Here is a 72,089-nt window from a genome sequence, read left to right as displayed (position 1 = left end):
GTACATTTTAAAATAACTAAAAGAGTATAATTGGACTTTTTGTAACACAAAGGATAAATGATTGAGGAGCTTGATACCCCATCCTCCATGATGTGATTATTACACATTACATCCCTGTATCAAAATATATCATGTCCTTCATAAATACATGAATCTACTATGCAGCCACAAAAAATAAAAATTAAAATTAAACTATATTTTTAAAAATGTTAATGTCTTAATACAATATTCATTGCAATATTCTTTAATATCAATTTTAGTTTTTTAAAGAGTTGCAGTAGTTCGTGGCGCTTTGCAATTTATTAAATTAAATATGTTGTCCTTAACACATTATGCCTTACAATAAACTTTTGGTATATAAATTTCATCTTAAATATGACTTTCTTATATTTGATAGATAACAATTATAAATGACTGTTAAATTAGGATTTGAATGATAGATAAGCTAAATAGAGTATGTACAGTAAAATTTTTTAGTCCGCTTGAGTCATTCTAATATTCTACTGTGAAGAATTTGGCAATAATTGCCTGGAGATACTGCAATTTCTTTTGTATCAATGATATAGTTTTCATAGTCACCAGAATTTGTTTTTTTCCAAATAATTTTTAGTCCCTCTGATTTGGCAAGAATATTATGTACATTGAATTTAATTCTGAATCATTTTGCTTATAATATTATTTTTCTTTAAACATTATGCCCAATTAGTATATAAAGTTTGTCAATTTAAAAGTAAATATTATCAAGAGGATATCTTTCATTTCATTATTAGTATTTATAACATTATTAATGTCATCTATAATTTCTAGAAAATCCCTGAATTTTTTTCAGCTGAATTTTTCAAGTTATTAGAAAATTTTGGAAACAAAAATACTGTAAATTTAAAAATGAACACATATGTCTACTATCTTAATTTGGTTATTGGTAGCATTGTGCTCTGTTTAGTCTTTATCTATTCATCTGGATATATTTTCTTTTTGCTAAAAATTTTGAAAATAAGTTTTAGATCTTGTGACACTTTACCCCTAAGCATTTCAGCATTTATATAGTAAAAATAAGAGCAGTATATTCCATAACATTTATTTGTCACATGTAGTAACCCTATTTTTCTAAAGTCATCTCATGCATTGCCCATATTCAAATCTCCACAATTGTTCCCAACCTTTTATGGTTTCATTATTTGGAAGCAGAATCTAAACAAAATTTACATATTAAATTAGATCATCATGTGCTTTTAGAACCTCCAGATATCCATATATTTTATAATGCTATATACATTTTTTATTACTATGGTATAGGTAAGAGAATAGACAAATAGGCCAATAGACCAAAAATAGAAAGTTTAAAAAATGCCTACAAATATTTTATTTATGACCTAAGTAAAACAGTGTAAAATAATGTATTTTTTTAATAAGTCATTCTGGGTCAATTGGAGAGTTATAGGCAAAAATAAATCTTGACCTGTAGCTCACACCATATACACCAATTCAAGATGGATTGTAGATATAAATAGAATGGTGAAAGGTAAACCTTCTGAAATAAAACAAAAAATTCTTTCAGTGTTATACTATCTAAGGTTTTATAGCACAACCCCTAAAACAATAATATTACCATAAATGAAAAATTGATAACATCTACTGCATTAAAATTAAGGACTTTATTTATCAAAAGACACCAAGAAGAGATGGTAAAGTAAGCCATAAAATGACAGTAAATATTTGCAATGCATATATATATGTATGTATGTATGTAGTGGTTTCTGTAGTGTGCTAGCCACCAGTATTCACTTCACTGGTTACTGGAAGTAATAGTTGAGACTAGCTTAGGTTCTTCTATAACAGAAATTGTTCTCAGCTAGATAGCCATCTTGTTTCAGGTCCAGCCTCTCCCATGAATACCATGCATCTAATGACTTGGTACAGTGGCATAAAGTCTTGAATCTCATGTCCAAATTTGGCAATATTCTGTAGACCCATTCAAGCTCCAGAGAGCCTGAGAAATTAGTTGAGGCCTTTGCTGTGACTTTATTATAACACACCCTCTGCCTTTTCTCAGTCTTGCTTCCTTTATTCCTCCAAGGGTTGTAGTCCTGAGATCACTCCACCATAAACTTCCTGCCAGCATATTTTTACCCCAGAGTCTGGTTTATAAGAAATCAGACCTATGACAATCACAAGGAACTCACACAATTTGTAAAGACTTTCAAGTCGATCACACACACAGACACACACACACACACACACACAAAGACACACCACACTCAGGTAGAAAAATGGGCAATAGACTTGTAAAGGCACTTCAAAAAGAGAAATCCAAATGGCTAAAGAAAATGCCCAGGCTTTTTTATCATCAGAAACATGTAAATTAAACCACAATAAGATATCTCTACAAACATACCAACATGGCTATATGAAAAAGGTAGGCAATAGAATGTTGGAGAGTATGTGGAACAAGTAAACCTCTCATACATTGCTGGAGAGAGGGCACAGTGTTGCAACTATTGTAGAAAACTGTTTGGTAGCATCTACTAAAGCTATAACCTAGCAATTCTTTTTTCAAATAAACTCAAGAGAACTACATGCACTGAAAGGAATGTTCAATGAAATCTCGCCCAACCTTATATACAATAGCAATCTCAGTAATACATATCAAGAGAAGAATGGATAAATAATAGAGTTATTTTCATGTAGTGGATTATTATACAGCAAAAAGAAATAACATGCAATAATATAAATGAATTCAGACACAAAATTATAAATTATGTGCATTTCTAATTATATAAAGATTAAAAACAAGCTGAATTAGTCTACAGTATTAGAAGCCAATAGGCAAAATTTTTTCTGTTGGATATGCTTCCACCAACCACATATCCTAAGAGGATAAACAGCAACCTTACGGCCAAAGGAGGTAGAATTAATATGGAAGGGAGGGCAAAGCACAAAACAGCATGGCCAGCATAAAGAAAGAGCAAACTCATTAGGAAAAGAATGGTAAAATCATGCTGCTCTGCCATGAGGTCACCATCCCAATTAGGGCAACTGACACACCATTCAGAAATGTAATGGGGTTTCCAGGTAAAGAGAGAGCCTATGAAGGGCTAAATAACTCTTCTCTGAAGCCTTGCTGGGAAGCTATACCTGTGTACAAGGAAGATCTGACAAGACCCAGCAGAAAGTAAAAGCCAAAAAGGATTGAAATACAAGCTAAATGCTGAGTTCAAACCACTCAAAAATGGAACAGAAGGTTGAATTCTTTTGGGCTTAAGGAGTTTAAACACAACCTACAGCCAAATGATTGGCTTGACCCTGTGATTTGCAGACACAGGAGCAACTTCTGAGAAGCCAAGCAAACAGTAAAACTAAGCATTTAAGAAATTCAGCCACATTTTCTTAATCCAGTCTATCATTGTTGGACATTTGGGTTGGTTCCAAGTCTTTGCTGTTGTGAATAGTGCTACAATAAACACACATGTGCATGTGTCTTTATAGCAGCATGTTTTATAATCCTTTGGGTATATACCCAGTAATGGGATGGCTGGGTCAAATGGTATTTCTAGTTCTAGATCCCTGAGGAATCGCCACACTGACTTCCACAATGGTTGAACTAGTTTACAGTCCCACCAACAGTGTAAAAGTGTTCCTATTTCTCCACATCCTCTCCAGCACCTGTTGTTTCCTGACTTTTTAATGATCGCCATTCTAACTAGTGTGAGATGGTATCTCATTGAATTGAACAATGAAAACACATGGACACAAGAAGGGGAACATCACACACTGGGGCCTGCTGTCGGGTGGGGGGGAGGGGGGAGGGATAGCATTAGGAGATATACCTAATGTTAAATGAAGAGTTAATGGGTGCAGCACACCAACATGGCACATGTATACATATGTAACAAACCTGCACATTGTGCACATGTACCCTAAAACTTAAAGTATAATAAAAAAAGAAAAAGAAATTAAGCATAGACATCAACAGCAATACAGTAGGGAGGAGACAGATTGCAAAAAGTTCAGGAAATGTGCTAAAGGAGACTCAGGAACAAAAAAAAAATACAATATTGTTCCAATGAATTATTAAAAATGTGTAGTTTTTAACCAAATTAAATGGCTTACAGAGAAAAAAAGTGATACCTATAATCAAAAAGTCTCAATAGAGAAATTTAAAAAACCTCCTTCCATAGCACTGAGAACAAGCTGAATTATCTCAGTATTATGCTTACTTTAAGCCCATCAGGAAACTGGGTTGCAAAGTAACCTAATAAACTAAAATCCAGTAGGTAATATCTGCACAGCTGTGGTGAACACACAGTTGCTTTCTTCTTTGGCCGAGGAGGGAAAGAAGTAGAGAACCACCATAGATACAGAAAATATGACAAGAGGCGAGGTTCCAGTGAATTTGGAAATATTTAATATTAGCTCCCTTGATAGTTTAAAATCTCTGGGATCCCAAATAAAAGGAGAATTTGCATTCACTTTCCAACTCTTTTTCATGTCTTTACTGAAGCTCAAAAATTGCAGGAGGGGGAAGAGAACTGAGATGTCCTCTGTGGTCAGGGGTAGCAGGCATTATATAGTCTGAAGGTGGAATAAGAAAAACAAGTGAATTTTTACAGATTTGGGGTATGGAAGGACAATTGAAAGAAAGCTCCTCTGTGATACAGGCAAGCAGCATCTTCTGTGTCATTAGAGGGCAGAGCAAGAACACTGAAGTACTCCACACTCTATGTCTTACAATAAATATAAGGCATCGGCCATCTACAATGAGAATAGTCTACCAGTTTTTTATGTTTAGGTGAAGCTGTTTGACCCAAGACCCTCATGAGCCAGAAATGTTCCACCAAGGTATTTCACTTGCCTCTTCCCAATTTCCCCTATCTTTAACTTAATAACCCAATGCATGTTATGTCAATAGCAGCCCTCATGGCATGTTGTGATCAATTTAAAAAAAGAAGGTTTCTTTTTCACAGCACCTGCAAGAACAGTTAGGGTTCAAATCCAACCAATTTATTTTCAACTTGTATGAAATGTAATCCCTTCCTACTTAATATATAAATATTTTTACTTATGTAATCCTGCCTTTTCCCTGATTATCTTGTCACCATCAACCTCTGGCAGGTGAAGCCCCTTCTCCTCTGGTAGTCCCTGTTGGTATGAATACTAATGAATTTTTATTTTTTACAATTGGAGTCTCTTGTGTCATTAACTGCAGCTATCTGGTAAATTTCCAGATTCTCAATGGTGGGGGCATTGGGATGTTACTTTAGGGTGGATCAGAACATCATCTACCACTGGAGAAGGGGAAGGGAAACTGGAAGTGACACTTTTCAGGTGCAGGTAGCTGTGGGCATGTTAAAGTATGAAGCTAGGGCGGAGGACCTGAGACAAACCTTTCAGCTTCAGAGCTCAAACCTTGATAAAACGAAGATTGTATTTCTCCCCGCAAAATAAAATTTGGATTGTGTGTAAACTGAATGAAACTAAAGGAACAACAAAACCAATACCTAGCTAAATTATTGAATAGATTGACTCAAATACAAACTCTTAACAGACTAAAAGAGAAATAGTTATGCTGTTTGGGGTACATAGGTATTATTTACCTCATCCGTACTTTCTTCCACACACAATACTTAATATGCAATAAAAAAGTACAAAACATTTGAAAAAGCAAGAAAATGTGATCCACTATCAAAAAGTAAATAGTCAACACAACCAGATTCAGAGATGGCCTATATTTAGAACTAATAGATCAGATCATTAAATTAGCTGGTGGAAAGGTTGGACAACACATGAGAATGAACGGGAGATTTAGGCAGAGAGACAAATAATTTTTAAAAATCAAAAGGAAATGCTGTATGTGTGAAATTATGATTATCACTAATAATTTTTTTCCTGTGCACATATAAATACATTAGACATGGAAGAGACAATAAGTAAACTTTAGGACATGTCAATAGAAATAATTCAAACTGAAATATAATGAAAACAGTACTGAAAAAAAAGTGTCCAAGATCTTCAAGATAATACCAAACAGTCTAACATGGGTTAGTGAAGTACCAAACAGTGAGACAGAATAAATACTTGAAGAGATAATAAATTAATGAATGGTATCAACCCATATATACATGCAGCTCACAGATCTTGAAGCACAATAATTCAAAGAAAAGCATACCAAATGCAGTATAATAAAATTGCTTAGAAATAAAGTAAAAACCTTGAGAGCAGTGAGAAAAGGAAAAAATATTAGATTCAGTTTTTTAAAAGTACATCAGATTCAGTGAAACAAGCTTTAAAAATTATAGCTAAGGCAAGAAAATGATAGAATCAAACCTTTAAAGTACTGAAAAAAAATTTTAAACATATGTTAGTGAAGAATTCTATACTAGCATCAATTGTTCTAAAAAATGAAGACATTTCAAATAAGCACATTAAATAAATCATTTGAAACTAAAATAGTTCCACTACAAGAAATGCTACAAGATTTCTTATTATTTTGAAGAAGGATAATACTAGTTGGAAATCAATTTCTATGGGAAGAAATGAAGAATGCAATAATGAATAAATATGCTGACTGATACAAAGGACTTATAAAAAAACTCTTACAACATTACTGATTAAAAAAATAAACATAATGACAATGCAGTAGTGGGTTTATAGTGAATGTAGAAATGAATTGTGTGAAGCAATAGCACAAAGGGTGGGAGGGTAATAACTTAAGAACCAATATCAACCAATTTGACCTCTTTGACATTTATAGAATTCTGGACCCAGCATCAGAATATACATACTTTTCAAGTGCTCATGGAACATTTAAAGACGTTTTAGGTCTTTGTCTTCTAACCAGATGTTTTAAATTCTTCTCTTTAAGATATTCTTAAACAATTGTTGATTGTGAAGTATTCTCAAGTTAGCTAGCAAAATAAAGTATTTTTTTTAATATCTTGGTTCCTGAAAGGACTCATGTCATACTGATACATTTTGGAATATTTATCATTTTGAAAATATTAAATCATTTAAATTATTCTTTCTATGAGAAGGTACAAAGGAGCATAGGAACACCTTGAAACACATTATCACAGTAACATATCGCCTTCAATGAATTTCAGAAGAGGAACCTCCTTTTTTGGACACAAGTAATAGAATACATGGCTAGGAAAAACCTCTGGCACGTTTTCTCACTCCTTTCCCCTTCCCCCAGGCATTTCTATCAAGAGCTTGAAAGGAACAGAACGTTAATTGTATCTCAAAGTGATTGTTTCTCTCCTCTTATTTTTTCCTTTGGCTAATGCCATATGGTTGTTTTTCAAGACTACTGAGATCATGAAGGTAAGATAGCTTGAACTTTAGCTTGAAGCCTCATTAGATCACAATTTTTAGAATCAATAAGTTATTTTCTAACTAACACTTCCAGTGTTTACCAACAAAGTTTATAGAATACCATTCTAGAGAATAATATAAAGTAGATCAGTTGTTTTTGATAATGTGTAACTTTTCTGTTCTGAAAATGCAAAGTACATATTATTTTTACATGAAATCACCATTATATATGGAAGATGCTTACCAAATACAAATGTTTTTCAGAGGGCTACATATTTTGTGCTACAAGGCCTATCTTTACTTTCTCTTGCTGAAGTGAAAAACTATGCAACCAATGCCACACCATTCCTAATACCTTGAAGAGTATTCCTACCAGTGAGAGTGAAAAATAGAATCTGATATAAAATAGTGCACACAGAAAATCTGTACATAGCAAAGTGAGAATAACATTCTGGGTCTTAGGTATTGATTTTCCTTTAACGTTCTTAAGTAGGAATGTAGCAGTTTTCTATAATTATGCATTTATTTTTCAGTGCACTCAAAATAATTGGCAAAAGCATATCATCTTTTAAGGAACTTCAATAATTAATCTCAAGATTGCCATAAAAATCACTGCAATTATTTTACTTTGGCTTAGACAGCTCTGAGTTTTCCTCAAAATCATGGAGCAACTTATAACTCAGAGAAAGATAACCTAACTAATTTCTCTTATGTAAGAGCTGACCCAGTGATGATCTTTCTCTGCTGAGGCAGATTGGTACTCAGTCTAGTTCATTTACCAGCTTCCAGAAAATTGAAAAGATATAATTTTAAAATTACTGCTAATTGTTAACAATGTTAAGTTGATAGTATCGACCTTCACTAAATATGACAGTTAAAAACTTTTATTTCCTCAAAGCAAATATATCAGGCTATAATATGTCTTAAGCCATAATCATATTTATTCATAACTTAAGTACATATTTATATATTGATGACATATCTTTAACTCTCAAAAAGGTTAATTCACTTTTGCCCTTTATATATAAGATAGGGCATAAATCAGAATATTGTTAATATATGTAGTTGATATTGAATATTTTCCCAGAATTGTGAAAGTAACTTTTGATTTTATGAGAATTACATAATGTTTAGCCTGCAAAAATGGGCATATACTCTATACTATGCTAAGAGAACTAAATAATGCAAGTGTTATATATTATATAATTTCATAGGTTAATAAAAACAACTCCAAAATACCTGATGATCTTTTGGTGAAAGGTGGGCATCCAACTAAAAGACTGTAACCATCAACTTCTCCCAACTACCTGTGATTCTGAACCGAAAAGTCCCTCAAAATGAATAAATATTTGTTTTAAACTTAGGAACTTAAAAACAGTAATACCAAAAGATAATATAAACAAATGATCTTTTGCCAGAATCTAGAAAGAAGGTCACTTTCTCTGAGCTTGATAGTAATGGTTTAAGAAAATACTAGATAGATAATGAACTCATTGATGCATTTCTGGAACATGAAAGGCAGCCATCCCACCTTCGTGGAAGGATGCCAGCAAACATATCTACCAACCTTTCCATTTCTACTGCAGTGACGGTTTTTGTGACAGATGTGACCATTATGTACTTCTACTCTCTATTCTTTCCCTTAATCTTTCTTTATAAACATAGTAATAAAAAGTCCATAGTAATCAGTATAATTAAATAAGAAAGGAGAAATCATTATTAATAAACATAGTAATAAGTCCATAGCAATAAATTTTTTATTACTTTAAATTATTTATTAGTTGGTATCTTTCTTTGGGTGGCTATGACAAAATACCATACACTAGGTGGTTTAGAAACAACAGAATATTCTTCTCACATTGCTGGAGGCTGGGAAGTCCAAGATCAAGGCTCTGGAAAAATCAATGTCTGATGAGGGCCCACTTTCTCTTTCATAGATATCTACCTTATCACTGATTTCTCCCAACGTGAAAAAGAAAAGGTAGCTCTCTGGGGCTTCTTTTTATAAGGGCACTGATCCCATTTATGAGGGTTCCCCCAACATGACCTAATCACCTCTCAAAGAATCCACTTTCAAATACCATCACACTGGGGGTTATGTTAAAATACATGAATTTTGGGTGGATACCAACATTCAGCGGATAGCAGTTGAGGTAGAAGGCTGAGAGAATGGTTCTAAGTGAAGTTGGAATGATAAACAGAACTCAGATTATGCAGCATCAGATAGACTAAAGTAAGGAGTTTGAAAACAGAGTATTTTGCAGATTACAATGATATACAAGTATAGATAAATTTATTAATATATATAATTTTTAAATCTTCAAAGTTTCTTGATGAAATCTGACTTGTTTTAAAATTCTCTTTTTTGAAATGATGGCAGAAGATTACCACTTCAAAATTTTCTGTTTGATTATTTTGAAACTTATGTTTTATAACTGAAAAATATTCTGAAATAGGCAAAGACTTTAAAAACGTAATAGATACAGATGGTTGGTCAGTTAATCATAAGAGTATTGAATAAGGAGTTATGAAAATAATTTATCTTTTAATTTTATTTTCACAAAACATACTTGTGTTATTGATAAATATTTGAGATCGAAAAAAAGCTTTTCCTTTCAATAAATACATTCTCATTTCATGTCTCATCTTCCTTGCATAAAATACCCTTAATGTGTAATCTAAATTTTTATTTTTTTATTCCTCTGTGGCAAAGCATACATTTAAAATCAAGTATGAAGAAGTATAAGAATACAATCAAAGATTTCCCACAAGTTGTCCATACTTTTTCATTGCTTTTCCAATTTAATAGCAATTTATTTTAAAACAATTTTCTTTTATAAAGTTTTCCTCAGGACATCCCACATGGTTTTCTAGAAATCAACAACTCTATTACATGTAATGATGAATATGATGGTATTGTAAATATATCAGTATAGCTTGATTTATATATTTAATTAAATGCTTCATTTAATTACAAGTCCTACAGACACAAGAGAAAAATGGATAAAAAACACAAGTAAGTCTCAGTAAGCAAATAACTCAGCTGTTGTGATAGAATTGCCTTGTTATGCTGGAGAGTAGCCTATAAGCCATCAGTCATCAGTGTGTTGTAGGCATCAATTAATTAGTACATTTTGTAGAGGAAATGAAGAATGCCATTTAATCTGATTGGCCTTTTAGGAAGAGGCTAGTTTAAAGGGTCTCTCTCTTGAGCACAAACACACAAATACACATACACATTTTTTTGTATATACATGTGTTTTATATTTATGTTGTATTTGTGTGCACACACACTTTTTTATATATACATGTGTTTTATATTTATGTTGTATTTGTGTGTATGTGTATTTGTGACTTAGAGTGGAATGAGAAATGAGAGTTAAGAAGAAAAGAAAGGGGTCAGGAGGACCAGGACTGATGGAACTGAGGAACTCTCACTTGTATTTCGGACATGACCAATGCACTAAATGTTGGGGATCTACAAGTTCTCCCTAAGTCCCTGTGCCAACTGTTATTCTCCCCAGCATTATTCTTCTGATATCTCCTTACACCTCCAGAAAACTTTCTCATAGGTGGGATAAATGTAAGGAAACTCCACAATGGCTCCTGATAGCCTACATGTGGTCCAACTAGATGTATCTTAGGCCAGTGCAGAAACACCCATCCATAGTTTATTGTTGGAAAATAAAATGATTTGTGGCCTCAAGGATGTTCCAAATGGCTCAGCAAAAAATTTGCATAACTTATTACCTCGGGAATCACTGAGTTACTTAAGGTTTCTTTTCAAAGCATATATCATATTTAATCAGTTTGTAATTTTTTTCTGCCCTTAATTACATGAAACACCATTAAGCTATTCCACAGTCTAATATGTCATAGAAAATAGGATAAATTGAAAATCGTAGGATCCTCAAACTGGGTAAATTTTTTGCAGTTTGATACCAGTACATAGGAATTAAATGTAACCCAAAAGTTCCATTAATCAAGGGAAAAAAAAACACACACACATACACAAAAAGCAACTGAATTAAACACAGTTCTTCTTCATTAGTTACACAAATAATGCAGACTATTTGCTATGGTCTGAGTATTTGTCTTCAAAAATAAATATGTTGAAATTCTAACCCCCAAGGTGATGGTATGAGGAGGTGGGACCTTTGTGGCAGTGATTAAGTCATAAAATCTGAACAGGGTTAGTGCCCTTATAAAACATGCCCAAGGGAGCTTATTCTTGTCTACCACATGAGGATACAAGGAGAAGGCATCACCTATGAGAAAGTGGGTCCTCACTAAACATTGAATCTGCCAGTACCTTGCTCTGGCAATTTCCAGCATGCAGAACTGAGAAGAATAAATTTCTGTTATTTAGAACCTACCCAGTTTCTGGTGTTTTGTTGTAGCAGCTCAAACAGACTAAGACAGTGCTTAAAAGAAACCAATACTTATAAAAGATATGCTGACATAAGGAAGATATTGGGTAATGATTTTGTTTGCTGGTTATGGATAGAATACATCAATGAAAAGCATGAAATTTATATATTTGTTCTAGTTAATAAAAGTGTGATCTTATATTTCAATAATAGGTCACTAGCAAGTTTTTTCGCTTAACTGAAACATTTTTTTCTTCTTCTACCAAGTTCTACAAATAGTGTTTGTTACACAGTTGGCCCTAATCCTTCATTACAAACTTCAGTCAACTGTGTAATCCCATTATCTAATAGATTTCATTTTTACTATTCTCAGATTCTGAACCTCAACCCTCTCCCCCACCTATCTCCTCAATGTTTACATACCTTTCATATCCCTCATTCTTATTAAACACTGAATCTGCTGCTGCAAGGATTATATGATATGTTTACACAAATTAAGTGAATCTGCTTTGGTACATTATCAATCTCATTTATTAAGTTCTGCTTTAAAAGCTTATAGTGACTTTTTGCCTTTTAAATTAGAGTGATTCGATATTGTGTGATATATCAAGGTTATAAATATAAAGCTTATTACTCATATCTGTGTTAGAGAATGGTGGGATTTATTTTCTGGAGACATGCATTTTATGACTAGATTACGCCATCTCCATCCCGTGGAACACGGCCCTCAACCCCACAGCTGAGGCTGGCACCAGCCCCAAAAAAGGCAGCAACAGCAGGCAGCTTCTGTGCATTCATTGATTCATCTGGAACCATTCCAGTCCACACTCTACTCTTGAAGTCTGTTGATCTTCAACTGCGGATTCCTGACATCTACTTCATATTTTGATAGTTGCTTCTGCTACTTTCACTTTTATCAAACATTTCCAAATTCCTTTTGGCCTATGAAACTTCAGTTTCTCACTCAGCTCTTTACTCAGCTTTCTCTGACTTTAAAATCTTTTCTCATTACACATTTTCTCTCCAATTTCATTCCTAACTTCTGCTAATTAGAAGCTCACCAGAAAGGCTAAAGGGAAAGGATTCAGAAATGCAACAATATATTTAAAGTATTTCTCAAATAATCCCCTTTTTCTTTTAAAATCTCTCCCAGATAGGCTCTACACACACACACACACACACACACGTTTGCGTGTGTGCGCACTCACATGTGCGCGACAGGGTCTTGCTTTGTCACCCAGACTGAAGTGCAGTGGCATGATCATAGCTTAGTGCAGCCTGGACTTCCTGGGCTCAAGCAGTCCTCCCACTTCAACCTTCAGCCTTCCACTTCAGCTAAGACTACCATGCTTGGCTAATTTTTTTTTTTTTCATTATTTTTTGTAGAGACAGGAGATCTCGCTACGTGGCCCAGGCTGGTCTCAAACTCCTGGGCTCAAACAATCCCCCTGTTTTGGCCTCCCAAAGCGTAGAGACTACAGGCATGAGCCAGTGTTTGGCCTGGTATTTCAAATACTCTGCCACTCTATAATGTAGTTTTTTTGTATATATTTGGGGTTTGGAGGTGGGAGGTGTAGGACTGCTACGTGAGTCTATGAGTTCTTATAGGATAAAACTTCTCCATTTTTGCTGCTCCTACAATTATCATGCGCCTAGGTGTGTTACTTTGCATATGAAGAATTTAAGTGAAAATAAAGTCTGCCCTTTTAGGGAGATGGCAGAATCTATGTTAAGATATACTTTCCCACTCAAGGAGAGCATAAAATGCCAAAGACACAGGTGAATGAATACAGGATTCCAACACAAAACACACATCCTCATGGGCTCAAACATTCATTCCTGGTACACACATCTATTATTCTATAATTGGGATGGCACAAAATCTACCCATGTATTTTTCTACTGATTCTACCCACTGAAAAATCTCTGCCTCACTAAGAGGTGGAAATTTTTACCGCTGCTGCCAATTCTGCAAAGAACAAAAAAATTTCAGAAACCGTTGCTACATGATCCCATTTCCAGTTCACTGCTCTTTATGCTGGTGTCAGACGATGCTATTTGCACTGCATCCGACATGGCCATCCCCCACTGGAAACACTTACCTTTACATGAGAGCTTCAGGAGTGAATTAAATTCTGGTAACTACTGAGTGTGTTTGTCTTCAGGCACCTTTGTGCTGACATTAACCTTTCCTTTTTCTTCTAAGAGTACTGCACATATCTGAGAAATACCATGTCTTCTATGTATTCCTGGAATACACTCTCTGAATTGCATACATCCACTGCAAGGACACACATGTAACCCAGGCAAGTCAATTTGAGTCCTTCCCATAATTTTGTAATTGAATATGGAAGAATTTCAATTCCCTTGGATTTTAAGTAAAAGATGATAGGGTTATTGTTAGTTGCCCTTTTTCATAATATGGAGGAGCCTTATGTACAAAATGAAATCCAGTAAAAAGTTAAAGAGATAAGAAAGTCCTGGTAGCATTCATCCCATAATCACATTGCCAGTATCTGAAGTCTTATTTTTTTTCTTCTTTCTGGTTTTGTGGGCTGCTCCACTATTCTTTCCTGCTACTAAGAAAAAAAAAAATCTTTGGTTTTTCTTCAGGTAATTTGAGTTGTTATTCCATCACTCGTATCTGAAGACAAATAACTAATACTAAGATAATTGACTGGTAATCTCAGAGTTCACACTGTTTGCAGTCTGCTATGCTCTTGAAAAGTTCAGAAAATTAACCTTCTAAATGTAAAAGCATTAGATCAATTCACAAAATGGTGGAAGCTTTCTAAAATATTATAGACCTTTTTAATGAGGTTGTAAGCTAACTTTCTAAATCAAAACTTTAAGTCAAAGGTGTTGTCCTTTCCTTCTTTTTGTAAAGTGTTGTACTCCCGAATGCCAGTTAGCAGTGATATTTACATCTTAATTTCAGCATTTGATTATTTAAAAAAACTACTTTTCCTACTTTAATTCTCATTGGTCTTATAGGTAACTATGCACAGTAAAATATACCTCCAGGCTCTAGGTACTTCCTTTGTCTTAATATTCTTTTTTATTTAATCTGAAAAATCATGCATTTACTATAATACATATAAGATTATCTTAAAATTGTAGTCTGAATTAAGATAACATTGACCAAATAATTTTTTTCTTTACTACACAAAATATAACCTAGTGAAATTTACCTGTGCCACCTATTCTGAAAATTTTATCCATAATTTAGTGTTCTGTTTTCATCATCACTAACAAAATATTTACCCCCAAAAGCAGCAGTCATTTATAGTAATTCTGGTACCAACATCAAAGGAAAAAATTGGCTTAAAAATGGTGCAAAAGCCATTTTGGATTTTAGTACAATGCATCACAGAAAATAACATGAATACAAATTTATAATATAAATAGTCCAAAGAGTCTGTCAGTACCCAGAGTATTTTTATTGCTATATTGGCAATGGGTTTTTTGGATATGTTTTTAAGGGCCATATAAAAATAGATTCAAGGAACAAATTAAATTGAAGTCCTAGATTTAAGTGTTTGGTTTAAAGAATTTTCTACAACAAATTTCATGTTTATGTATGAAAAGTTATATAACCTTATATGAAAATGTCATGAAGTATTTTCTATACTATACTAAATGTGTTCCCCAAGAGAGAAAAAAATAAAATATCTAAAATAGATTAAGATTACAAGACCATCATAGATCTTTTGAACATGCATCTGTTTACAGAATTAACAGTATACAAAATGTTTATTTCATTACGGACCATAAAGAAATGAGTTGGTGTCAACTATCCTTTGAACAATATTATCAACTCACTTTAGCCACAAGCATGTCCTGGGTATGTGTGTAAAAGAAATAGGTTCATTTATCCCTCATCAAATCATCCACAGGTTTACTTGAAAGTAAAGATGAAGGTACATAAATGTGAAATATGTCAAGTGTATTTTTTCTTTCTTTCAAATGACATCCCAAACATAGCCTCAGTAGCCTGAAATTATAAAATACTTAACTGGGCTTTTAGTCTACTACTAAGATTCGTCAATCTGTTGTTGAAACATTCATTCAGCAGTGTCAGTTTTTCTTTTAAAATGGAGAAATTGTAGAAATGACAAATATTGTGGCTCCTCCACCACCTTCACACCCAGGAGAGTTGGTGGAACCAATGGTACCACTTCAGTTGCTGCCACCATTGCAACCTCAGCTGACACAACCACAATTACAAACAGATCCTCTTGGTATTAGATGAGTAGGAAGTGATTGCAAACAGGCTGGATTTGGACAAAAAGCAAATCTAGACATGCATGTTTCAGGGTTCAGTAGTATGCGTCATGTTTCATACAGATAATTCATATTCAAAATTACATTTTCTCTTTGAACTAGATGGTATTCCTTATTCACTTACATTATAAATCTAAGACCATGTGATAAGCATGACTGGAGAGGTTTAATTTTTATAAACAAAAATAGCTATAAAATACAAAGTTGCCGCTGCATGCAACCTTATTGCAATCAGTATATCATTCCTGTGGCAATTTCTGTCACATTAAATTGTGAATAAAATTTTTCTATAGAAATTAAATGATTTAAAAACTCACCTATATGAAACATTTAATGCTTTTCAGCCTGCTTTCTGGCTGATTTTGCTATTCGACGTGCTAATTTGGGCAACCTTGGTCCTAATATTCTTAACATGCAAGTAGAGCAGATCTCTGGCTTGATAAGATTCAAGGTTGAGAAGAGTATAAAAAATGAATTATCCAAGCTGAGAACAAAATACTGGTTGGCACATTAAAACCAATGTGTTAACTACTGGCATTAGGACAGTTTTAACCTACCTTAGCCGTGAGAAGATTGTACGTGGTCTTTTCCTCATAAAAGAACATATGCATTGAGGTTGGTGTGACCCATATCTGAGAAGGAGCATGCTATCCTTTTTTAGTTCTTTCAGGGCTGCATACACCAAGTAACACATCCAACTGTTTGCAGCTGTAATGTGTCCTGATTGGCTGATGCCCATAAAATAACGGTTATTACGTTGTCAAATGTCCTGAAGATTATTCCAGGATTTTAAGAATAAGTAACCCAAACATAGTGGAGGGTATTGCTAAGATGAAATTTTAAAAATTAAACAAATGACAAAGTAATTACAATGAGAACTCTCTAAAATATCTGAAAATCTTGTATCATTTGCACATCTAAGTTTTATTTTTGTTATACTCACTACTTGTTCCTCCACAATAGTATTAGAATTGATAAAATTAAAGAGCTTTCCTATTTCCTTCCTTCTTTTTTTATTCTTTCCTTCCTTCTTTCCTCTTATCTATTTTTTTTAAGTTATCTGAAAGAGAGATCAAGGATGAGCTAGGTGGAAATTTGTTACTCAATATATAATCAAAGAGTAAAACAAACTCCAAAAGTTGGAAGAAAGGCTTAGCTGTACATAGAGAATGAAAAACATAGCTCTGGATTTTTAGAAAGAAAGAATTAGGGTTCAGCCTGAGATATGTGTTTGTGTTGCTCCGAAGTAGACAGTGTGGTATGTCCTTATTTATCTTTCATTCACAAGGAAGGCCTCCCATAATATATACTAATTCTTCTAAATTTCTATCAAGTGATTTTTGAAAATTACTTTATACATTTTATTATTTTTTTCCAACTTTAAAATATCTTCTGAGACCCACACCCCCAAAATACTTAACAATGGAGGGAAGAGTATGGAGGAAACAGTGGTAAATAATACTGTCCCTGGCATATGATGTTTCAACTTAAGATTTTTCAACTTTATGATGGTGTCAATGTGATATACATTCAGTGAAAGTCATACTTTAAATGTTAACTTTCCATCTTTTCCAGGGCTACCAACATGCAGTACAATACTATTGCTGGGCAGCAGCCATGAGCCATAGTTCTGTCAGTTATGTGGTCATGAGGGTAAACAACTGACACCACAGTGACCTGTACTACCAATGTTTTTTCGTTGTGTTGTGTTAAGTTGTGTTTTGTACATTTACCTCCCATCACGTATACAAAATGCCCACGTTGGACTAAAGATATTTTCAATTTACAATGTGTTTATCAAGATCAAGAATCCCATCAGAAGTCAAGGAGAATCTGTGCTCTTTATTTTTTGTATATCCAGAGCCTAAGCTAGAAAGATACTATAATGTTTAATAAACATGCATTGGAATAGCTTGGCAGACATTCCAGATCTTCTTTTTTACTTTAAAAGAAAAAAATATGACCTGTGTTGGTGGATATAGGTAGCATTTTTATAAACTTGCTTTCCTTTGAGAACCATTTGAAATTTGGGAGAAAACAGAATCTGTATAAAAACAATATGTGAGTATTTTTCTGCTTTAAGGCTGAACTCAGGGAACACTGGACAAAACTCATTTTCAAAAGCAGACTGCGTTATAAGCCTAGATTGAATTTAAAGGAGTGAACTGAAGTATGTGGATTTCTTTTTTTTTTCTTACAGATAATGTGGTAGTCGTTTCTGTAAAAAGCAAAACATCAGAAAGAACTAGGTAAGTGATGCACTTGAGTACTCACACTTGCCAATGAATATGGCAGGTCAACATGTCAGCATGCTATGTTAGAAGTGTACTGCTATGAATATTTCCTAATACTTATAGCAAAAGAGCTCAATCTATTTTACTTTAGCTCTAACCCTTACAAGAGCAGACATCGAGAAAATAGAGCACCTTGTCTCATTTTATTAGTTAAAGGAAATGGCTCATTCTACTTTATCCCTATGATTTATTTTTAAATTAGGAATATTGATCCCCTGCCAACATTCATACTTCATTTGGGAATATGTTTTGGTCTCATGTTTGATCAGAGAATAAAGAAATCTTAACATTTAAATAGGTATGGGTACCTGAAAATGAAACAAAACATTAACAAGGAAAACAGCAAAAATATACCAAAATAATTATAATCCTTTCACTGATTGTGTTTTAGTTTCAATATTAATTATAATATATAGTAGACCTATATTTACTATTGATATGTGATGAAATGATTTTACAATATTGATAAGAAAACAAGACGTCTCTAAATTTTATAAATGCTAATATAGTAGTTGAAAACTAATTGAATAGTTTAAAATTAAAAATAAAAAAAACAAACTCAAAAACTATGAAGATACCTCTGTCTAAATATCATCATAAGCTTAGGTTGCTGTTTGGACTTTGGAAGGCTCACCAACAGGCAGTATAATAGTGTGTGTGTGTGTGTGTGTGTGTGTGTGTGTGTGTGTGTTTTCATAAAGGGTTATTTTTATGCTCTATCATTAATTCAACAAATATATATGATTATCTACTTTCTGTGAAGGTATTGTGACATGCTTTAGGCAGTAGAAAAGTTTGGAGTTTAAAAAGGGAGAGATATTGAGTTTTAAAATTATAATTAAAAATGTAGTGTAAGAATTGTGGTATTGGGAATTCAGAGATGGCATAATATGGTGAGGTAATTCAGGCTCTGAATCCAGATCTGGCTTCCAAACTGACTCCATTCCTTGCTATTGTAGTTGGTAAACAATTTATTGTACTTCTCTCAGTTTGCATTTCCATGAAATAGAGATCAAAGCAAATGTATACAGCTAATGTGAGTAGGCCTTCAACGTATGTTGAATGTTTCTTTCAGTTAAGTGGGTGGAAGGCAAAATCAGTAAAAGAGTACAAATATTTTGGCTAATTAAAACAATGTAGAAACACAACATTGAAAACATGTACATAGGCATAAACATTTTTTATCAGTTTTTTAAAAATTTCATACAGGTGCTATCCCATAAAACTAGCTAAATTAAAATTACTTATTTCATAAAATAATACATCTTAAAAAGCAAACAACATTTACTTTGTAAAATCTAAAATTCCTTTAAAAACTTACAGGTTTTATCAGGTTTTACTACAATCATTAGAGTTTTCACAGACACCCTAATTATCATGCTTTCTTTAATAAGATTAACACTGAAAAAAGCTATTATTAGTAGGCCTCATTAATTATCACAAGTGATGTCACTCCTGTGCCTGCTATCTAGATTCAGAAATAGAGAAACTCCTTGCACTCCAGTACTTCTCGTGTCTATTTCTAATCACTTCCTGTTTTCTTGCCCAGAGGTACTACAAATTTAACCTTTAAATGCCTAAATTAATTTTGCTTATTTTTGAATTCTGTATAAAAATCATACAGACACACTCTTTTGCATCTGGTTTCTTTTACTCAACATTTTATTTGAGCAAGTCATCCAAGCTATTGCTTATAGCAATAGTTGGTTCATTTTCATTGGTATATAGTATTCTGTGGTACGATTAATTTACAATGTATTAATCAGTTTTCTTGTTGATGGACATATGTGCTGCTTTAAGTTAGAAAGTATAATAAATAAAGCTGTTATTTAAATTATTGACATGTATTTTGATTAGCACAAGTTCCCATTATTTGAGTATAAATGCTTGTAGACTTATGATGTGGTTATGTCCTGATAAATCCATCACAAGTTGAAAATATTATTAAGTTGAATATGCATTTAATGTACTTAACCTACTTAACATCATAGCCTAGCCTAAATGTCCTCAGAACACTTACATTAGCCAACAGTCAGACAAAGTCAGCTAACTCAAAGCCTATTCTTAATAGAATGTGGACTATCTCATGTAATGTATTGAATACTGTATTGAAAGTGAAAACAGGATGGTTATATAAGTACTCTGTGTAAGGTTTCTACTGAATGCCTATTGCTTTTGCATCATCATAAAGTGGAAAAATCAGATGTTCAACCATCGTAAGTGGGAATCAACTGTATATATCTTGAAGTCGAATTTCTGTATACATGCATTCAACTTAAATCCTTATTGCCAAGATGTTTTTCTTTTCTATAACTTTTAAGTTCAGGGGTACAAATGCAGGTTTATTACCTAGGTAAACTTGTGTCATGCGGGTTTGTTGTATACATTATTTCATCACCCAGGCATCAAGTCTAGTACCCATCAGTTATTTTTTGTGATCCTCTCCCTCCTCATACCCTCCACTCTCCAAAAGGCTCCAGTGTGTGTTGTTCCCCTCTATGTCACCATGTGTTCTTATCATTTAACTCCCACTTATAGGTGAGAACATGCAGTATTTGTGTTTTTTTTTTTGTTCCTGTGTTAGTCTGCTAAAAATAATGGTCTCCAACTCCATCCATGTCCCTGCAAAGAACATGATCTCGTTTTTTTTTTTTTTTTTTTTTGTGTGTGTGTGTGTGTGTGTGTGTGACTGCATAGTATTCCATGGTGTATATGTACCACATTTTCTTCAACTAGTAGATCATTGATAGGCATTTAGGTTGATTCCATGTCTTTGCTATTGTGAATAGCGCTTCAATGAACATATGCATGCGTATGTTTTTATAATAGAAAAATTTATATTCCTTTGGGTATATACCCAGTAACGGAATTATTGGGTTGAATGGTATTTCTCTTTAGGTCTTCATGCTTTTCAAAGAGATTGTACCAAGCTATACTCTCATAAATCAGATATGGAATTCCCTGTTTATTCATATCCTCAAACACTTGATGTTGCCAATCTTTACTAATATTAACTGGCCATTCATTGTGTGTCTCTGTGTGTGTGTGTGTGTGTGTGTGTGTGTGTGTGTGTGTGTGTGTGTGTGTTTTAAACCACTGTATTGAGGTATGATTGACATAAAAAAGATATGAATATTTAATTTAGCAACTTAGTTAGTTTGGAGTATACAAAATAATTATACATCCATGAAAGCCTCACCTCAATCTATGGCATAAGCATATCCATTACCTCTAAAAGTTTCCTCCTACTGTCTGAATATTATGATTATTTACTTGAACTTCCACAATGACTGGACTGTTATAGGTTAAATTATGTTCTACTAAAATTCATATGTTGAAATCCTGACCCCTAGTACCTTAAAATGTGACCTTATTTTAAACAGAGTTATTGTAGATGTTATTAGTTAAATGTAGATGTGGTCATACTACAGTAGAGTGAACCCCTAATCCTATATAGCTGATGTTACAGAAAGAGAAAATTTGGACACAGAGACATAGGGAAAATGCCTTGTGAAGACTGGAGTTATGCTGCCACAAGCGGAGAAATGGCAGATTGCCAAGAAGCCAGCAGAAGCTAGGAAAAAAAAACAGAACAGATTCTCCCACAGAGTGCTTAGAAGAAATTAACTCTGCTGCTTACTTGATTTTGGATATCTAGCCTCTGGATTTAGAAGAAAATGCATTTCTATTGTTGCAGCCACCTAGCTTATAGTACTTTGTTATGGCAATTCTAGGAAACACATATAATAACTAATGTTTAATTTTTATTTGTTTACTAATGTTAGTATTTAGATAGTCTCCTTTATGAAGTCCTTATTCTAAGAGCATTGCCATGAATCATCAGGAGAGGGGAATTTTGAGGTTGATCTGTTCTCCCTAGTTGCTTATGTGATGTAAAATATTCTCAGAAATATTCAAGTAATTGTCCAAAAAATGTGACGGAAGGAATTGCAAAACTGAGGCTGAACTGGCTCTGTGTCTAGTGCTATAGAGAGGACCACCAGAGCTGAGATTGGAAGGGCGTCATCAGAGCACTGGAGCCTAGGGCACTGGGAGAGTTGAACATAGGCTGAGTTGAGAGGAGCCTAGGGCACTGGGAGAGTTGAACATAGGCTGAGTTGAGAGAATGAGGAGGCAGTAAAAGACAGGTTATGAGTTAAACCAGATCAAACGTCAGCCTCAAATGCCAAGAAGAATAGCAGAAACCAGGGCAACAAGTGATACTTCAAGAGATCACAAATGGCAGAAGAGAATCCCAGCTTTTCTTTGCTTTGCTAACATTATATAAAAAGGATCTAAGACAAAGGAGAAGCAAGGATTGGTTTCCCAAGGGACTGAGCATTTTTACCCAAAGCAGACTGAAGGAAGAACACAAACTATTCATTTATATTTTCAAAGTAAGATAAGCATTAAATCAGATTAGACTTTTGTTATTTTTTTTCTGCTAAGCAGAGTATAAGGCTTGGAGAAAGATTGGATGTAGTTGAAATAAAGCAATTGTATTTTCTTTTCTATTCATCAGATTTGAAGGAAAAGGTGTGACCTTCTCAAACGTGTCAAATATCACATAATTTCCATTGTCAGGAAATTGATTATTTCATGACGCACACACAAAAAAGGGATGAATTCCTGATTGATGTCGGTGCTTCTTCCTAAGAACAAAGAAAAAACATTGAGCTTCCCTAAACAGGAATATTCACTGAGGCATTGCTGTGGAATGCTAAAAAAATGAAATTTTCAACCTTTGCAATCCTGAATTTGCACATAATGAGGCCACAGATTAACAATACAATTATATATTTTCTATTATAACTCTCAGTATACTTAGCACCCGTCCCCCAAAAAAACCCGAATGTGTGATGTGGTATTTTTAGCTCTGTGGTCCTGTAATTTTTTTGCATGCATGTAGCATGTTTCTTATTACCAAACATATTCTATGTGGGCTATTTGCTCTTAAGACAAATCTAGTGAATTTTGTACTTGTTTCTACTTTGTAAGAGGAAGGATCACCTTTTCAATTTTGGGGAACAGAGCTTCTTCTTCAAATCATTTGAATGAGCAAGAAAATCTACAAACTCATTTTTTAAGGGCATTTAGCAACGTAGTTGGTTGTCAGCTTAATGTGAGAAAAAACATTTTATGCAGCAGTAAACAAATAGAGGAGTAAATGAGTTAAAGAGAAAACACCATTTACAATGCTATCAGAAAAAAATGTTATCTAGGAATGAATCAAAATGCTAAGCCTTCCACAGGTAAAATTCTAAATTCTATTTATAACATATACAGATATCTTAAATAAAGTGATACGCTATGCTCACACATGGAAATATATAATATCACAGATATGTTAATTGCCATAAAGTTAATCCACATACTCAATGAAATTCCAATTAAAATCTAAACAGGAATTTACACAGAATGTTTTAATTCCTAACATTTAAGTAAAAGATTAAAAAGTCTAAATCTACCAAAATAATTCGGTAGGAGAAAGATCAGGAAGGGATGTTCACTTACAAATGGCACGACTTATGAAGGAATTGAATTTTAGACAATGTGGTATGAACACAGAATGGCCAAATTAATCATTGTAGTAGAAGAGAAAGTCTAAAATCAGAAGCGGCTACTTAAGGAACATGTGACAAAGGCAGCATAATTTATCGAAAAAATAAGCAACTATTGAATAAATAGAGCTCTGAAGTTGATAATTCACATGGTAAAAAACAGCAACAAAAAAGGGACATACTATATACACAGTTCAACTATAAATCATTTAAGAATGTTAATGTCGGAAATAAAACTTTTTAAACTTCAATTTAAAATTTAAGTTCTTACATTCTGGGTTTTGGTATAGAGTGGACTAGGGAGTTGTTATTTTTTTTTTTAATTTTAAGACCCATTTAGCATTGTCCCCCCCAAATTATTAGATTTTACTATATTAAAGGTAAGAACTTTCTTCATCAGAAAGAAACCTTTAAAAAGAGTGAAAGAACAAATTAAAAATGGAGGAAAATACAATCCCCACAACTAACAAAGAAGTATTATCAATAATACTTTAGAATTACTACAAATCAGTAAGGAAAGTAAAAAATACCCAATTGAATAAAGATGGTAAATATGTGTGAATAGACATTTTACTGAAGAAAAACTAAAAGAATAGAATCATTATAAATCAGAAAAAGGTTTATCAATACCACAGTGAGATACTGCTTTACATTCCATTGACAAAAACTATGTGATGTGAGAGGGATGTAGCTCCACAGAATCTCTTCTACATACGAGTATGAATAAATACAAATATTTTCAACAGTTTAGCATTTTCTCATAAAGAAAACATCACATACTTATAAGAAAATAATTTTACTCCTAAATTTATATTCAAGATAAACTTGCTCATATATAATGACATCTCCAAGAGTGATCAAGGAATATTGTTCACAGTAGAAAACAAAAACACTGGAAATGATCCAAATGTTCAAGATGAGGAAAATGCAAATGAGCTGTGGGATATTTACACAATGGAATATCATAAAGTGGTAAAATGAATACACTATGCTAACATGCAGTAATATATATGAATATTTACAAAATACTATTTACTGAAAAAATTTAACTGCAAGACTCTATGAAGCATGAGGGCTTTTAATAAAATAAATATAACTAAAATAAAAAGTATGCTTTCTTGGGAAAGATTTAGATGCACGTAATATCAAGAGGAAAGCATGTGGATGATGAAAACAGGCTTCTGAAAGATAAAATTACATTAAGTCAAACAAAACAAGTCAAAGAGATGGGCAATAGCATGTTTGGATGAAGGTTAAGTTGTTGTCTGATGGATTCACTTTTACTTACGACATAAATAAAAATAAACTAAACATATAGAGGAAATAAAAAGCTGGCCATATTTAGACCAGCAATTAAAGTGGGTCAAGTTTTCTGATTAATCAAATTCAATGCTTATGAGAGAAGGGAAATCCTAAGGAATTGTAATTAACTATTACAGATGGGAAAATGTGCAACACACCTAAACATTGTTTGATATAAAAATGACTGTATAGACTGTCATTTTTATCTATCTATTTGATTTTACTCCAAAGGTTAATTTGGTAGAACTTCAGAAAACATTCTGATTGTACTGTGCTTCATCTATTTTTCATCTCCACTTGTGTACGCTCTGATTTCATTTTTATTTCTTAGCAGAAACACTAAAAGAGGATCTTGGGCACAAGCACTTGCCTCTATAGACTTAGAAGAGACTCCATCCTCTTGAGCAGGTTCCAACCACTACAGTAATGGTTTCTTCTAGTCATAAGCCCTCTAGGCAACATTAAATATCCATCCATATATCCCCCCCGCCATTATCCAGTTAAGTCAAGTATTAATATATAGAAAATGAACAGATGACATAAGAAGCCATAAGGAAAGAGATTGCAAAACATCCTATAAAATATGATCAGAGCTGTATTGTGACAAACTGTTCACATGTTTGTGTTATTCTTTAAAATAAACTCCTGAATGTAGGGATGGTGTCATTTCAAAAATTGAACCAGTCATGCCTCATAAGTTTCTGGTACTCTGTAGAGGTGAAAGTAAAAGAAAGAAAGAGAATAAAAGAGAAAGAAAGAGAGGAAAGAAAGAAAATAAAGGAAGAAAGGAAGGAAGGAAGGAGAGAGAAAGAGAAAGAAAAGAGAGAAAGAGAAGAGAGAATAGAAAGAAACAGAGAAAAGAGAAAAAGAAAGAGAAGGAGAAAGAAAAAACAGAAACAAAGAAAAAATGTTTATTATATAATATATGCTATACCTTATATCATAGATCAGCTAAAAAACTAAGAAAAATGGGCATTTTGATGAAGGGAAAAAATACAATGCTTCTTAGAAGGGACGTGCAAAGGAATGTTTCTGATGAGAAGATATACTTTTACATGCTATGAAATTCAATGTTCTCACAAATATTTGAGAATATAATAGGCTACTATTCCCAAAAAGTAGCCTAGATAATCATTTCTCTCTTTATACTCTTTGTTTATTAAAGCTCCCCTTAATTAACCTGGTTATTGTTCCCATTCCCTTTCAGAATTGCATTCTCTATCACTCAAACACAGTAACTGCCACATTGCCCTAAATAACTCCCAGCTTGGCCACTCTGCATTGGCAGCATTTTTTTCTAACTGATAAGAAATAGGGCTCTTGGAAAAGATAATTTAGTACAGTAGAATATCAGTGGATGGTCACATACACACTGAAGAGGAAAAGAAAGGGGCTAGAATGAATTGGTAAAAGGATACCAAGAAACCCTCAGATAAAACTATAAAACTATTGGAAGGTAGAATGAAAATTGATGAAAGCAACACCACCACCAGCTTCACAACAATCTAATAGTTGATGAGAACTGAAACTGCATAACCCAGGTAATAACTGTACCATTGGCTCATTTATTTCTTTGCAATGGCTTAAAACTCTGGCCTGATTTTTATAAATAAAATTACTATATAAGCATATCTAATTCTTGTGTCCTCTTTATTGATGGCTAATAATGGGTGATTTAAATTATGGTGTTTACCTTAGATATATGGTTAACAATATGAGATAATCCAAAGGTTTGAATCTGAACCAGGTCACATGAGCCTATGCTCTTTGCTCCTGTTCACGCCTTATTTCTAAAATACATCACAAATTTTCTGGTAACATAAAATATATATCAATTATTTCAAATTTTGTTTTAAAAAAGGACATATGTAAAGCAAAAAGCAAAATTAAAAAAATAAGAGTTCAGTTGATGGAACCCTCTTGAAACAAGAATTTAAGAATGCCTGCTCACAGAATAGTAATGCCAAGATAAAACTGGAAAAATAGTTAAGAGAGGCCAGCTCTAAATAATAAATGAATAACACATCGTCAGGACTAGAAGAGTAGATAAGAAACAAAGTACTCTTTAAACACAATTTCTAAAGACATCTATTTCAAACTTACAATCTGAAAGTGTAGAGGAACCCTGGTCTTTGGTAGAAAATTGCCCTGCCAGCCATGTGGAATAGAATAAGTACCCACACCTAAAAAAATTACAGTGACAGGCAGGTAAGGATTTCAATAAAAATGTAAATTATGACCTTAAAATCAACAAGGACTATATTTCTTCCAAATAGGCATCAGAACCTTACTGAAATAATATTAGCAAACAGAGGAAAAGCCAGAATAAAGTTTGAAATAAAGTATAACAAACATACTTGTTTGCAAAATAGCCTAAACCAGGTGACCATAGAGTGGATAAGTGATAATTATGAAATGTTAATAAAATATCGAAAGTGTAGGGAATGAGCTTTGGACAGAGGTTTGGGAGTAATGGACTGAAGTATGTTACAGAGAAGAAAAATTAGTTAAAAGTAATAATTAATATTCAATAAATAATTGAATTATTGTAATGTCTAAAACACATGAGTGTATAAATAAAGTTACATAAAATATAAAATAACACATGCACCAAGCGATTGAAGATCAGGAAAATAACCTTAGCAAAAACAGCAGTATTAGGCAGCATAATGATTTTTTAGTGTTGTCTTTGAATAGGGAACATTTGAAGATTACTGCACGTAGTCCAATTTGAGAAAAACTTCTCTAATGAGGTGATAGATAAATGGGATTAATGCAAAAAGTATAAAATGAAAATTAAAGAAAATAACTTTAAAATAATATAATGCTTAAAACTAAAATAGCCTGTTAAACATTTGACATATTAATTTTACTAGTCAATGAACACAAGAGAATACGCTAGGACATACATATCCACTTTAAGCAAATTAATAATAATACATAATACAAAATACTGTCTATGTGAAATCCTTCTTAAAGGTAGACTGTGTAACTAAACCAGAACTCTTTTCTAAAATCACAAGTATAAAAAACATAAATATCCAAAACATCTCCATGGTTCATTAACTCTGCTAATGTGTCATGTTTTTCACTACACAATCATTTTTAAGGAAGACTAATCACAGATATCAAAAAGTAACACAGCACTCTCCCAGAGAATAAACCATTTCAGAAACTGATAGAATATTTTGTCTCATCTATGTAAGTCTAAAACTTAGAATTGACATTTCTTGCTTGAAATTTATAAATCTACAACTCAGAACAACTCTTTAATTAATATAAAGAAGCTATATCTATAGAAAAAAATGTGAATGGGCAACTGAATTTCATGAATTATCAAGAACAAATATTATGTATGATGACATAATGGGAAGTTAGGATTTGCCTCACAACTTGGTTATGAGAAATTCTATAACCTGTTAGAAGAGATTAACACAAATCATTAATGGTTTCATTTGTTTCATCATTGTTATACCTGATATACATCTTGCCGGCAGAGTGGAGTGACTAATGTGTGATTAAAACAAATACCATTTCCCTTTGCCTGTCTGACAAACTCATTTTCATCCTAAAAGATAACTCAAATATTTCCTCTGCTGTGAAGACTTCTAGGATGCTTTTATGTTTCTTACATTCTCCTTCATCTGTGCTTCAAGAACACTGTACATATATCTCCTAGGACCCATCGCAATACTGGGGTGGGTTGTTTGCATGTTCCTGTTTCTCAAGGGTATCTCTGCATGCAGAAATTGTTGTGAAATGCTTGTGGAATGGACAGAGAGAGAAATAAACGATAGGGTTTTGCAGCGTTATGATCTGACAAATAAGACGTACAGAAGCCAGAAAGGCTCCCTAGCTTGCTGGTTTTGTGATTACGAAGATTCTTAACTTTATGAACAGTAACAGAAAGTGACTTCTCACTATCTATTTATCAAGTGGCTGGTTCCTACTTATATCATTCAAATTATTCACTATCAGTTCAAATGTATTTTGAAATATTGTCATTTGTCACTGCCTTATAACATCCCTTGCATGGTTTTCAACAACCTTATCTTCTTCATTGAATATTTTAAAACTTTTCTTATGCAAGCTTCTTTTCCTACTAAATTTTGATACCCCAGAAAGCATTGGCGAACACTAGAAGAGACCTGTTTGCAACCAGACTGAGGAGCTCAATTGTTTTTACTTTGAACTCAGTAATTGTTGCTTATTATTTATTTAAATAAATTGGCTATATACTTATTCAGAAAATATCAAAGGAAGCTAGAAAGAAGACATTTGTGCAAAAACTGCCAACTTTCTCGAGTAAATCTTTCTATACATAATATAACCACTACATATATAGTGTGTATAAGTATATATAAATGTTCAAAAATATTCAAAAATTGTTAACTTTCTTCTGTTACTTCAAGAAACGTTTACCTTGAATGAAATTGGGTATGAGATAAGGTTTATAGAAAGAAGTGTTTGTTTCTGGTGGGAGTTATTTCATTGCCTTCTTAGAATCATCCTGTGTTAGTGTACCAGAATAAATCTGTGGTAAGAAACAGCTTGTGTATTGAATATCCACTGGATAATTGAGGTTGTCTTTCTCTAGATAATTCTTACTAAATCCTGTGATTTAGATTTATACTTAGAAGCCATTGAGAATTTACTGTGTAGCATGACAAACATTATTCTCTTTAATATTTTTGCTCTATATCAGATTTTGCAGTTAAAAATCATAAACTCTTCTCAGATCCAAACATATAGTTTACCAGAAATTTCAAAACAGAATGGTGGAAGATGCCTTCTAATAATTGCTTCTACATAACAGATTGCTTTTGCCACCTGATCTATTTTAAATGACACAAAACTGAGGTGAACAAGTAGTATTAGACCCAATAAACTGATGAATAGGGTATGTTATTCTCTAAATCCAGAATACAAAAGTTATTATTTGTTAAGACTTTCAAAAAGTTGACAGAGTAAGACATACGCAAAAACATGAAAAAAAGATTGTTTTATTTCATGCCTAGGCACAGAAGCAGAGGATTAGAACAGAGAAGATTCTTGGAAGGAACGTGATACAACCCCTTGATTTATAGATGAGGACATTTAAGACAGTAGAAATTACGAATTTCCCCCAAAGACATCTGGGCATAAAAGAAAAAAATAAAGAGTTTAAAGTCTTGACATTAGTATCATAGTTAAACACATTACAATGCCTGGCTCAGGCATTGGCACTATGTAGACCTCCAAAATACTTTAATTCTCTTTCCTCTTCCCTTTATTTTTTCACCACCATACAAAGTATCATAACACAGGGTTAAGAACATCATTTCACGACCCATTCTTCCTGGGTACATAATCAATATTCTGTCACCTAGTAGCTGGGTAACCTTGGGCAAATTGTAGACCCTCTCTGTGCCTTGGATTCCTCAAGTATAAATAAGGACTACAGCATAACTTGTATCACAGAGTTATTGGGAAAATTAAGTAAATATATGTGAAACTGCTTAGAGTCATGGTATACAGGACATACTGATGAAAGCTACCTGTTAATATTATGATAATAATGATTATAATTTTCTGCTATCTCATTTCTTGGCATTTGTCTACTTACAAAGCATCCAGTGCCACCCCACTTTTTTTGCTCTCTTATTTCTCACACCAATTATTCAGGATATTCATTAGTCTCCTGTTATCCAAACTGACTAGCCATATAGTCTAAGCTGTCAAACTGTAATAAAAAACTGAAGATATTCCGACAAATTAGTTCATCTAATATTTATAGTGCTGATGGTTTAATATATCACACTTGTCAAATACAGGTTTCATTTTAAGTGTAATTTTTTTCAATTATTGATATTTAAATAGTGAGAGAAATATATAGAGGAATATAAGACTGTGTGGAATCAATAGGGTCTGTGTTTTGGAGTTTGTTAGGGTCTTATCTGGGTGGCTAGCTGGTTTTTCCATCTGCAGGTAAAACCAACCATTACAAGTAGACAGTAAATAATTTTAGCTAAAGATTCTGATAATTACTTCTACATATGGCCAAATTTGAGAAATATCAAAATAATAGAAATTCTATTCAATGTGATCAATGAAGATATTTATAAATTAAAAATAATGTATGAACTGGAGCAAAAAATTGACCCAAAAGTATGTATACTTGGTATGTATTTTGTATGTGTGTGTGTAGTCAAACATGTATACACACTTATATTCATATATAGTCAAACACAGAAGAGACATTTTCTTTCATCTAACACACAAAAGTGAAAATATTAGAGCTAATGGTAATTTATCCTGGAGACTTCACTTTAAAACAAATCAATTGTCCTAGGTACAATAATATGAACATTTATAATGTTTATGTTTTAATAGATTTTTATTGATATTGCTTTTCCATAAGCATTCTCTTATTTTCTCTAAAAGCTTCAGGGAAACAACCGTGTTATAAAATAATAAAAATGTAGGCCAAATTTATGATAACTTTGTAGTCATTTTGATTTTCTGTGTATATCCCGTTAAAAACATTTTCTTCATCTCCAAATAGAAAACAGCAAAATAAATCAAAGTCTTTACTGGTTTTTACCCACTGTAGACTTACCAGCTATGACCAACATTGTTTCTGCATGCAGACTACTAACATCAAGAGTAAAACGCTCTCTGAAATATTGTTAAACTTTAAAAATCACACATAACATCTTAAGGGATAAATTCCAAGTCATATTAAAGTTACTGAGCTGAGAGTTTCTATTAACATTTATAACCTACCTGTATGCATTAACAAATCTTTAAAAGAAGACTTTTTGGCTGGGCACAGTGGCTCACGCCTGTAATCCCAGCACTTTGGGAGGCCGAGGCAGGCAGATCACAAGGTCAAGAGATAGAGACCATCATGGGCAACATGGTGACACCCCGTCTCTACCAAAAATCCAAAAATTAGCTGGGCATGGTGGCATGTGCCTGTCGTCCCAGCTACTCAGGAGGCTGAGGCAGGAGAATCACTTGAACCTGGGAGGCAGAGGTTGCAGTGAGCTGAGATCACACCATTGCACTCCAGCCTGGGCAACAAAGTGAGACTCCATCTCCAAAAAAAAAAAAAAAAAAAAAAAAGAATGCATTATTTAGGGTAGGAAAACAGAGATACTTTATTGCCTAAGGAATATTATAAAGTCTGAATAACTAAAGAAAATAATGGCAGTGTCTACTGAAAATAATGGCAGTGTCTACGATCTGGAAGAAAGGGAACTTTACATAATGGACATTCACTATTTCCAGTTCACTGACAAAATAATTACTATCTTGAATGAGGTGCTGTTTACATTTCGAGTGATAAAACTTCCACATTTCCAGACACAGTTTTCACCAGACTTAGAACTTAATTATATCTGACTTCAATGATCTGATATGACAGTCATGAAAAGGTTGGTATTCCTGCCTGTATGAGAGTTACATTTCTCATTTTAAATTCTAAAGTGGCATTTGCTTTTCTTCATAATTCTTGAGAACTTGGTTAATGTATCTGGTCCTCTTAGAAAATTCTGTTCTCAGTTTGCTGATATACATGTGTTTTGAACCAGAAATAAAACTAAGGCACATTTACCAAAGTGATACCTTAGTGTGAATCTTGTGAGACAGTCAGCTGTTATTTCCCAGGAGACCCAAGATAGCTCCATTGACTGCTTTTTAAAAATATTTATTTTGTAATACTGCATTGCATAATGATTATGTATAATGAGCATCACATACTGAAGTACGAAGGCTAGATGCAAAAAGTCAATGATAACAATAATAGTAATAATACACTTTACCATTTATTAATAAGGCCTTGACCAGGATTATCTCATTTAATAATCATAACAGTCCTATGAGAAGAGTATTAGTATTATTATCTTCATTATTTTGATGGGAACATTGAAAGAAGTGTATACCAATTTGGCCAAAGCCAAACAGCTAAATGGAAGAGGTCAGATTTGAAACCAAGCAGTCTGGCTAGAAAGCTGTGCCCTGAGCCACCATGCTAGACTTATTTGGTTTGCTAAGAAGGAAGAATCATTTAAAGTCCTGACTTATTCATTTTATTTAACACTTGGCACAGTACCTTGTCTCTGGAAGTTTGATAAAGGATTGAGTTGAAAAGCACTCAACATCATTAGGACTATGAACTCTGCACTGGGCTAGCTCACTGAACAAACAACATTGTAATAAAAAATAAGGTCTAGTATGCCTTTCAAAATTAAATTTAAGATTCTAAATCCTGGGTGTCTAATAAGCATTTTCTAACAGGTGTGATATCTTTCCATTCTGCCTATTGAAAATGAGTAATTATATTTGCATAAAACTAGCTTTTAAAAATAATTTTCAATGGTCACAATACTTCTTTTGTTGTGGTTGTTGTTTTTGAGATAGGGTCTCACTGTGTGACCCAGATTGGAGTGCAGTGGTGTGATCACGGCTCACTGCAGCCTTGACCTCATGGGCTCAAGTGATCCTCCCAGCTCAGCCTCCTAAGTAGCTGGGACTACAGAGGCACACTACCAACACCTGGCAAATTTTCAAAACTTTCTGAAGAAACAAGGTTCCCACGGCTGATCTCGAACTCCTAGCCTCAAACAATTCTCCTGCCTCAGTCTGCCAAAATGCTGGGATTATAGGCATGAACTACTGCACCTGGCCTGCTTTAAACACTTCAAAACCCCATTAATGTGACTCTGTATTTTTTATTTTGTCTCTTAAAAATTCAATAGACCTGTTTTAAGATAATCTGGATACACACACTTTACCACCGCCCCATAACCAAAAGAAAAAAATGTAAACATTCATTTATTAATAGATGATATGTTATTTTCTTAAACCAAAAAATGACTGTGTCTGACAATCCTACTAGGTAATTATTTCATAAAACTATTTAAAATTTAATTATTTCCAGTAAATTCTTTCTAAAATTGAATATTAATATTTAACATTAATGTTGTTATTGTTATTGCAGTGTGTATTTTGCATACAATTTATCTGCTAGGTGCAACAAGGATTAGCAGTTTGACAGGCATTCCATGTGAGCTTAAGCTAAGGTAGAGATATAGCTATAATAAACTTAAATTTTTTCCCTATTGAAAATACTCCTGACTATGCTGTATAAAATAGGATTTTATAGCTTTTACCAAAAATTCAACTATGCATTGAAGCAGATTTGAAACCCTATCTAATGGGAATACTGACCCTATCCTTTCCACCTTTTCATGGAGCTGACATGGTCTTCAATTCAGCACAAGCTTTACTTGGCCTCCAAGTGATCATTCACCTCAACTTCAGTCAGAAGACTGTTGAAGCATGTAGATATATGTTCAACAGAAGAGCTGCTCTCCAGTCACTAGCCACCGCATCTTATTCAAGGCTCAGTTGAGGAAAACCATATTGTAAAGTGGGTGGTGTAGAATATTTCCTCTCTTTCTTATTCAGATTAGCATAAGTTCAAGGATGGTATTTTCTCAGCCACTTGAAGCGTTACTTTTACTAATTTCACTTTGATGTTTTGTCACTAGCCCACGCTAAAGGTCAGAGTAAGAAAAGGTCTTATGAAATTAATACTTAAATATACACATGGATGTTGTTCTTAATTCTATTTCAACACATTTTGCTTAAGAAAACTGCTAAACTATGTCCATTCACAGAAAAACAAATAAATTTTTTTGAGCAGTCACTTTATATCACACAGACACTATGGACCCTATCCTTGGAAAGGTTTCTCCTTTTCTGATTTCCTATGTGAATATGAGAACCTAATTTTTGGCTCACCTATCAAAGGGCATGTATGGTGATTATGGCATGATTTTAAGTATTACTCTGGATATCATTTTACACAGTTATCAATTTTTAAATGCTTAACTTTATGCTATCTTGTAGGTTATTTACCTTTTTAAAGTGACATTTTCCTTGAATATATGCATAGACTATAAAGTTAAGTGCCTTAATGATCTTATTTGCAATCCACCAAAGGATTTAAGCAAAAGGTGCTCATTAATCTAAACTCCCTAACCTCATCCTCTGCAATAGCAGCGTATTTTTCTCTAAGGTATCTAGACAGATTTTCCATGATGCTTTCTGGAATTACTACTCTAAGGTGAAAAGATTCATGATGAGAGGTAGAGCTTTACTCTTATTTGGTACATGTTAATTCTGACAGAGAAGTCTACAGAAGGAAGAATAGTCTATCATTTACAGTCCAAAAGACATTTTTGGAGACATCTATGTATGCGAAGCACATAATGCCCAAGTTAAAAACTACATATACTGCAAACAAATTTGAAATATAAGCAAATTTTTTCATGGCATGGCTACCAGTACTCACTGGTGCTGACACACAGGCTTGATGAAATCATGGCAGCACATTCTGACCCCCTTTGCTTTTGCAATTACACATTTTCTCCTTATAGCATTATTAGGATAGTAATGCCAACTTCAAAACTAGTTATTATTAAAAAAAATCAAAGATTTGAAATTTATCTGCCATTTTAAAATTCATAGTCAAAGAAGTGAAGAGTGGGTCACAAGAAGAAATATCTACAGAAGCCAACAGGGTGATGAAATAAGCAAACTTGGCGAGTTTGGTTGTGGTTAAATGGAAAGGGTGCAGACACTATTTCTCTTAGGACGATTGATGTCATCTGGAAATAAGAACCCTAACAGCCTGATTACCATGCCAGAAATATATGAATTTTTTAAAAAGTCAAATAATTTTAAAAGTATTTTAAAAATTAAAATGCTATGCAGGCCAAAGAAAACAGCCTGCCAGTCCGGGAATTTTAGCTAAAAATGTATATAAATACCTCAAAAGACAGCTTGTATTTTTAAAAATGAAACCTGGAACATTTTAAAAATAGTTCTTGGGTTTAAATTGTACATCAAATCATGAGGAGCTTAAAATATTTACATTTGTGTGGCCATACATATATTCAATAAATCATTAGGTTATATAAATATATGCAATTTTGGAGAAAAAACTAAAAATTAAGTACTTCAGCTAACAATGAAGAAATTATTTGATAATTGTGATGAGTTTATATTAGAAAGCATTTAACCTAATTTGGTACATATTAAAGAGTAGATCACAAATATCAGATGATGATTAAAATAAATATCTGGATTGAATTTTGTATCATCAGTTAGTAAAAACAGATAAATAATTTATTGGGATCAAGTGGTGTTATTTGTTGCATCATTTTGGGGCATATTAAATTCCACATAACTAGTAAATCTCTCTCAAAACAACCAGATAAGTATTTCTAGACTACACTGTAAAATTTTTATTTTGTCTGAAATAAAATATTTTAATCATCTCATCCCCCAATCCAGAACCTGCTGTATTCCATGTAATATTAGACAAATCAACTAATATTTAGATGTTATGTATTGAAAAATGTGAATGTTGTGAGAATGGATCTCTATCATTGCTGCTTAATTCATTCGCATTTTTAACCCCACATTGTTTTAAGAATGATTCTTGAAAAAATATAAACAATATATCTTGAAAAGCTTCTGCACAGCAAAAGAAATTATCAAGAGTGAAGAGACAACCTTCAGAACAAGAGAAAATATTTACAAACTATGTTTCCAACAGTAGACTGATATCCAGCATTTACAAGGAACTCAACAACAACAATGAAAATAAATAATGTCATTAAAAAGTGGGCAAAGGACATGAATAGACATTTTTCAAAAAGGGACATACAAATGGCCAACAAGCATATGAAAAAAATTGCTGAACATCACTAATCACCAGGGAAATGCAAATTAAAAACACAAGATGAGATATCATCTTACACCAGCTAGAATGGTTATTATTAAAATGTCAAAAAATAACAGATATTGGTGAGGATGTGGAGAAAAGGGAACTATTATACACTGTCGATAGGACTGTAAATTAGTACAACCTCTGTGAAAAACAGAAAGGCTATTTCTCAAAGAACTAAACATAGAACTACTGTTTAATCCAGAGATCCCACTACTGGTTATCTACCATCCATAAAATAAATCATTATATAAAAAGATACCTGTACTCATGTTTATTTCAGCAATATTCACAATAGCAAAGATATAGACTCAACCTAACTGTCCATCAATGAATGCATGGATAAAGAAAATGTGGTTTATATAAACAATGAAATACTATTTCAGCCATTAAAAAAGGATGAAATCATATCTTCTGAAACCACATGGACAGAACTGGAGGATGTTATCTTAAGTGAAGCAACTCAGAAACAGAAAAATAAATACCACATGTTCTCATTTTTTGAGTGGGAACCAAATAAAGTGTAAACAGAAACATAGAATGCAGAATAAAAACGACATTGGAGATTCAGAAATGTTGGAGGATCTGGGGCTGCAGGATGAGAAGTTACTTACTGGATACAGTGTACATTATTTGGTGGATGGTGACACTAAAAGCCCAGACTTCACCTCTACACAATATATCCATGTACAAAACAGCACTTGTACTTCTTCAATTTATACAAATAAAAATATATACTTAAATGAGTAAGGGAAAAGTGATTTAAAGTGACAAAAATGTTTAGAAAACAATGTGAATTTATGTATGTACAGACTCTCACACATACAAACACACACAAACACACACACACACGAATGCGTGAAAACATTTGGCAATATAAGATCCAGGTAGCAAATGATCCACACATAAAATAATCCCATGCCTTTAACTCCTTTTTTTTTCTTTTTAAGCCAACGCTTGGTTAAATATTTAGCTTTAAACTTTTTAAACTTTCTAATGACCAAATGAAATGGTGAGATATGATTAATTATAGAAATGTCTATAAAGAAAAAATCAGTGTCTTCATTTTATTGTTTATACTAATAGGAGAGACAGCTCCGCTGCAACTCTTCAAAGAATTAACACAGTGTAATATTTATCCCTTATCATAAATATAAGAATGGAATATGTGATTAAGTTTAAAATCAGTGTTGGAATGTTTAGGAAAAATCTTGTTTTACATCTATAAGTTTTTGATGCAATAATTGCATAATGTACTGACAGAATTTTTTTTGTTTAAAGATCAAGAAATTGATATTAAATAACAAATAATAATAAAAGTGTATCGAAACATGTTAAAGCCTTTAGAAAACTGTCACTAATTTTCATAAAAGGAGCATCATTTCAGTCCCTGCTTTAGGGCTCTTTGGTTTTATGAAATATTTAATTTTACAATGCCATTGGAAAAAGAGAAATAAAAGTGTTGTCACTGTAACAAGTTAATAAAGTTTACCTATTATGACATCTTTCTGTCAACTCCTACATCACTAATGTTCACTATGTTATCCTAAACCCCATAATGTCTCCCCTCTTCCTTAAAATGGGTAATGTATTTAAAACATTTCAGACCCTACCCTTGAAAAGAAAAACAGAATTATTATTTACAATTTAATTCCATTTTGGGCTCAGAAAAAAAACCATGTACTTAACCTGAGTTCAAATATAAACAGCAAACAAAAGAAACATGAAATACCACTCTAATAGGATGACCACTAACATGATCTCAATGATAGCTAACATTTTCTGGACTCATGCCCTCTTCCTATTATTCTTCCTATTATTTGCGAATGATGATAGGCTTTTAGAGGAATCTTGTGAGGCGCATAATATTGTTGTCATTATTTTACCCTAAAGGATGCTTAAATGCAGAACATTTAGATAGCTTATTCGTGTACGTACAGCTAAAAATATGAAAAGATAATTAAACAGGCCACATTACACCAGAGTAAATGTTTGGAACCAATTCTTGAGCTGCTAGCTTATTAAGAAAAATGCTACAGAAGATATAAGAATGCATGCCAGAATCTTTTGCTTTGATATAACAATGATTTTGATAAGATACTATTTAGATATATTCCTATGAAAATAACATAATTATCATAACATGGCAAATTTGAAAACACAGTATAGACATAAATATAGTAAAAGAGGTGTAATTATGTAATATAACATAAAGTTTAATGCCTAAACTATGTTACTACTTTTACACTATATTTGTTAGTGTGTGTGCTCTCTCTTAACAGGTAAACTGGCCTTCATTTGCTATCTTATTGTTAAGGTTTGGATTTGTGTCCTTGCCCAAATCTCACGTTGAATTTCAATCCCCGGAGTTGGAGGTGAGGCCTAGTGGGAGGTGATTGGGTCATGGCAGCAGATTTCCTCTCTTGATGCTGTTCTCCTGAGAGTTCTTATGAGATCTGGTTGTTTACAAGTATATGGCACCTTCCCGTTCACTCTCTCTCTCTTCCTCCTGCTCCAGCCATGTAAGACGTACTTGTTACCCTTTGGCCTGCTGTCATAATTGAAAGTTTCCTGAGGCTTCCCCAGTAATGCTTCTAGTACAGCCTGCAGAACCATAAGCCAATTAAACCTCTCTTCTTTATAAATTACCCGATCTCAGGGATTTCTTTATAGCAATGCGAGAATTGACTAACACAGAAAATTGGTACCTAGGAGTGGAGAATTCCTATAAAGATACCTGAAAATGTGGAAGCGGCTTTGGAACTGGGTAATGGGCAGATATTAAAACAGTTTGGAGAGCTCAGAAGACGACAGGAAGATGAGGGAAAGTTTGGAACTTCTAAGAGACTTGTTGACTGGTTGTGACCAAAATGCTGATAGTGATATGGAAAATGAAGTCCAGACTGAGGTGGTTTAGACGGAAATGAGAAAGTTATTGGGAACTGGAGTAAAGTTCACTCTTGCTGTGCTTTGGCAAAGAGATTGGTGGCACTGTGCCCTTTCTCTAGGGATCTGTGGAATTTTAAACTTAAGGGAGATGATTTAGGGTATCTGGTGGAAGAAATTTCTAAGCAGCAAAGCATTTAAGAAGCAGCCTGTCTGCTTCTAAAAGCCTTTCTCATATGCATGAACAAATGACTTGAACCTGGGATTTATATTTAAAAGGGAAGCAGAGTGTAAGAGCTAGGAGGATTTGCAGCCTGGCTATACAGTATAAAACAAAAGCACATTTTCTCAGGAGGAATTCAAACCAGCTTCAGAAATTTGCATAACTGAAAGGAAGGCAAGTATTAATAGCCAAGAAAATGGGAAAAGGCCTCAAAGGCATTTTAGAGACCTTTGCTACAGCCCCTTCCATCACAGGGCTGGAGGCCTAAAATGGAAGAATGGTTTCATGGGCCAGGCCCCTGCACAGCCTGGGGAAACTGCTCCCTGAATCCTGGCAGCACCAGCTTCAGCAGTGGCTAAAGGGAACCACATACTCAGGCTGCTGCTTCAGAGGGTGCAAGCCATAAGCCTTGGCAGCTTCCACATGGTGTTAAGCCTGCAGTTGTGCAGAGTGAAAGTTTTGAGGCTTGGGAGCCTCTGCCTAGATTTCAGAAGATGTATGGAAAAGCCTCAATGTCTAGGCAGAAGCCTGCTGCAGAGGCAGAGCCCTTATGGAGAACCTCTACTAGTGCAGTGTGGAGGGTAAAGGTGGAGTTGGAGCTGCAACACAGATTCCCTATTACAGCACTGCCTAGTGGAGCTGTAAGAAGAGGACCACTGTCCTCTGGAACCCAGAATAATAGATACACTGGCAGCTTGTACAGTGCACCTAGAAAAGCCACAGGCACTTAATGCCAGTCCTTGAGAATAGCCCTGGGGTATGAGCTCTGCAGAGCCCCAAGGGCAGAGCTACCCAAGGCCTAGTGAGCTTACCCCTTCCATCAGTGTGCCCTGGATGTGAGACATGAAGTCAAAGGACATGATTGTGAAGCTTTAAGTTTTAATGACTTCTCTGCTGGATTTTGGCCTTGCATGGGGCCTGTAGCCCCTTTCTTTTGGCTGATTCCTCCCTTTTGGAACATGAGTATTTATCCAATGCCTGTACCCCATCATATCTTGGAAATAACTAACTTGTTTTTTATTTTACAGGCTCATAGGCTGAAGGGACTTGCCTTGTCTCAGATGAGACTCTGGATTATGGACTTCTGAGTATTAACTGAAATGAGTTAAGACTTTGGGGGACTGTTGAGAAGGGATGATTGTATTTTGCTATGTGAGAAGTTCATAGATTGGTCAGGGGCCAGGGATGGAATGCCATGGTTTGGATTTGTGTCCCTGCCCAAATCTCACGTGGAGTTGTAATCCCCAGTGTTGGAGGTGGGGCTTGGTGGGAGGTAATTGGATCATGGCTGCAGATTTCCCTCTTTGGTGCTATTCTCCTGATAGAGAGATCTGGTTGTTAAACAGTATGTGGCACCTCCCTGCCACTTCCTCCTGCTCTGGCCATATTAAGATCTTCCTATTTTCTTCTTGCCTTCTGCCATGATTGAAAGTTTCCTGAGGCCTCCTCAGCCATGCTTCCTGTACAGCCTGTGGAACTGTGAGCCAATTAAACCTCCTTTCTTTATAAGTTACCTTGCCTCAGGCATTTATTTATAGCAATGTGAGAATGAGCTGATACACTTATAAAACAACTGGGTTTAAAGAAGAAATGCTTTTTAGAGCCAGAGAACTTGCTTCTCTTCTTACCCTGAGTACCTCACCATTCAAATCCTAAAATTGAGATATAAAACTCTAAATGTAAAATTATTCAAAATACTTATTTTAAAACTTTTGCTTCAAAGTTGTATTACAGATGAATGCAGACAACACATTCATCTGTGTTTTCTGTGTAATATTTGGAGTAAATATATTTTAAAAATAACCAAAATTAGTGTTCATGCAACTTCAGACATAATGAATTAAAATTACTTAGGCTCCCAAAGTCGAAGGTGAAAGGAATCTGGCCTTAAATCCAGAACTCACTACATTTTATATATGAGAAATGTTGGTTAGTGGCCACAACTTCCATGGTATCTAAATAGGAAAAAAAATTGTTTCTTATATCTTGCCTTAAATAATTATAGGGTTGAAAGGGATTAACAATATTCAATTTTGAATAATGCTATTGTTAATCTACAAGTTATCAGGACCTCTGTTACCAGGAGGTTAGAAAAGGAGCTGGCCACAAGACTGTCTTTCAGCTGTTGGGACAGAGCACTATCAGTTAATTGAACTCTGGGAAAACAACGCATTTTCCTTGTTCCTGAATGTGATTACCCCAAAACTAGCTGAAGTGAAAAAGAACAATTAGAATGAAAACAGAGAAGCTGGCCCAAGTGTGTGTTTGACAAGAATGAATGTAGGAAGGCCAAATCTAGGATGAAATAAAAAATGCTGAAATAATTAGCTTCATGGGCTCTTAGCATGCCCCAAGGAAAAATAAGCCCCAATTTTCCCAATCTTTTAAATGGAAAGTCCAGTGATACCTTCTGAAACTATAACATGGGCTATGGATAGAACCACAGAAAGCTTAAGGTATGGTGTCTCCTTTACAGAATGCAGGTGCTAACTGGATATGTAAAATTACAATCTCTACTAATGCAAACTATTAATTAAGGTAAAGTTCTTGAAAATTACAGTACAGTCCCACTACCAACCTCACCCTCCCAAATCCAGGGTATTGACATAGTAAAAACCAACGAGTATATTCGGATATTGGAAAGTCATACACTTTCTATGGGGATTTTACTAGACATTATTGGCCAAGTAATCTAGAAAAAAATGCCCTTGTGTTGGGAACAAGGACACACATGTTTAACCTATTAAAATACTGTGAATAATTTTACTGAAAATACTTATAAATGTCTAAACATGCATATGTTATATAGAAACAAACCTCCAAAGATTAGCTAAAAATACCAAAACATCCCTTGTAAAGCTATTAATTAATCACCATTGATAATGCAAATAAAAACTTATCCCTAAAACATGTTATTTAAAATGCTGTAGTGTCTATTGTGATATGGTTCTTGTGGAATTTAGATCAGGAGTCAACAGACATCTGTAAGCAGCTAGATTGTAAATATTTTTGCTTTTGTAGACCAGGGGTTCCCAACCCAGTCTTTGGCCTGTTAGCAACCAAGCCGCACAGCAGGAGGTGAGCAGTGGGTGAGCGAGCATTACAACCTGAGCTCTGCCTCCTGTCAGATCAGTGGCAGCATTAGATTCTCATAGGAGCACAAGCCCTATTGTGAACTGTGCATGTGGTGGATCTATGTTGTATGCTCCTTATGAGAATGTAATGCCTGATGATCTGAGGTGGAACAGTTTCATCCTGAAATCATCCTATTGTTCCCCTTCTACCCTGTCCACGGAAAAATTGTCTTCCATGAAACCAGTCCCTGGTGTCAAAAAGGCTGGGGACCACTTTTGTAGACCATACATTCTCTGTCACAACTACTTCACTCTGTCATTCTAGTGCAAGAGCAGCCATAGACAATAAGTAACAACTGAATGTACCTGTATTCCAATAAAATGTTGTTTATAAAAGCTGGTAGTAGGACAGATTTGGCCCATGGGCTGTACTTTGCCAACACTTATCTAGATCAAGTTGTAAAAATAAACATCCATGAAAATCATTCTTCAGTATGGTGGACTTCTAGGGTTTTAAAATTCTAAAATTCCTTTTGTCTGAATGTTGTTATATTCACTGGTATCTTTAATTTTCTTTTCAATTTTTGGATAACACATTACATAGATAATTACTACAATTACTTAAAATCCATCAAAATTGGAATTTGACTCTAAAGCTAACTGTCTTGAGTAATAAATACCACACTTTTACCAATGAAAAAAAATTGAATGGGTGTTCCAGGCAGTACTTCAAATGTTCACATTCATGTTTTAGGAGACAAGTATCTGTGTATCTCTCACATTTCTGCTCATCTTGCTATCAGAAGCACTGGCAGCTTCCGTTCGTTCTACATTTTTAAAGATGTTGCTATAGTGAACAGCTTCAGAAGATATAGTGTCTCCATCTGGCTCAGAGTGTGTGCCTGTGTGCTGTCCAGTATTACAAAGATAATCTTCCTTTATGAGGTAAAGGATGGGCAGGTTTGCTTACAGCCCATTATAAAATATTCAGGCTCCCTAAGCTCAAGGTTCCTCAGCTTTGACAGAAAAGAATCTCACCCTATGGATCTTGGGGGTTAAGAGGAATCTATGCAAACATAAATCTTATACTTCTTGCTGGGCCATGAATAATAAAGTTATTTGTCTCTGATCCAGGACTCTCATGTATTCTGCCAGCATCTATTTGAAACTATGGCAGGCTAATTTGTTAGCTTACATATAGGATAAAATCTCACACCTTCTACAGTTCTTGATAAATTGAATTGTTCTTTTCATCACCCTTATTTATTTTGGTGTAAATGCAATCTAAACTATTAAGTGCTCTATTTTTTGTATTTTCTCTAATTCTTTTGTAGAAGATTTAATTTTTTTTAATTAAGTGCTACAGTGTAGTTATAACATAAAATGTTCTCATATTTGGATTAAAGTTAAAGCAAAGAATATTTCTCAAAATAAAATATGTTCTCAGGTTTCTTTAGGTAAAGAATAGGCCTACTTTTTTTTTTCTTTTTTTTTTCCAGTGAAGTTCGTTTTCTTAAAACCAAAATGACTTTCCAAATATACTTATTTTGAGATGCAGCAAGTTTATAGGATCTTTCCTGAAATGAAAAATTTAAAGAAGGGCAAAAGTCAAGACCTTTTAAAACCGGATACTCTGTGACAAACACCAAACACCAGAAGGTAGCTTGTCTCTTCAGATTATTCCCATATACCTTTTTTGTTGTTGTTGTTGTTTTTTGCACACTCTGTCTTAAATTAACAAAGGAACACTGATAAGTTAGGGTAAAAAATGCTCACTGTAACAAAATATATGCACACTTCTTTGGATTTTGTCTTGTGTACCTCTGTTAGGCTCAGAATGTAGGTGAAGCAGTTCTTACAGCCAGTGGTGTGCAAGAGCTGCTTTCTATCAGCTTGTGAGCCAGTGGTTCAATGTTCAGGAATTTTGTAAACAGGTTAAAAAACTATCATTAGTTTGAAATCATCAATAATGGATATATACACCACCTAAGTCAGCAAACATTACAAATTATCAACCAGAAGTTTTACTTGTTTTCTGAAGAGCTGATTGTCAGGACATAACTTATGCCATTATTTAATGACAAGTCCTATCCCTTGCATCCTTTCCTAAACTTACAAATGGATTTTGTATAACATCTCGAGATAAATGGATACAAATGTTTTGCATCAAATGTATGTTTAACTTATATGTTAATTAAATGCTTTTCTTGCATAAGAGTTTATTATGTAAGTTACTAAAAACAAAAACCCAAAACAACAAAAAAGGAATTATTTAATTCCTTGCTTAAATACCATGTCTCTACTTCCATATCATTCATATATATGTATATTTTTATATATAAAACAAATTTATGCATTTTAATCATCTCTCAATTCTGGAAGAAGTTAAAAGGAGAAATGAGATGATAAAGAACATAGTGACAAAAAACTGTAAGTACACAAATTTAAAATGCCCTGAAAAAAATAACTTTTGCCCTCAAAAGTATAAGAACCATACCAAAGGGAAAAACTGTATTATATTCTTACAAAATAATCAGAGACAGCTTTAGAAATTACTTGCCTTTCCTCCAGACCTTTAACAAATCACAAGTACATGTTCCAGTAATAAAATAGCTTTATATCGTCAAGATCATTTGCATTGCCTTTGATTTATCATTTATAACTCCAGTCGCTTTCCCTGAAGATCCTACACAATAATATCCTCTTATACAATATGATCTACTTTGTCCTGACCCAGGAATACATATTAAAACCTCTTGACCTTTGCTGAATCAGACCATACCAGATTTTCTTAGAAATTATTCTGATAGTTGCAATCAGAACGTTGGACACATGCCTCCAACTACATAGTATTTTCCACACAAAGAAACAAACAAGCATGGCATCACCTAATTTGGACATCAGAAATAAAATATTAACATCACATATCAAAGGGCACACATACCTAAACTCCTTATCACCACCAGATAAAATGGGAAAAGGAAAGCAACTAATTCCGATTATAATCACACCTATATATTTTGGAAAGGCAGGTGTTAAAAGCTGTACTCTGGCCTGTGCTATTGTTAATGATTGTATACTTCTAGACTGAACTAGTCTTAGAGATTTAATTATTTGTTGGCAAATAAATGATGAATTTACAGTAAATGCTTCAAAAATTCTTCGGTGGCATAGGCCAAATATTTGCTGTGTATGAGGTATGTAAGAACTGTGCTTCTCAAACTGATATACATACATATCACCTGAACAAGTTTTATTCGTCTATTTTATTCAACCACTGAGGTATGGTTTGACATATTTAATGTACATATTTAATGCATACATCTTGATGAGTTTGCATCTGTGAAGCTATCACCACCATCAAAGCCATAAACACATCTCACCTCCCAAAGTTTTCTTCCTTCCTCTTTATCATTTATTATTGGTATTATTTAAAGTTATACTATTTCAGATTCTGATTTAGTAGGTTTGGGGTGGGAACTGAAATTCTGCATTTTTAACAGGCTCCCAGGTGACGGCAATGCTGGTAGTCTTTGGAGTAGCAAGGGATTAATCTTGCTGATAAATTGTAATCATTCTTAATCATATTTTGCTGTGTATGGCTTCGAGAACTAAAATATTTAACACCTGCCCTAGAAGTCGCCTCAGATGCTTCATTATGGAGTATTACCTTGAATTTTATCAGTCCTGCTTGCTTTTTCCATAAATGTATGGCCATTTGGCCCAGAGTGAGCCAGAACAAGTATGCTTACCTTAACATAAGATCTCCAAACTCCCACTAGTGTTATCCTACTCAGCCTCTCATTAGAAGGTGTCTTCTGCTTTACATTATGAAAAGATCGGGCTCCCTAAAACCTTATCAGGATGACCAGTGTATTAGTCCGCTTTCACGCTGCTGATAAAGACCCGAGACTGAGAAGAAAAAGAGGTTTCACTGGACTTACAGTTCCACATGGCTGAGGAGGCCTCACATTCACGGCAGGAGGTGAAATGCACTTCTCACATGGTGGCAGCAAGAGAAAAAATGAGGAAGAAGCAAAAGCGGAAAGCCCTGATAAGCCCCCGATGTTGTGAAACTTATTCACCAACACGAGAATAGCACAGGAAAGACTGGCCCCCGTGATTAAATTACCTACCCCCTGGGTCCCTCCCACAACACGTGGGAATTCTGGGAGATACAATTCAAGTTGAGATTTGAGTGAGGATCCAGCCAAACCATATCAACCAGGAAGACAGAAACCACTTATAGATCTAGGGACCTTGTCTCACTGAAAAACATAAAAAATAACAAAATGCTAAATTAATTGGTATCTCATCACACACATGCAGGTGTGCACACACACACACACACAAAGAAATAAGTACATGAGGTAATACAAATGTTAATTAGCTTGATTTACTTATTCTACAATGCACATATATTTCAAAACATCATGTTGTCTACCACAAAGGTGCATCATGTTTATTGTTAATTAAAAATAAATAATAAAATTAATTAATTGAATATAACAGTATTTTACAGTTAACCATTAAAAACAAAACATAGTCAAACAAATAATTTGAACAAAATTATGTAGTTTCTAGAAACTATATTATGTTTTACTTTGCTCAACCTGACACAAATCATTACCACCTTGGGAAATTATATTCCAGTTACTGGTTCTCTGCCAACAGCAGAGCTGAGCCTCGATGAATCTATCCACACCTGTCCTCAGTGTCTGAGCCAGACTATTTGTCAGAGACCCTACCATCTGGATGATATTAAGATATTGTTCAGACTGGAACTCACTCTTGGAGTGCGATGTGTCTCATCTGAGCACCTGACAATGCCAGAACAGATACAAATGTGTGGAATAAATTTATTAGTTATATATGGAACACAAAGGGAAAAATCATTCAGAACATTTTTCTGGCCAGGTGCTAGGGCTTACATTTATAATCCCAGCACTTTGAGAGGCCAAGGCCGGAGGAATCTCTTGTGGCCAGGAGCTCAAGACCAGCATAGGCCACATAAGGAATCCTCGTCTTTACAAATAATAATTAAAAAATTAGCAGGCATGTTGGCACTCACCTGTGATCCTAGCCATTTAGGAGGCTGACATGAGAGGACTGTCTGAGCCCCGGAGGTCAAGGCTGAAGTGAGCCATGATTGTGCCACTGCACTCCAACGTGGGCAACAGAGTAAGATCCTGTTTCAAAAAAAAAAAAAAAAAAACATAAAAAGAAAAGAGAAAACGTTTCTGCTCTAGTGCATTCTACGTATATATGAATCAAAAATTGCTGAGACTTGTGTATTACCAGAGTTTGGGATGATTTGGATGTTTCTGAATTAAAATGAATTCAGTGAATATTAGTTTTTCTTTTGCCTCAAAGACAAAACTAATATCAGATATTGATTCTGCAGTTGTGAACCCTCAACTCGTAAAATGATTTAATTTTGCATTACTGACTTTTCAATACTTATGTTAAAAGATGTATGTTTGCTACATATCTTGATATGGTCAATAAATAAGAGCATCCTCTTGTCATTCTAAATAAAGATAAGACAATAAATTTACAAGCTGAGTACAGAGTGTTTGTGACTATAAAATAATATTTATACATTTACTTTAATATTCATTTCTGTTATACAACATCATTATCAACTTTATTTGTGTTTGTACCTATTTGTTTTCTATTTACTGGTTTCTTCAAACAAAAAGCTCTTGAATTTACTTTTCATTTTCACTGCTTTTCTGATTTATTAAGTTTGGATTTTATTATCATTATTTTCTCTGTTGGCTTTCCTTGTTTATTTTTCTAAATTTTTCAGTGAAATGATAACATCTTTGCTGAAAATTATTTTTAAAATTTTATTATAGCCATAATACATTTTGATTATAAAAATATGAGAGTATAGAATAATAGAGACTTCCACTGATGTTTCCTTTATACAGTCATTATGTCTCTTATTTTAGCTCATACACTTGAGGTAGCTGTTTCTTGACTTAGCCTTCTGTAAATTTATAGAAATATATAAATATACGCACATGTGAGTACATAAAAATGGCATATTTTATCTTATTTGTTGCAACTATTAATATTTTAAATTAAAGCTTAGAAATATATTCTTATACAGCTCTCTATTCTTTGAGAATATCTAAACTGAATGAAATATCTTTCTGATATATGTGTTTTCTATTTTTCTGTACTTACATTGCTTTCACTATACTTGTATGTAATTCTGCTGTGCTCCAATGTATATATATCTATAATATATATTTCAGTAAAATAGTATGCACATTTAAAAATTTCAAATACATACATAGTAAAATCACACTGTATAATTTTGTGCCAATTTCCATCTTTACAAAATTGTTTGAAAGGTCCTATTTCCCTCTATGTTCCCATTCTTTACTTATCATCAATCCAATAACTGTGAAATTAAATCTTCTAATTTGCATTTATTTTATTATACATGACATTTTATTTCATAATTACTTGTACTTTTGAAATAATTATTAAATCTTGATACTGGATTTCATCTCTGATTCATGTCAGTTTGATTACACAATTCAACCGTACGTGCTATCTCAGCATCTTACAGAATTACCATGAAGAATGAGGGAATATGTGGAGAGAAAAATAATTGCAAATGAAATGAGAAATTAAGAATGGTACATATCTTTTCCATTCAATCTACTTTGTACTTAGCTCTAATGGAAAAGGTTTAAAACTCTTATTTGAATGAGTTTTTATTTTTTTAAAAAAATATAGAGAGTTGAATCGAAAAATTCATTGAGTCCCTCACTTCAGGAAATGTGCTAATAGATTTCTATTCCTCTAATCCTCCTCCCTTGATGAAGATTTAGATATATAGACAAAGCCAACCTAAATCTTCATTGGTCCTCAGCATTAATCAGCCAAATCCAAGAAAAGACATGGAAAAGACTTGCTGAACCCTAACCAATTTTCAGAAAGACTTATCTACTAGGGTTGTCTTTTTTATTAGCCTACACTTGAGGTCTCTTACGGCAGCCATTGAGAGATTAATCAGTAATCCATAGTAAATTTAAACATACGTATGTGTGTATATCCTGTTCTTTGTCTCAATTTCATTGTGTTTATATTTGTTATTATTAATGTTTTTCAAAATTTGTCTGCAAATATTTCCTTTAAATAGGTCTATGTTGTTTTCCTTGAAAACGTATTACCAAAGTCCATGATACAATTGGAGTCATAAATTAACTTATTTCTGAACAACAAATAACACATTGCTGTGTTACTTATTTCCAAATATTCATAGGAAATAAGTGTTTTTAAAGATTCCTACTTGCAGATAGCCATATTTCACATGTCCCTTTTAAATTTATTAAATTAATTACTTGCATTTGAGTGTATGTTCAACCTCAGGGAAGACATTTATAAAGCACATGTTCTCTATTGTAATAGAGAACAGAATTCACACATGTCCATGGAAATATTGCTGCTAATGTATTCCAAATTGTGATAAAATCATTAATCTTGCTTTTGAATTACTATATCTATGGGTTATCTGTGAGATTTGCTATAGTCTTATAAAGAAAGTCTATACCCTTGGCATATTTAAATCTATAGTTTTGTGTATGCCTCTGAGAAGACAAGTGGGTAAAGTGATTTCACATTCTAAATTAGTTTCACAGATAATGACATTGTTCCATTTTAAATGTTTTCACAGTCTACCTGTACTTTCTAGTTGACTGCTAATTCTCTGACAGCCAATAACAAAGACAATCAGGGTACCAAAATAATTGCATAATAATTTTTCCCAATTATTTCAAAGCAAGTCTAAAAAGTAGACAAAATTCATGTTTATCATTTTCTTTCTTCTATTTTATTAATACACATAATTTTATATAGTACTAATACTCATAGAAAAAGCATAATTAATTTTAGGGAGATAGAAGCTTATAAAAAATAAATATTTTTGACATTTGATTAAAATTAGTTTGCAAACAGTATCAAGTTATGTAAGGCTACTTGAGAAGGGAAACTAAAGTAACACAAAAATGATGACACATCTCTTTCTGTTCACAACAGTCATTCAAGTGCAGGTGAATGAGAGCACTGCATTTCAATATATAAAATAAATATATTCTGCTTTCCAATAATTACATTACGTGAAGCCCCTAAAGAACTACCTCTCCTTTATAGAATTCTTTTTTTCCAGTCAGTCTAGTCTTTGTATTTGTCTCTCCAAGGCTTGCTACTTATGTGATTATACAAAAATGGAAGAAAAAGAAAGAATCAAAGATGATTCCAAGATTTTAGGATAAATACCTAGCAGAGTGATTATGTTTCTGTGTAAAATGTTAAAAATGAAATAAAAGTTATATGAAAAAATGAGTTAAATTTTAAAATGAAGAGTTTGAACTCACTATGTCTTCTTATAAATTAATGCATAGCACAGATAGAAGACTGCAATTTCATATGAAAGTTGGTATATCTCACTACAAAGTAAGAACTGAGACTTAACACATGATCTATTCACCTAAGAAAAGTATATAGAAAAAGAACAGATCTAGGTCAAGGGCTCAGGGCTCAGGTTGGTGTTTGCACATAATTAAGGAATGGGAACTGGGGCCAGCAAAAGAAATAAGACTCTCCAAAGAATAAAGAATAAAACAATAATACAACTAATATTAATACAGAATAGTAAACTTTTCTGTCTATAATAATAAAAAATAATGCAGTTGATTCACTACTAATAGAATATATGCTTTCAAGCATTATTTATACACTAGTAGTCACGGGGAATACATACTTATTTTCACTTATGATCCAGAAGCAAGACTTATTACAAAAAAGATGGCCTAAATTAGAAAGGAAGGTGAGGTCCAGAGTAAGAAATAAACCATCTAGCTTTTTTACCTACAAATCGATTTTATTCCGTACTTACTGCATTTTTTTAAAGGACTGTGTAGAACAAAGAAGTAAAATACTCAGTAACTAGTCTTAAAGATATAACAAGCCCAGTGTATTAAGCAGACACAATGGCAAGTTGGTCTTATAAGGGACAAAAGAATGTATTGGAAGGGCTGAAATTAAGGGCGCTAATCTGGTATTTGAGAAGAGAGATGATTGTATCCTCCACTACAGAAAGGAATGTTTCTTTTAAGTGGAAGGAATAGAATTGAACATAAAGGATGGTTGGCCAAATAATGCATGGGAGTTTTAACCACCTACTATTCACACTGTTGGTAAGAAACGGACGCCATAAAAGGGTGATGAGGATGATCAACCACACAACACCCAACACTGGCCAAATGAGATCTACAGCAGTTTGTTAGCCCCATATACTCACAGCCTGGGGTAGGAGGGCACAGAACTCCATAGGCCCCCACATGAATTACATTTGGAAACAAAGTGACCAAGCAGGCAGTGTGGGAAGTAGACTGTTTAATGTGAAGAGGGTGGGATGACCCCTGTTTGCCATGCACGACGTGGTTTACTTGTTTTAATAATTTCGTGGGTGAGCAGAAAACTGAAACCCTTTATTTAGAAATAAGCAGATATTGTACCTTTTTTCTTTAACAAGGAGAGTTGTTTGACTAGAGGCCTTTAGCTGTGGGAACACCATGGAGAGGTAAATATACGGTTAGGCTATTTGAAGGCCTCCTGATTTCACTAGATGTCAAGACAGCATGTAACATCGAGCCTCAGTTTTAGGCCTTACATTGCAACAGGGAGACAAAACATAGCCCAACAGAGAGAGAGGAACATGTATAACATGTGCAGGAAAGAGTGAGACATTCTCTTTCTTCTTTCTCTCTTTCTCTCTCTCACACAAACACACACACACACAGAGTGTTACTACAAATAGTAGTAACACTGCTACTCTCTGACAGCTGTGAAGATGAATAAATCTTTCCTTATGGCTTCCCAATATGTCTCTTCCTGATGAATGCAAGGGTCAGGTGATTTTACTGATGTCTATCAGATGTCCCAGAAAACATGTCTGAGCATTTAAAAAGCCTGATGCAGGCCCATCTGGAGGGCCAGTAGGAAAGATCTACATCAAACCAGGAGAGGACAGTAGAATGTTTAGGAGCCTCAGTGAGCAGGTGGAGACTGGGCTCCACTTATCACTTAGTTACAGCAGCATGTCAGGCTTGCTCAGTCCAGAAGAGTTATCCCAACCCACAGAAGCAGAGTTATAAACTCCCTGTCACTCTCAGTAACAACAGGAGTAAATAGTTGAGAGGCTGCCACATAATCTGTCAATCATCACCACCTGTTATTTACCTAGTGCCAAAGGAACTCTCTAATCCATGTCTTTAAAAGGCTTCTAGAGCTGGTTTTCAGGGATTGGAGTGCCAAATTTATTCTGGACACCTGGAAAGTATATTTGGAAAGGTATGACAGACTCCCACTAGCTAGTATTTTCATTGCAATGATATTATTAGGATAAGTTGAATAATAGATATTTTCTGTTGATATAATGGTGAGCATATGTTGTCTACATTTGATTATTGTACAGTTTTTTCCCTATATTTTTATTAGAAACAAATATTACCCTATATGCAGTGTGTATTTGAACATTGTCCTTTTAGAACATATTAATACGTATGCGCTAGAATCACAAAAAAAGATCTCAAGATCCTTGTTCTTTTAGAGTCCTCATATATTTAATAAAATATGTCCCCATACATTACAAATTATATTTTCAATTCCTTCCCTCAAAAGACCCATAACAAGGCAATGAAATCACTTTGTAGAAGCCAATTCCTTGACGTAACTCTAAACACATCTTAATGCTCACAGATGAAGCCCTTAGATACTCAGGCTTTTATGCTTGGTATTAAAAGCTCTCTTTTGTCTCTTAATAAATAAGAAACATATTTATTTTTACAAAAGGCATACTTCTGCAAGAAACTCATTTTATGTATTCACATTATCACTTTCTGGCCTCATCTTTGACCAATATCAGTTAATTCCATCTACATACTAACCTGAGAAATTGCAGTTAAAAAAAATTCTAATTCATTGGTCACAGAAAATAATGACAACACTTAATAACTTTAATACTATTCACATATAAGATACCACTTCTTTGCGCAGTAGAGATCTCTTGTTTAAAAGTAAAATTTTGCATCTAAAGAAATAGACTAGAGGAATCTATATGTAGGAGAGAGCTCATGGGCTCTGCATCGTAGGTCTTATGTAGTCTTACATATTTTAACCTCCTTGAAACTCAGGTTACTATCTGTTAAATGAACATACAAATTCTATCCTGAAAGGATTTTTGTGAATGTGGCATTGTAAATAGAGGGGTGATTGTGGCACTGTATCCCGGCTGCAACTGACAGATGCCTAATAAATGTTACTTTGTAGTTTAGTGCTTTCTTCTAACTCTCATCCTCCCACGGTAGTTTATGTTTTTAATTTTTTAAGAGTACTTATTTTACATGAGTTATGCATGTTCATTTTACAAAAGGCATCAAATGTGAATAATCAAATTGAAGCAAACAAATGTGCTAACAGCTCTTCCATCCCAAGACAGTAACTGTTAACCCTTTTAGTATAATATTACCAGTCATTTTTGTTCATGAATATGTATCTTTGACAAAATTGTCTTATTTTAAATCAGTTTTATTTTCTTCCAAAATCCTTTGTAACAAAGAAATATTTATAGATTATAATTGTTAAGCACAAATATACTAACTTGACAAATGCATCATAGTAACTGTCTTGTTGCACATTTAACATGCTTTCAATTTAAGTTTAATTAGCAATGCTATAAATGAATATATGTCCAATTAAATTTTACACTCAATTTTATCTTTTCAGAATAAGTTCCAGGAATGGCATTTCTAACTGAAATGGCATGTATACATTTTTATATATACATATACTCATAGGAAAAAAGATTTCCTTGGTCTCTAGTTCAAATAACAAAATCCTAATTGAAGGTAATTTGAATTAATTGAGTCTTTCATTGTTATTATAAAATAGTCTTGAAACAAGAATGCCCTCTGTCATCACTCTTATTCAGCACAGTGTTGGAAGTTCTGGCCAGGGCAATCAGGCAAGAGAAAGAAAGGATTTTAAATAGGAAGAGAGGAAGTCAAGGTGTCTTTGTTGACAGACTACATGATCCTGTATCTAGAAACCCCATTGTTTCAGCCCAAAAGCTCCTTGAGCTGATAAGCAACTTCAGCAAAGTCTCAGAGTACAAAATCAGTGTGCAGATATCACAAACATTTCTATACACCAACAACAGACAAGCAGAGAGCCAAATCGTGAATGAACGCGCATTCACAATTGCCACAAAGATAATAAAATACATAGGAATACCACTAACAAGGGAAATAAAGGACCTCTTCAAGGAGAACTACAAACCACGGCTCAAGGAAATCAGAGAGGACACAAACAAATAGATAAACATTCCATGCTCATGGATAGGAAGAATCAATATTGTGAAAATGGCTACACTACCCAAAGTAATATTTTTTTTTGTTTGTTTTTTGAGATGGAGTCTTGCTGTGTTGCCCAGGCCAGAGAGCAGTGGAGTGATGTGGGCTCACTGCTACCTCCACCTCCCAAGTTCAAACAATTCTCCTCCCTCAGCCTCCCGAGTAGCTGGGACTACAGGCACCCGCCACCATGCGTAGTTAATTTTTGTATTTTTAGTAGAGACGCGGTTTCACTGTGTTAGCCAGGATGGTCTTGATCTTCTGACCTCGTGATCCGCCCGCCTTGGCCTCCCAAAGTGCTGGGAATGCAGGCATGAGCCACCACACCTAGCCAGTTATAAAATATTGTTAAAGGGCAGAATTAGACAGGTTTGAAATTTTTAAAATACAATAGGCAATAATAATGATAATAACATATATTACTTCTGTAGGGTTTACTTTGCACTAAGGACTCTTTGAAGGCAGGAGGCTAAAGTGTATCATCTAAAGGTGATTTAAAGGAAGTAATATAAGCACATTAACTTAGAATCATTTTGTTAAACTTGAAAGAGCTAACAATCTCTGCAGAGGTTTTCATATAAGGGAGTTGAACTTTGGGTGGAAATGGGTAAGGTTAGGAATTGTTATTTATTAAAGGCTTTCTTGTACTATTTGTTTTCATAACTTTATATATGATTTTAAAATAAAGATAAATTAATATATTAACTGCTAGGCTGATTATTGTTAAACTAATTAAAATATATTTATAAAAACATACCTACACATTGTAAATAAGGCCTTGTGCATAGACATTTGGAAAAGCTCTATAGCATTATTTCTACAGAAGGACAGAAAAAATTCATAAACTGATCCAATTGATTCACTTCTGGGATGATTCTATTCTAGGAGCATAATTGTAACTATGACCTTTTTTGGCCTTAAGAAGGTTATATTCAGATTATCTGTATTAATGGAAAATAGAAAATAATCTACATATTCTAAAATTTCAAGTCAGTCATTTTATAAACATTTTGTCTGAAAGTTTTCATAAAATATTAAGATTTCAAAAATATGTTTACTGAAATTAAGAGAGTTTAGATAATAGAATGCTGACATTATTTAAATAGCATTAAAGAACAAGTTTTTTAGCGCATTTTCAAATGAGTAATAACATGGTTCACTGATTCAGTGTTGTTTAATATGCTTTTGTTAAAGACAAATACTTCAAAATGTATACTTCCTTGGGCTTTGCTAGGATAAATATAATAAGTCTTTGTAACTTTTACTATGATTGAATCCCAAAGCTTAGGATTTTGACTTTTATTAAACATAACATTTATTGATCTTTTGACTGTGTAATGTGGTGTAACAAAACTTTACCTTTGTCTATACAGTATATGAAATCTCCAGCAGACTAGAATCATTGTAGAAATGTCTTATCTTTGTACCCTACTAACTAAGCATTGAGAATTACACAACTCTCATAAACTGTGAGTAGCAGAAAATCAGCAATTTCTTCATCAAGAAGCCAATTTCAAGGTGTATGATTTAGGAACTTTATGATTTTAGAACAGGGGAAATGCCCATGTATATATTAAGCTTCTGACTTGATAGAAAAGAACAACACCTGGCACCACAGTCAAAAATATACTTTTGAATTACAATTAGATAGATACAGAGACACTTATTATTGAAAAATTCTATAAATTGAAAAAATTATGGTTGTAAAAATTCAATCATATTCTGTAGGTTTGCTGGATTCACAGAGCATTAATCAAAATAAAAATTATAACAATACTACAAGAAAAATATATTCTAATCTGAATAGATTAAGACATTTTTGGTATAGCAATGTTTCCATAAGGCTAATGACCAAATCCAAAAGATATTTTAAAAACAACATAGCAACAACAACAACAACAACAAAAACACCTTGTAATTTTGATTTTATACCACAAGGGATTTTTCAAAAGTCACAAATGACTCTGGTTTGCTTCTATAGACATTGCATCTTCTAGTGGTCAACTTCAGCAATATGACCATTATAAATTTGTTATAACACTAATTCATTTAAGCTCCTTAAGAATAATGTAAAATGAGATTAACATGCCACACAAATGTTATTAAAGAAATAAAATTTATGAAAAATCCTTAACAGAGAATCTGATACCTAGCAAACTCTTGGTAAATTCTACTTCCATTTCCTTTACTAATTATTCTTGCTTTTAAATGTAATTGTTCTAACATTTGTAAATTTCTTCATGATTTCCCAGAAATCCAAATATCTCTTTTTTCAAATAGCATAAACCTAGATTAGAACAAATTAGCACTGGAAACTTTAGAGTTATCCTAAAGCTACAACTGTATTTAAAATACAATTCTGTATGAACTTCAATCACAATTGAAGTTCATATAGAATTGCTTTCTGAGATTAAAGAAAAAATACACAGTGTAGATATACATATACAGAAACACACATACACAAATACATATATACATTTATGCACATAGTAGAACTAATAAATATGGTATAGAAATATCATTTTTTTTGAGATGGAGTCTCACTCTGTTCTCCAGGCTGGGGTGCAGTGATGCAATACCTGCTCACCACAACTTACGCCTTCTGGTTCAAGCTATTCTCCTGCCTCAGCCTCCTGAGTAGCTGGGATTACAGGTGCCCGCCTCCATGCCTGGCTACTTTTTTTGTATTTGTAGTAGAAACTGGGTTTCACCAAGAAATATCATTTTTTAAATGATAATCCGCTATAGAAAAGACACTTTCTTGAACATATTAGATAATTTGCTGTATGGGCTCCTAATTTCTCATAGGTAATGGTCTAAATATTAGGAACATAACTAGCAAGATGTTTCTCAAGTTCGGGATTTCAGGGTAGAAATTTTAGTGTTAGCGCTCCTCTATTTAATCAAATTCACTTATTTTCTTCTTTGCTATTTGTTATTGTCATTGTTTCTTTGTTTTGGTTTGGTTTTGGATACCACCACTATTCAGTTTCAGCAAATACTGCAGGCTTTCTTATCTATTTAAAGCATCATAGAGTTTTAGTTTTCAGTGGTATTCTAAATACAGAACATCCTGTTTTATTTATGCATTTCCATGTATTCCAATATAATAAAGGAATCCCACTTTTATTTATGGTATTTAGGGGAATAATGATTTCTTTCAACCATCAAGTTAAAAGGCCAATAATTTTGGTTTTGTTCCTTCGGCTCCTTGGAATGCCATCTTCTAGTTAAGAAGCTGATAATACAAGTGTTTTAATTGCGACTACAAGGTGGAAATTCAAAGGACTAGATTTCTACTTCCAAATGAGCTACTGACTAGCTGTGTAGTCCCAGAGAAGCATGAATTATCTCTGGGCCAATATTTTATAATTTATAAAATGAAAGGATTCTACTATAGTATTGATAAACATCTAGTTTCACAAATGGATTTATATTATCAATGATTTTCCAAGTATGTGTTGTAGCAGATCTCTTAAACTCTCCTGGTGTAAATATAAATTGCTAAAACTCTGTACAGAAAAATAAACTATCCACAGAGTAAGCAGACAACATACAGACTGTGCATCCAACAAAGGTCTAGTATCCAGAATCTATAGGGAACTTAAGCAATACAGCAAACAAAAAACAAATAACCCCATTATAAAATAGGCAAAGGATATGAAAAGACACTTCTCAAAAGAGGACATGCATGCAGCCAACAAATACATGTGCAAATGCTCATCATTACTAGTCATTAGAGAAATGCAAATCAAAACCACAATGAGAGATCATCTCACACCTGTCAGAATGGCTATTACTAAAAAGTCAAAAAACAACAGATGTTGGTGGGAATGTAAATTAAGTGGTGTAATTAAGAGAACTCTTATACAACACTGGTGGGAATGTAAATCATTTCAGCCATTGTGAAAAGCAGTGTGGATATTTCTCAAATAACTTAAAATAGAACTGCCATTTGAACCAGCAATCCCACTACTGGTTATATACTCAAAAGAAAGTAAATCATTCTACCAAAAAACACACGTATGTTCATTAGAGCCCTATTCAAAACTGTGGACATAGAATAAACCAGAGGCCCATCAACGGTGGACTGGATTTAAAAAGCATGATACATATACAATATGGGACACTATACAGCCACAAAAAAATTAAATCATGTCCTTTGCAGCAATGTGGATGCAGCTGATGGTCATTATCCTAAGTGAACTAATGCAGGAACAGAAAATCAAATGTCATATATTCTCACTTGTAAGTGGGAGCTAAACATTGAATACACATGGACACAAAGATGGGAACCACAGACACTGAGGACTGCTGAAAGTTGAGAGTGGGAGGGGAGCAGGGGTTGGAAGGCTACCTGTCGGGTACTATGCCCACTACCTGGATGATGGGATCATTTGCACACCAAATTTCAGTGACAGGCATTTATTCACATACAAAACCTGTACCTGTACCTCCCAAACCTAAACATAGAAGAATTTAAAACAATTAATTAAGTAGATAAATAAGTTTCTAAAATTACCTTGGAAATCAATTTGGCATTACCTCATAAAGTTGAAGATCGACCTACACTATGACAGCGTTTCATAGCCTAGGGAAATTCTAAACATGAATAAGGAGATTTGTGTAGCAATGCTCATAGCCACAATCTTTTACATACCAAAGCTAGAAATAACCCAATTTCCTGTAAGAAAAGTAGTGGATAAACTGTTTGCATAGAGGACTAAAAGTGAGTGAGTCACTGTGGGACACATCAACATAGATGTATTTTAAAAGCATAAATTTTTTAAAGTCATGTATAGACTAATCACATTTTTCATTAATATAGCTATATAAGTGTCTATAATTTAGGGTGTGCCCTTATGTGATAAAATATAACCAATGCTAAAGTATAATTAACACAAAATTCAAAAAAGGATTTTCTGAAATAGAAAAAGATGTCATTGGTGGAAAGTGCTCAGTGGCTTCAACTTCTATTTCTTAAACTAGTTATCAATTATACAAAACGATATTGTATTATCTTTTAAATTATACCTAAATGTTGCAAACACTCTTTTGTATGTAATATGTACATATAATTTTCATGTTTTCAAAATTAATATTTCTAAAATGGTTAAATTATTGCTGTCATTTCTTTAGAGCACAGAGGTCTTCTAAAATCACATGCTGGATGTCTGCAGAATCATCATAATTTCTGTAAATGATAAGGATACCATCATCTCCAGTTTTCATTCTGTTGAGGTGGAAAAAGATTCACAAACCTTTTCCATAGCTTTATTTTTACCTTTGGCCTTGGTGGTGATCAGCATGACACTAAATTTCTTCACCACTGGTTTAATGTGTTTCTAAATCCACATTCATAATAATCATCTTTGCTCATTTACCTAACGTGTTTATCTGCCAGTGTCAGCAATGGCTGCTAGAGTAATTGAAATTCTCACTTAAGTAGCTGAACTGAGAGGGCTCATTCTGGCCTTATATGCTGGAGAGAAACTCTCACTGCTTGTTCTTATTTCCGAAGGTCACTAAGGCTCTTTTAAAAGATTTCTCTATTCATATATTTTGTTACTGAAAAGTTTTGGTTCTAACCCTGAAACAACTTTCATCACTTGGAAGGTAACTTTAAGTCAACCCAGGGATGGAAAGAGCCTTGAAATGCAAGCAAAAGCCTTCAGCCAGAGTGGCATTATGAACACTACTTTTGTTCCATCAGCATTCCTCTGGTGAGGTGCCCAAGGCAATTAGTAACACCTATTCTGTGCTTCCTGAGCAGAGATCACCATAAAAAGCATACAACAGAAACACAAGAGCCAACAATTAATTATGAGTTCAAAAAAAGCCCTGCAGGTAAGAAACCTTGTCTCCCAGACACCATCCGTGTCACACTTACACTCTGTAAAAATTATGCTCCTTAAAGACTAAACAAATCTTGCTCTCATACATAGGTAGAAAACCACCATCGGCAACGATTGTTAGTGGTAGTCTAAAAAATATCACGGGCCATACAGAAAATGGTTAAGGATAAGTAGAAAGCATGAATTACCTCATATTTTCAGACTATAATAAAAAAACTTAATTTAAATATTAAATGTTTATACAAATAGTTATTTCACATGTCAGAGAGGAAAGTTTTGTGCTTTTTATGATTGAGGCATAGATGAATATTGCAAACTACCCAGACCAATATGACTTGAAAGGGCTTAATTGAGCAGTATCAGAACAACATAGTGTCTGGGTTAGGGAAAGCGATGTGGCTGCAGAGATGGGTCAGTATCAGGCAACAGAAATCAGAGAGAGGTCATGGAAAGAGTTTCTTTTAGAAAAAAATGTAGAAAATTGGGTAAATCTATAGATTGGTGAGTCTTTCCTTCCTACTTATTCAAATTTGCAAAGAGTGATTTCAGCTAGAAAATTACCTTCTTTGAGAAAGACAACTAAAGTATAAAAGATGGGAAATATATCTACCTTTTCTGTCAGTCGTTAATGTGTATGGTATGAAAAACGAAATTAAGGAGATGATATATTAAGTCCAATGGAATATGGAGAACATTCATTAATGAAGAACACCTCAAAGAAAAGGAGGGGGTCTGCTTTTTATAGAGGCACGTTAATAAGGGATTCATCTACATGTCTATGAGAGTCACGAAGAAGGGTAGAGTTGTGAGGATGGGTCGTGGGAACATGCAAAGCAGGGTGTTCCTTTGCTGTTAGCCCTGTCCCAGAACATAGGGTAGGGACATACTTAATCATTGCTGCTTTCTGAAGTGCAGGGCTTGAAAAATGTCTTTAGTTAATCTCAAGAACATTTTCATATACGGTGAGAGATAGAGGTCCAGTTTCATTCTCATGCATATGGCATTTAAATTTTTCCAACACCATTTATTGAACAGAATGTCCTTTCCTTGGTATGTTTTTGTCTGCTTTCTTAAAGATCAGTTGGCTGTAGGTATGTGGCTTTATTTCTAGGTTGTCTATTGTGTTCCGTTGACCTATGTGTCTATTTTTATACCAGAACCATGCTGTTTTGGTCATTATATCCTTGTAGTATAATTTGAAGTCAGGCAATGTGACGCCTTTAGTTTTATTCATTGTGCTTAGGGTTGCTTTGACCTTTCAGGCTGTTATATCTATACCAGTCAGAATGGCTATTGCTGGTGAGGAGAAAAGAAAATGCTTAGACACTGTTGATGGGAATGTAAATTAGTATAATCTATATGAAAAACAAATATGGATATTTCTCAAAGAACTAAAAGTAGAACTACCATTTAATCCAGAGATCCCACTACTAGATATCTACCACCCCAAAAATAAATCATTATATTAAAAAATGCCTGCACTCATAGGTTCTTTGCAGCAATAGCCACAATAGCAAAGACATGGACTTAACCTAACTATTCATCAATGGAAGAGTAGATAAAGAAAATGTGGCTTATATATACAAATAAATACTATTTCAGCCATAAAACAAGATGAAATCACAATTTTTCAGCAACATGGATGGATATGGAGGACACTATCTTAAGTGAGGCATCTTGGAAATAGTACATCAAATACCATATGTTCTCACTTATGAGTGAAAGCTAAATAATGTGTACACATGCGCATTGAGTGTGGAATGAGAGAGATTGGAGACTCAGAGAGGTGGGAGGGTGAGATGGGGGAGGGATGAGAAATTATTTCAGGGGTACAATGTTCATTATTTGGGTGATAGCTACACTGAAAGCCCAGACTTCCTCACTACCCAATGTATCTATGTAACAAAACTGCACTTGCATTCACTAAATCTATAATAAAAATTAAAAATAGCAAAAAGAGCGAAGCTGGAGGCATCATGCCACCTGACTTCAAATTATACTACAAGGCTACTGTAACCAAAAGACATGTTGCTGGTACAAAAACAGACACACAGACCAATGCAACATATTAGAGAACCCAGTAATGAAGCTACACAACTACAACCATCTGATCCTCTGTCAACAATGTCAAAAAAATAAGTAATGAGGAAAGGATTCCCAATTCAATAAATGGTGCTGGGATAACTGGCTAGCCATATAAAAGAGGTTGAAACTGGACCCCTACTTTTCATCATTTACAAAAGTTAACTCAAAATGCATTAAAGACTTAAATGTAAAACTTAAACCTATGAACAAAAAGCTCTAGAAGAAAATGTAGGAAATGCCATTCTGGACATAGGTCTGGCAGAGAATTCATGACAACGACTCTAAAAGCAATTGCAAAAAAACCTAAAATTGACAAGTGAGACTAGTTAAACTAAAGAGCTTCTGCATAGCAAAGAAATTATCAATAAACATTCAACCACTTAAACAAAGTAACAAGAAAAAAAAAAAAACAAAAAAACTCAAAACGACAATCCCGTTAGTAAACAGGCCCAAAATATGAACAGACACTTCTCAAAAGAACACATACATGGGGCCAACAAACATAAGAAAAAATGTTCAATATCATTAAGCATTAGGGAAATGCAAATCAAAATCACAATGAGATACTATTTCACACCAGACAGAATGGCTATTACTAAAAAGTCAAAACAGCAGATGCTGGTGTGGTTGTGGACAATAAGGAACACTAATATACTGCTGGTGGGAATGTAAATTAGTTCAGCCATTGTGGAAAGCAGGGTGGAGATTTCTCAAAGAACTTAGAACTAGAATTCGACATAGCAATCCCATTACTGTGTATACACCCAAAGAAATATGAATTATTTTACTATGAAGAGAAATGCATGCATATATTTATCACAGCACTGGTCACAACAGCAAAGACATAAATTCAGCCTAGATGCCCATCAATAGTGGGTTGGATAAGAAAAATAGGGTACATGTATACCATGGAATACTATGCAGGCATAAAAAGAATGAGATCATACCCTTTGCAACAACATGGGTGCAGCTAGAGGACATTATTCTAAGTGAACTAATGTAGGAACAGAAAACCAAATGCCAAGTATTTTCATTTATGAGTGGGAGCTAAACATAGAATATGAATGGACACAAAGAAGGAAACAATAGCTACTGGGGCCTACTTGAAAGTGGAGGGTGGCAGGAGAGTGAGGAGCGAAAAAATACCTGTCAGGTCCTATGCACATTACCTGGATGGTGAAATAATCTGTACACCAAATACCCCCAACACTCAGTTTACCCATGTAACCAATCTGCACAGGTACCACCTGAATCTAAAAGCTGGAATAGATAAAAAGTAAAAAATATTTTAACAAAAAAAGAGTAGCAAATTAATGTTCACCTGATCTTATTTTTTAATATATTTTGAAATTAAAAATTGATAAGCAAAAGCCATAACTCATTTTAGGTTATGCTATAAGTATAGTACTGTATCATTACATCTTTTAGTGGATGGAAGAAGAAAAGAGGGATCTTTCTACTGTCAAACTTATTTATCTCATAGCATAGAACCTACGTAACCAAGATACGAGAGATGGGATAAGGTCGCTTTTGTGATTATCTTCATGATTACATCAGAAAAAAGAATCATTTCTTTTTATGATTGTTCTATGTGTGATTTTTTTTCTGAAGTTTTAAAACAGAGCTCAACTCTGAACAAATTTACTCAAACTTCTGACATATTTATAGGGGTTCTATTTATTTAGAAAGCTTTATTCTGAAAAGAAAAAAGTAAATGCTGAAAAATCACATTGAAACCTTGACCACCAGTGATCAAGTTCTTAATGAGTCCCTGGGTAGTTTTTATCTTAGAGAGTGGTCAAATGGGATGCAAGCCAATGGTTGGCAAAGCACGAAGGAATTTGGAAATACCTATTAAAATATAACCTAATTTAATTACCCTTGGTGTTAGAAAATGTTTTTCATAATATTCTTAAGAAACAGCCCAGCTTATTTAAAATACATGGAAAAGGAAAATACTTTGTTTTATACAAATTTCCGTAGAAAGGTGGAAATATTTGATAAAATGCCGTTAAGCAGTGTTTTATATTTTTATATCTGTAGTGGCTTTCTTGAACCAGTCTGCACATCTTATGATTTCCTTTGACCCCAAATCTTTGTTTTGTGATTTAATTTGAAATATATGTCTTTAAATTTTTTTACACAGTATGATATTCTTTAACTAATACACTTCAGTGAACCCCTAAAATGAAGGAAAAATTCAGAAATGTCTTAAGTTAGAAAACGTAATCATTTCTTAAAACTTATAACTTTTTACCCTTTTGATTTGAAATAATTTTAGACTTCAAGAAAACTGCAAAAAGTGGAAAAACTTCCACATATCGCTTACTTCCATCCCCATTCCTCAAATGATAATATTTTATCACATTTACCACATCTGCTTTTTCATTTTTTTCTCTCTCTCCGGTTAATCATGCCTAATATTAGTCAAATGTATTAATCTTTTCAAAGAATAACCAAATATTGGGATTATTTTATCTCTATAATATTTCTTTGATTTCTATTTCATTAACTGTATCTCGTTTGCTTCTTTGAATTTATTGTGTTGCTCTTTTTCCAATTTCTCAAGGTGAATGTTTAGCTCATGAGTCTGAATCCTCTTTGCTATGTTAATATAAGCAACTAGGGTTATACATTTCTCTCTATGACCTGCTTTCAATAATTTATTATGTTATTTACATTTATTGAGTTTTAAGTGTCTACTTATTTTTAGTATTTGATCCATAGATCACAAAATAGTGTGGTTTTGATTTTACAAGTCTCTTCCCTGTTGCATTATGACTTAGTTTCATTTTGTTTGGAGGTAATGATATGTGTGATATGCAATGTGTGAAGTTTCTTGAGTTATTTTATCCTTGTATATAACTGATAATGATTCTTCCATTAAAAATATGTATTATCTAGTTATTGGATAAAGTGATTAAAAATGGTAATTGTGTTGTTCAAATTGGCTATATTATTACTGACTTTTTTGTTTGCTTTATCTATTGAATACTAACCAACGTTTTAAAATGTGTGTCTATAATGATGTATTTGTCAAATTTCCTTGTAATCTGAACAGTTTCTATTTTGAATATTTTGAAACTATTAAGTAAAAAATAGTTTATAATTTTATATTTTCTTTGAGATTTGATTTTTAAAAACTATATAACAATCTCCTTATTTCTAGTAATCCCTTTTGTCTCATCTTTTTTGATTGGTAATAATATAGCTACAACAGCCTGTCTTTTGTTAGTATTAGGAGAACTGTTTTACATCCATTGACTTTTAATTCTCAAAGTAAATTTCACCAGACAATATCAAACAGGAAAGGGTGATTTTATTCAAGGATTTGCAATGAGAGAGAGGCTAGAATTCAACCTAAAATCAACTCCCATGAATCAAAAACCAGGAGTGTTTTTAAGTGCTAGAGGGAGCTAGTGAAAAAGTATTCCAGGACATTAGGGAAGGTTGATCAATGGGATTGTGTCCAGAAGACTGAGTCATTCCTGAGTTTGTAAATGTTGTACTTGTGATTAGGCTATCTGGTTTTGCTAATTGGTGCTGATAGAAGGTAGACTCCTAACTACTCACAGAAACTTGGAGATAAGGGTTCTGTCTTTTTTGATGATTACATTTCAAAAAGATAGTTCCTAAGTCCTTGACGAAGACACTCTTGAGTAGTAAAATTGGCAAGAGGTTTTAAAATGATTTTAGTTTCAAAAGTGCAGAGAAAGAATTTAAAAGTACAAGTTTCTAAAGTAAATATTGGTCTGAATTTTAGTCAAGCTAAAGGGAACATTGAACTTTCTTGGTCACATTTCTGTGTTCATATGTTTTAAATGAGTTGTTTGTAAACAGTTATCGCATCAGTCTTCAAAAATAGTTTTTTGCATATAAATACTAGGTTGAAATTACTTTTCTTCAACACCTTGAAGAAAACTTTACAACATATTTTGGTTTCCATAATTGCTATTGAGAGATGAGCTCTTATTTTAATTGTCTCTTTATAAGCATTTTTGTTGGTGTTGCCTTCAGTTTCATTATTGTGGGTCTTGATATGAAATGAAATTATTTTTATTTATCCTGCCTGAGGGTTTGTTGCATTTTCTAAATACAATATTATTGTCGTTCATTAATTCTGGAAATTCTCTTCAAATATGGCCTCTTTCCAGTTTTTTTAAATCTTTTTGTTTTGTTTTGTTTGATTTTTTGTTGGCCTGCTTCTGGATCTCTTATTTCTAAAAGTTATCTTTGGTTCTCTTCAAGCCTGTCTATCAAATTTTAATAGGCCCTTGCTTCTTCATCATATTTTAGCTTCCTTTTTTGTTTCTTAAAATATACAGAATGTCACTCTATTTTACCATTCTGTATCTATTAACTTCATTTTCTGTAATTTTTGTGGATATAATTCTGCATGCATGTCTATTCATTCTTACTGTTTGTTTATCGCCATTTATACCTATATATAATGCATAATTATATATTTGTTGTTTACTTTGTATGTGTTTATATATGTATAAATTGTGAACTTGAATCCTTTGCAACTCTGTCTTTGGGAATATGTTGAGACCTGAGTTTAAATGAACTTTTTTCAGAGAGATTTTGCTTTGTTTCTGCCAGATGCCTAATGCCATTGATGACCCAGGAACACTCATACTAAATTTCTGACATGAGAATTTCCAGGATTTCCAAAGAGTTGAATATGAGGTATCACAAATGCTAAGAGTTTGGCTTGTGGTTAAGAATTCTCAAAGGAGAACTTTGCATATTTGTTTTTCTCTTCCATGCTTAAACATAACTATTCAGAAACATACTTTCACAATTATTTTATGAAGGAAGTTTTTGTTTGTTTATTTGTTTACCTACTGCATACACTGAGCATGTTGCTTCTTTGGGTTCCCAGATTTCCTGGGGTCTAAAATCTAAACTTCTCTTCAACCTGTTCAGACCCCCAGGCTTTATTGTTGCAATGTATGGCAGGAGCGAGTAACAGATACCCCTTGAGCAAATGTACAATTCAAATTAACCTACTCTTGTGAAGTCTGTTTTTCTTATTTTTGCCATGGAAGTAATTTTCTTATATTGCCTGTGTCACAGGCAAGCTTCTACAAATGAAACTAACATTGTAACCAGCATTTTCAATGATGCTATAATATGATGAATTTATTTGCCTCTAGACTTTAAGCTGGTTCCAACATATACCTAGTATATGTGAAGACATTCCAATGGGTATATGTACTTATTTAAGATTTTTGTATTCTATTTTCATAATTGAGATTTGCTACATTTTTCCTTTATTAATTTATTTTTGCCTGGTTTCAGTGTCAAGGAAAGTTACTTTATAAAATGATTTAAAATGTCTTCTCCCTTTCCCTTTGCTTTAAAATAGCTTTTAGAATAGAGATATTACCATTCCTTTGAAATTTAAGGTTTTTAGTACATAAAGACATATGTAGCATTGTCTAATGTGATAAAACCTGGGATGACTGTGTGTATATTTATCTGTATTCTCACCTTCCACTTTCTCAATCCTGGAAAAGCATGTAAAAAGGGAATATTCCAAGTAATTATTATTCATTTATGTGTTTTAAAATCCATGATTTTTTCCATTTAATTACAAGTTGTATGGCATTCTTAGGTTGCCATCAGCATTGTTGGCTAGTTTTGTAATTTTAACTTCCTCTTGGATTTTAAGGTTGGGCTGTATCCCCACCCATACCTCATCTTGAATTGTAGCTCTCAAAATTCCCATGTGTTGTGGGAAGGACCCAGTGTGAGGTAACTGAATCATGGGGGCAGGTCTTTCCTGTACTGTTCTCTTGATAATGAATAAGTCTCACAAGATCAGATAGTTTTATAAAGGGGAGTTTCCCTGCACAATCTCTCTTCTCTTGTCTGCTGCCATGTAAGACCTGCCTTTTGCCTTCCATCATGATTGTGAGGCCTCCCAAGCCACATGAAACTGTGAGTCCATTAAAAATTCTTTTTCCTTATAAATTACCCAGTCTTATGCTTGTCTTTATCTGCAGCATTAAAATGGACTGATACAGGAAATTGGTACTGGAAGAGGGGGTCACTGCTGAAAAGATACCTGAAAATGTGAAAGTGACTTTGGAACTGGGTAACAGACAGAGGTTGGAACAGTATGGAGGGCTCAGAAGAAGACAGGAACATGTGGGAAAGTTTGGAACTCTCAATAGATTTATCAAATGGTTTGACGAAAATGCTGATCATGATATGGACAATGAAATCCAGGCTGAGATGATCTCAGATAGAGATGAGGAAATCATTGGGAACTAGCATAAAGGTGACTCCTGTTATGTTTTAGCAATGAGATTGGAAGCATTTTGCCCCTGTCCTAGAGATTTCTGGATCTTTGAACTTCAGAGAGATGATTACGGTATCTGGCAGAAGAAATTTCTAAGCAGCGAAGCATTCAAGAGGTGACTTTGGTGCCATTAAAGGCACACAGCATAAAAGTTTGGAAAAATTGCAACTTGACAATGCAGTAGAAAAGGAAATTCCGTTTTCTGAGGAGAAATTCAAGCTTGCTGTAGAAATTTGCATAAGTAATGAGGAGCCAAATGTTAATCCTGAAGACAATGGGAAAATGTTTCCAGGGCATGTCAGAGATCTTTGCGACAGCCCCTCTCAACACAAGCCCAGTGGCCAAGGAGGAAAAAATGGTTTCATGGGCCAGGCCCAGGGTGACTCTGCTGTGTGCAGTCTAGAAACTTGGTGCCCTACATCTCAGTGCTCCAGCCACGTCTAAAAGGGGCCAAGGTACAGCTTGGGCTGTTGCTTCAGAGGGTGCAAGCCCAAAGCCTTGGCAGTTTCCATGTGGTATTGAGCCTGTGAGTGCACAGAAGTCAAGAATTCAGATTTGGGAACCTTTCCCTAGATTTCAGGGGGTGTATGGAAATGCCTGGATGGCCAGGCAGAAATTTGCTGCTGGGGTGGCTGCTCATGGAGAATATCTGCCAGGGTAGTGCAGAAGGGAAATGTGAAGTGGGCATCCCCACACTGAGTTCCCACTGGGGTGTTGCCTAGTGGAGCTTTGAGAAGAGGTCCACCATCCTCCAGACCCCAGAATGGTAGATCCACTGACAGCTTACACCCTGTGCCTAGAAAAACCGCAGACAATGCCAGCCTGTGAAAGTAGCCAGGAGGGAGACTGTATCCCGCAAAGCGACAGGGGTAGAGCTGCCTAAGACCATGGGAACCCACCATTTGCATCAGAGTGACCTGGATTTGAGACATGGAGTCAAAGGAGATCATTTTGGAGCTTTAAGATTTGACTGCCTCACTGGATTTCAGAATTGCATAGGGACTTCAGCCCCTTCATTTTGACCAATTTCTCACATTTGGAATGGATGTATTTATCCAATGCCTGTATCCCCATTTTATCTTGGAAGTAGCTAACTTGCTTTTGATTTTACTGACACATAGGCAGAAGGGACTTGCCTAGTCTCGGATGAGACTTTGGACTGTGGACTTTTGAGTAAAAGTGGAAATGAGTTAAGACTTTGGGGGACTTTTGGGAAGGCATGATTGGTTTTGAAATGTTGGGACATGAGATTTGGGAGGAGCCAGGGGTGGAATGATATGATTTGCCTGTGTCCCCACACAAATCTCTTCTTAAAGTGTAGCTCCCACAATTCCCATGTGTTGTGAGAGGGACCCGGTAGGAGTTAATTTAATCACAGGGGTGGGTGGGTCTTTCCCATGCTATTCTCATGATAGTGAACAAGTCTCCTGAAACCTGATGGTTTTCTAAAGGGAGGTTTCCCTACACAAACTCTCTCTCTTCCCGTGTCTTCTGCCATGTAAGATGTGCCTTTTGCCTTCCACCATGATTGTGAGACCTCCCCAGTGACGTGAAACTGTGAGTTCATTAAACCTCTTTTTCCTTATGAATTACCTAGTCTTAGGCATGTCTTTATCTGCAGTGTGGAAACAAACTAATACTTGGATCATTTTTCTTTTTAAAAAACTAGAAAACAATAATGATGGCCACCTAAGTATGCCATAAGCCATACAATTGATCATTAAACAGAAAAAAAATGTGGATTTGATTAAATGCAAATATGTTATTTTTTCTTTTTACAATCAACAGTTATTTGCATGTAATGATTTGTATTTAAAATGCAGATGTATTAACTGGAACTAAGTATAGTTTTTCCCATGACTTCTATTTACATTCACTTTTTATTTTGTCATAGTACAATTTCAAAAAATTATTTTAGAAAAGTTCATGGATGGTTAATTGGCTCAGTCTTTAGATATCTGAAAATATATTAGTTCTTTAGTTTACTTTAATGATTGTTTGGCCAGGTTTAGGATACTATGTGCAAATTCTTTTCTCCTAGCTCTGTGAAGTTCACTTAAGTGGTGAAAGCATGAGCCCTGGACCAGCTGGCTGGCTGATTTGATCTCAGCCTTGCCAATTTCTAGAGGTGGGGTCTTGGGCTACTCATTTAACATCTCTTGGCCTCACTTTCTTTATTTCTAATATGGGACTATTCATTGTTTCTCAGTTTAGTTGTGAGCAGTGAACACATTTATTCAAGTTCATGTGTGTAGATTCATCATTTAGCTTATTATGTACTGTTGAACACTATAAACTCGGGCTAGTAACTAGCTTCT

This window comes from Homo sapiens, chromosome 5, assembly GCF_000001405.40.
Source record: "Homo sapiens chromosome 5, GRCh38.p14 Primary Assembly".
NCBI lineage: Eukaryota > Metazoa > Chordata > Mammalia > Primates > Hominidae > Homo > Homo sapiens.
This window is presented reverse-complemented; position numbering follows the sequence as displayed.